The 72,089-nt window shown below is 35.8% G+C and overlaps 1 long non-coding RNA gene across 1 annotated transcript; it reads left to right on the forward strand.

The window, feature by feature from the left end:
* The first annotated feature begins 23,029 nt into the window (after nucleotides 1-23,029).
* Nucleotides 23,030-24,943, forward strand: LOC144376420 (uncharacterized). Its single transcript, XR_013436899.1, has 3 exons — nucleotides 23,030-23,219; nucleotides 23,309-23,579; nucleotides 24,623-24,943. It is a non-coding gene; the product is annotated as an uncharacterized LOC144376420 (long non-coding RNA).
* Nucleotides 24,944-72,089: the final 47,146 nt, after the last annotated feature.

A 72,089-nucleotide genomic window follows, 5' to 3' on the forward strand; every position in this document is an offset into this window, starting at 1 on the left:
ACCACCTCTAACATTGACACTAAATGATGAACTCTCTTGTCAAAAAGTCAGGCTCTGGTGGCTGCTCTAATGGTGATCATCCTGTCCACTGGGTTGTTTTTCTCTACGCGCTGGAAAAGAAAGCAATTCTCCACTACAATGTCCCATTTCTCCAACTCCTCTACCCTGGGTGTCTCCTCTCAGGCACCCCATTGCCACAGTAATAAAATTTCCACTGTCCCTGACTCTCTTAGCAGTGTGTGGTATACTATTTAACTTTTTCCTGTATTTATTTGTGTGTATGTGATTGTGTGTGACCATCTTCCCCACAACATTATTAATTTTTTAAAAATAGAGAGGACCTTTTAAGTGTTCCTTTTTGTGAGACTTTCCATTGAACTGGACAAACAGAAGTGCTGAGGGGCCTGCCCTTCCAGCATCCACTGTGGGGAGCTTCAGGGCCTGAAGAACCCCCCCAGAGATGGTTTCAGAGAACAGCATCTGCTTTATTAAGCAGCAAAAACTACCTTTTATAGTGGGTATGTGTCAATTTACATATCACAGTCATGATAGGCCAGAGGTGATAACATATCATGTTATAGGAGTCCAGACACCAAAAGTTCAGAAATTGCTATGAAGGCTGACCTCTTACCAACAGGGGAATAACTTTTTGCCAAAGGAGAAAGAAAATGGCGATTGCCAGTGTTCTGACAGCACTCTGTCCCAAAACATAGTGTTCTATATTAGGACTTCCCTGCTGCACAAAGAACGAAATATGCATTTCTCCATGAGGGTCCAAGGTTAGGCCCTGCAATAGTTCCTCCCACTGTGTCTTGAACAATCTGAGCTAGTAAGGCAATTTTATCTTCAGCTGTATGCACATGGTTAATAAGACATTTGAAAATAAACAAGGCTAACAAGAGAAGTATGCCTAATATGCAATATGCTAATAGATTGTAGAGATTAGTAGGTATGCAGCCCACCCTTGGAAGAAAGGGGGAAATGTAGGTATCTTTTTTTAAAATTCTTTTTTATTTTAATTTGTTATATATGACAGCAAAATGCATTACAATTCATATTATACATAAAGAGCATGATTTTTCATATCTATGGTTGTATACAAACTATATTCACACTATTCATGTCTTCATACATGTATTTAGGATAATGATGGTCATCTCATTTTACCATCTTTTTTACCCCCATTCCCCGTTCCTTCTCCTTCCACACCTTTGCCCTATCTAGAGTTCTTCTAATCCTCCCATGATCCCCCTCCCAACCCCACTATGAATCACCATCATTATATCAGAGAAAACATTTGGCATTTGGTTTTTTGGGATTGGCTAACTTCACTTAGCATTATATTCTTCAACTCCATCCATTTACATGCAAATGTCATGATTTTATTCTCTTTTATTGCTGAGTAATATTCCATTGTGTATTTATACCACATTTTCTTTAATTATTCATCTACTGAAGTGCATTAAGGTTGGTTCCACAGTTTGTGAATTGTGCTATTGTGAATTGTGCTGCTGTAAACATTGATGTGGATATGTCTCTGTAGTATGTGGTTTTTAATTTCTTTGTGTATAGCCAAGGGGTGAATAACTGGGTCAAATGGTGGATCTATTCCAAGTTTTCCAGGAAATCTCCATACTGCTTTCTATATTGGCTGCACCAATTTGCAGTCCCACCAGCAATGTATGAGTGTAACTTTTTCCCCACATCCTCGCCAACACTTATTGTTGTTTGTCTTCATAATAGCTGCCATTCTGACTGAAGTGAGATGAAGTCTTAGAGTAGTTTTGATTTGCATTTCTCTAACTGCTAGAGATGTTGAGCATTTTTCATATATTTGTTGATAGATTGTATATCTAGTTCTGAGAAGTGTTTGTTCAGTTCCTTGGCCCATTTATTGATTGGGTTATTTTTATTTTTATTTTTTTTTTGGTGTTTAGCTTTTTGAGTTCTTTATATACCCTAGAGACTAGTGCTCTAACTAGTGTGAGGGGTAAAAATTTGCTTCCAAGCTGTAGGCTTTCTATTCACTTGATTGTTTCTTTTGCTGAGAAGAAGCTTTTCAGTTTGAATCCATTCCACTTGCTTTTAATTCTTGCTCTATAGGAGCTTTGTTAAGGAAGTCAGGCCCTAATTCTACATGATGGAGATTTTGACCTACTTTTTCTTCTAATATACATAGGGTCTCTGGTTAATTCATAGGTCCTTGATCCACTTTGAGTTCAGTTTTGTGCATGGTGAGAGATAGAGGTTTAATTTCATTTTGTTGAATATGTATTTCCAGTTGTAAAAGAGGCTATCTTTTCTCCAGTGCATGTTTTTGACACCTTTGTCTAATATAAGATAATTGTAATTTTGTGGGTTAGTCTCTGTTTCCTTCCTTCTGTACCATTGGTCTACCAGTCTGTTTTGGTGCCAGTACCATGCTGTTTTTGTTACTAGTGCTCTGTAGTAATAGTTTAAGTTCTGATATAGTGATTTTACCTGCTTCACTCTTCTTGCTAAGTGTTGCCTTAGGTATTCTGGGTCTCTTATTTATCCAGATGAATTTTGTGACTTCATTTTCTATTTCTATGGGAAATGCCATTGGGATTTTGATTGGAATTGCATTAAATCTGTATAATGCTTTTGGTAGTATGGTCATTTTGACAATATTAATTCTTCCTATCCAAGAACAAGGGAGATGGTTCCATCTTCTAATGTCTTCTTTAATTTCTTTAGTATCTTGTAGTTTTCATTATAGAGGTTTTTTATCTCTTTTTTAGGTTGATTCCCAAGTATTTACTTTTTTGATGCTATTGTAAATAGCTTCAAAGGAGTAGTTTTCCTCATTTCCCTTTCAGAAGATTTGTCATGATATACAGAAATTCCTTTGATTTATGGGTGCTGATTTTGTATCTCGTACTTTGCTGAATTCATTTACTAGTTCTATAATTTTTCTGGTGTGATTTTTTGGGTCTTCTAGGTATAGAATCATATTGTTGGAAAATAGAGCTAATTTGATTTCTTCTTTCCCTACATGTATCCATTTAATTTATTTTGTCTGTCTAATTGCTGGGGCCAGTGTCCCAAGGACTATGTTAAATAGAAGTGGTGAAAGAAAGCATTCCTGTCTTTTTCCAGTTTTTAGAGGGAATGCTTTCAAATTTTCTCCAATTAGAATGATGTTGGCCTGGGGCCAACAATGGTGAGATATGTTCCTGTTATCCCTAGTTTTTCTAGTGCTTTGAACATGAAGGGGTGCTGTATTTTGTCAAATGTTTTTTCTGCATCTATTGAGATGATTATATGCTTCTTCTCTTTAAGTCTATTGATATTATGAGTTACATTTATTGATTTCTGTATGTTGAATCTACCTTGCATCCCTGGGATGAACCCCACCCCATGGTGCATGATCTTTTTGATACGTTTTTGTATTTGATTTACCAAAATTTTATTGAGAATTTTTGCATCTATGTTCATTACAGATATTGGTCTGAAGTTTTCTTTCTTTGATGTGTCTTTGCCTGGTTTTGGAATCAGGGTGATATTGACCTCATAGAATGAGTTTGAAAGTGTTCCCTTTTTTTCTATTTCCTGAAATAAATTGAAGAGTATAGATACTAGTTCTTCTTTATAGGTCTTCTAGAACTCAGCTGTGTATCCATCTGATCCTGGGCCCTTTTTGGTTGGTAGGCTTCTAATGGAATTTCTATTTCATTGGTTGAAATTAATTTGCTTAAATTGTGTATATCATCCTGATTCAATTTGGCCAAATCATATGACTCTAGAAGTTTGTCAATGCCCTCAATATTTTCTATTTTATTGGAGTAGAAGTTTTCAAAAATAATTTCTAATTATATCTGTATATCTGTATTTCTTTGATGTCTGTTTTCATATTCCTTTTTCATCATGGATGTTAGTAATTTGAGTTTTCTCTCTCCTTCTCTTCATTAGCATGGCTAAGGGATTATCAATTTTATTTATTGTTTCAAAGAACCAAGTTTTTGTTTTGCCAATTTTTTTTAAAAAATGTTTCTTTTGTTTCAATTTCATTGATTTTAGTTTTGATTTTAATTATTTTCTGTCTTATACTGCTTTTGGTGTTGATTTGTTCTAGGCTTTGAGATGTAATGTTAGGTTATTTATTTGTTGACTTTTTTTTCCTAAGGAATAAACTCCATGGGATGAACTTTCCTCTTAGTACTACCTTTAAGTGTCCTAGAGATTTCTATATGCTGTATCAGTGTTTTCATTTACCTCTTAAGAAATTTTTAATCCCCTCCTTGATGTATTTTGCAAATTTTCATTCATTTAATAGCATATTATTTAGTCTCCAGGTGTTGGTGTAGTTCTTATTTATTTTAACATTGATTTTTAATTTCATTCCATTATGGTCCAATAAACGTATGGTAGTACTCTACTTTTTTATATTTTCTAAGAGTTGCTTTGTGGCATATATGTGGTCTATTTTAGAGAAGAATCCATGGACTGCTGAGAAGAAAGTGTATTTGCTCTTTGATGGATGAAATATTCTCTACATGTCAGGTAAGTCTAAGTTACTGACTGTATTATTGAGTTCTATAGTTCCTTTGTTTAGCTTTTATTTGGAATATCCATCCAGTGGTGAAAGAGATGTGTTAAAATCACCCAAAATTATTGTGTTGTGGTCAATTTTACTCTTGAACTTGAAGAATTTGTTTGATGAACGTAGATACTCCATTGTTTGGGGCATATATATTTATAATTATTATGTCTTATTTGTGTATGGTTCCTTTGAGCAGTATGAATGTCCTTCTTTATCCTTTTTTATTAACTTTAGCTTCAAGTCTACTTTATTTGATATGAAAATGGAAACCCCTATTTGCTTTCACAGTCCATGTGAGTGGTATGATTTTTCCCAACCTTTCACCTTCAGTGTGTGTATGTCTTTTCCTATGAGATGAGTCTCCTGGAGGCAGCATATTGTTGAGTCTTTTTTTTTTTTTTAATACTCAATCTGCTAGCCTCTGTCTTTTGATTGGTGAGTTTAGGCCATTAACATTCAGGGTTATTATTGAGACATCATTTGTATTCCCTGCCATTTTTGTTATTTATCTTGACTTGGTTTCTCCTTTGATTACTTTGTCCTTTAGTGTAATACTTCCTAGTGCTGATTTTAATTGTTGTCTTTCATTTCCTTTTTATGGACTATTTTGCCAAGGATGTTCTGTAGTGCCAGTTTTCTAGCAGTAAATTCTTTTTAACTTTTGTTTATCATGGAAGGTTTTTGTTTCATCATCAAATATAAAGCTTAATTTTGCTGGATATGAGATTCTTGCTTGGCATCCATTTTCTTTCAGAGCTTGATATATGTTGTTCCAGGATCTTCTGGCTCTCAGGGTCCTGGTTGAATAATCTGCACATAATCTAATTCCCCCCCCATATGTAATCTGGCCTTTAAAATTCTCTCCTTATTCTGTATGCTAGGCATTTTCATTATAATATGCTTTGGTGTGGATCTGTTGTGATTTTGTACGTTTAGCATCCTGTAAGCCTCTTGTTTTTGGTTTTCCAATTCATTCTTCATGTTTGTATAATTTTTTGATATTATTTCGTTGAATAGATTGTTCATTCCTTTGGTTTGGAAGTCTATGCCTTCCTTTATCACAATAACCCTTAAATTTGGTCTTGTCATGATTTCTTGAATGTTCTGCTCGTGGTTTCTTACAATCTTCATTGTGTGGTCTACATTCTTTTCAAGATTATATGTTTTGTCTTTTTTGTCTGTGGTCCTGTCTTCCAAGTGATCTAATCTGTTGGTGATGCTTTCAATTGAGCTTTCAGTTTGGTTTATTGTTTCTTTTTTTTTTTAAAGGATTTCTATCTTTTTTTGTTTTTTAGAATCTCTATCTCCTTACTGAAGTATTCCTTTGCTTCCTGTATTTTTATGTAGCTCTTTATCAAAATGATCTTATTCTGCCTGTATTTGCTCTCTTATCTCATCCTTTAATTCACAGAACACTTTAATTATATACATCCTGAACTCCTTCTGGGTAATTTTTTCTGCTGTGCTGGCCATGGATTCTAATAATGTAGTATCTTGAACTGTTTGATGTATTTTCTTCCCTTGGTTTTTCATGTTGATCATGTTTCTTCCCTTCTAGCACTGTGGATCTGAGGCTTTACCATTTTTTGCCCTATAGGCTTATAGTGCCCCTGTAGGTTTCCAATGCCTCTCCTCTGAGAGAATGGACAATGTTAAAAGATCCTAATATAAATAATATACAACCTTAAGTCAAATAGTTGCTATTAAGACCTTTACAGTTTGATCACAATGTACAGAAATGGTGAATTCAATTATTGCCTACAATATAATCAGTAGGTTTCCAAAAGGGTTTCTAGTTTGTGATGGTGGACAAAGAACTGGTGGTGAGGTATAGGATAATATGCTGAGGAGGTAGGAGGTAATGATATAGAATTATTATCTTAGGAAGTGTAAAAGCAGAATCCAAAGAAGAAAGTTAGTAGCAAGAGAATAAAGAGAAAGTAATTTTGGGTAGACAAGTAAGTGGGAAGACAGCAGAGTGCGTAAGACAAACACACATATATAAAGAAAGATTAAAAATGTTAAAATAGTAACAATGGGATAAAAATAATATACAACATAACTGTTCTATACTATTCAGACACCCAAGTCCTCAGTATCCTAATTCATGCAAAGTACTTGGTTTCATCTATGTTGAGGATGTGAGGGCGAGAGTTTAGAGAGGGGGGAGAAGAAAAAAAATTTCAAAGGAAGAAACAAGAATTGTTTTGGTTGGAGATCAGTATCTTTCCTGTTTCCCTTCTTATCCAATAGGTTGGCTGTCTGTTTTAGCTGGTATCTCAGCCCTCAGGATGGTAAATGTTACCAGGGTGAGAGGATTGGTCTTGGGTGCAGGGCACCTAGATGTTGGGTGTGGCATCTACTGGTTCCCGAAGTGAGACTGCACCTCAAGAATCTCCTTTGGGGCTCACTCATGTGATGTGGGTGCCTGCTCTAATCTCCTTATTTTGCCTATAGACCTCAAAGTTTCTGGGCTCTATGTTAGTCTCTAAGTGCCTCCCACTCATCCTCTCCTTTCTACTTCCTAATAAGGGGTCTTGTTTTCTGGCGGTCTTATGTGTTGCCCTTTGGTGGCTGCACAACTGTCACAGAGAGCTGTTTTGTATTGGGCAGTCATTGTGACAGTGAGTGGCTGCTAACCCAGGGGGCACATTAGAAATTATGGGTACCTGATCAGCTGGCATCCCAAATTTGGAGTTGCCCCAACTAAAGATGGTGATGATGGTGACCCAAGATGGAGGCGGCTGCTTTCAGCAATGGGGTCCGGGTTGCATGGTGGGAGACAGGTGATGGCATTGGATGGTGTGTTCAGAGGTGAGCTCTGTGGTGTGCAGTATTGTGGCTGTTGGCTCAGATCCTATGTGATCTCCCCTGGTGCAGGCAGGCTACTATGTGTAGGGACTATCTCAGTTGCTGCAAAGTCCCAAGATGAAGGTGACCAGGGGAGCCCCACCTTGGTAGGTGGGTGTTCACACAGGAATGGCACCCAGAGTTCCTGTGTGTGGGTAGTGGCTGGGTGTCTTTCTGTGCAGGTGGATGGTAGAAAGTTTTACTCGGGTGCTGATGCCCATGGTCCCACTTGGGTATCTGGTAGTCCTGTGTGGCAGAGTAGTTGGGAGTCTTACTCTCACACTAGGGCCTAGAGCCCTGCATGGCCATATGCCTGTGCTTCCTGCATGGGAGCAGCTGTGGGGGTGTCCTCTATCGCTCACATAGAAGCAGTATTATCACTACTTGAGTCCCAGGTCACAAAGGGACACAGAATGCTGCCGTCTCTGGCCTGCCCTCTTGGATTCCGTCCCCCCTTTTAAATTAAATAACCTTTCCAAAGAGCAAGTCTGGGATCAGCAGAAAAATAACTGAAGAACTCTTTGGCTCCTTGGAGATAGACCACACCCCAATACCAACTTGGAGTCACTAAGGGTAACTGGGAAATTGCAAAGAAAGCATTTGGAGAAGAGTAAGAGGAAAAAAGTGTGTATCTTTAAATATCAATGAACACTAAATTATGAGGTATTCTTTAACTCTTATGACCAAAAATAACACAAGTAGAGTTCAGTTCAAAGTGAAAGTTTCAGTGCTATTGAAGACAGAAAATTCAATGATATTTAAATATCAGTTTTTGCTATATTTACATTTTTATAATTAATCATATAAGCAAATTTGTGCTGAGATTTAATATACTGAATCAACCTTAATAGTGCTAGAAAAACTATATACAAATAAAAATAAGAAAAAGATGAAGCAATTTACTAAAGTTAACTGCTTGTCTGTATGAACTGATTCATCTACTGTGGCCTTTTAAGGAATACCTTTTTTTTAAGACTATCTGAATAATTTAACAACTTTAATATCAACCCAATTATTCAGTAAATGAATAAATGAATAGATAACAAAAACTGACTGACTTAAATGTTATTCTCCAAATTCTACTTCATCTAAGAGACCCAGGTATTTTGGGAATCCACTGATTGGTCTTATCTGGTAGTCAACACCAGGTTGCTCCTAATGGCATCCATATAAGGACCAAATTATTTGGAGGATATTAGGAGGATCCAGTAAAGAACCCAGAGAAAAAGAACTCTGTAGGATATGTTTATGAAATGTTACTTGACTCTTAGGTTTTGAGTACTTGGAAATAACACTCTGTTTTTTCCACTAATTTTTGTTAACAGTACCTCACTTCCTGGTGTGTCCAGTTATTTTTGCTATATAGCACTCATCAGGGTCGAAATTCACATGAGGCAATTGAGGCTCCTAAGGCATGTATTTGAAGGGGTACTGACTCTTAGGGTTGTGTATATTTTAAGGAGGCACTCACAGGTTTGTGTAAGGTACCTTTAAGGAGGTACTCAATGTGAGTGCTTCCTTAAAATCTGGGCTTCTGTAATCTCACTTTCTTAATCTGGATTGTTATTAATTATTCTTGAAAAAATATTCATATTGAGTCATTGACACCTGGTACCTGGGACAAATGTATCTTCCAGAAGAGGGGTCAGTAAACTATGGCCTCAGGGCCATATCATGGCCTATTTTAAAATGTGTCTCAGAAACTAAAAGTTTTTTACATTTTTAAAGATTTATTTGAAAATCTACAAGAATATTCTATAGAGATTGTATAGAAAAAGTTTGTGGACCCCTCCAGGCACATTGAAACACTGCATGCCTGCACCCATCTGGAACCTTAAACCAGTTCTTCTAAATATTATTAATAAGAGAAAGAATGGTGTTAATTATTAAGCAAGCAATTAAACATGGATTAAATAATATATCTTTTGCAAATTTTATATTTAGAAACAAAAACTTTCTAGGGTGTAAATTTTACATACTAAATAAAATCTCAGAAGACACAGCACTGAAGAATACTTTGATTGTTTATGGTGTCATTCAACAAATATTTGCTGAACATCTCTGATGAATGAAACTAACATCTAATATTTTTTGTTTTTTTGTTTTAATAAAAGCTGGCCCTCTGGACCAATGGCAAGAAATTAGTTATGAGAGACTATCTAGTATTCCATTATTCCAAGTCAGAGCCCAGGACAAAATGTTATGAATCAAATTCCAGAAGATTCTAGAAGAAAAGTATTATATTTCTACTCTGTATCCCTACTGCTGGATTAATTAGTGCCTTGATCAATGTGACTATCTCAGGGTTGTGGTAAAGAGATGCTGTCTCTGCTTAGGCTGAGTCTAAAACTTTTTTTTAAATCATAGCATACCAAAATGACAGTGTGATGGACTTTATTGCCTTATCTAACCAAGTATGAGCGTAATTCAGATATTACTTCCATTGCTTCTAGCTTTCCCATTGGGAGGGACAGTTTATGGTCTAGAAGTGTAGATCTCTGCCCATGGTGTGTCTGCACAGGCCTGCACACCTACCCCCCACCAACTCTGCAGGGAAGGTAGCTTCAGAGTGGGGAGGTGTTATGATCAGTTTATTGCTTCCCCTGGGTCAGAAAATATGGCTTTTGGTGACATGTAATCAAGCTTTTGTCTCAGGCAGGTTCAGTAGAGAGGCATTCATCACTACCTTTGGACATTTCCACATAGGTTTTATCTATGATATAATTATAGAAAGGAAGTTAACAAAATCTCCAAAGAGACTGTGAGCAAGGAATTCTGCAGTGGTTATAGTCACCTTTTCCTTAACATAATTTATATTCTGGAGAATCGTCTACCTACAAGTTCTTGGTAAAATTTGTTCAATTGAAAATTTGTTAATCCCCTCAGTTTTCTTAAAGACAGTAAAGATTGTTGAATGGTGATGTCAAAGATGCTAGTGAGACAACATCTAAGGGTCTTCTGTGGCTCTCACATGGAGTTAAATATGTTATGGGAGTTTGGGGATCCATAAACAGAGCTTCTAGATCTGTGTAAACTTGGGTAAAACTCTTAATTTCTCTTTGGCTCACTTCCTTGTTTCTAAATTAGGTCATTATGACCTGTTCAATCTAAGCTCCCCCCCTGCCCCCCCCCTTTTTTTTGTCCTCTCATTGTTGACAAAAAAAAAAAATTAACTGACACAGTTAAAGGAGCCATGGCTTTTCTCCAAGTCCTATCCCTCCCTCCCCAGGCCTTGAATTTCTGTTTATCATTCCATGTTTCATATAAAGTGTGTTTATTAGAAATGTAGACACCCTTAAAAATGGCACAATTTCACATGTTTTAGTCTTCACATAATAATATTCTGTTTATTTGATCCTGACGTTTATCTTTTATACTCAGCACTATTCTTAAAGTTTTGGTAAATCTTTGGCTAATTGATGTATAGCATTTCATTGCATGAATATCCATTTACCGACTGAAGTAAATTTCCAATTTTTTGCTGTTTCGAATAGTTCTTCAGTGAATTTTTTTTTTTTTGTACTGGGAATTGAGCACTCAGCCATGGAGTCACATCCCCAATCCTATTTTATATTTTATTTAGAGACAGGGTCTCATTGAGTTGCTTAGCTCCTCACTTTTTGCTGAGGCTAGATTTGAACTTGTTATCCTCCTGTTTCAGCCTCCTGTGCCCTGGGATTACAGGCATGTGCCACAGCACCTAGCTCCAGTGATATTTTGTAATTGCTCCCCCTGGAGCGTTTGCTAGATTTTCTTAAGAGTGGCCTTACTTAAATGGTCCATTTTATGATAACAGTTTATGGACAATGGCTGATCTTAAGCATACAATCAGAGTGGCAATTCTTAGTGTTAGGTTATATGGAATTTCAGCTTAGCATATTATTAAACTGCTTTCCAATTTCTCTACAGCAGCAGTGGAGGAGAGTCTCAGGGCTTCATAGTTGAAAGAACAAACAAGGCTCGTCATCAGAGAAAATGCCTGTTTATTGCGAAACAGCTCTGCATATTTATAGAGCCGGGGGTGATTTGACAGTTATGACAGTTATGACAGTTTAATGGTTGAATGGTTTGACAGTTGGCACAGGATGCTTTCTGATTGGTGGATCATGTGAGTCAGCAGGGCTAGTCTGATTGGTGGGTAAGAATCATGTGAGTCAGCAGGGCTAGTCTGATTGGTGGGTTAAGATCATGTGAGCCAGCAGGGCTAGTCTGATTGGTGGGCAAGGATCATGTGAGCCAGCAGGGCCCACCAGTGGACGGCTCTTCTGGGGGATGGGGAAGTTAGTCTTTGGAGCTGGGTGACTCCCAACAATAGTCTCACCAACTTGTGGTATTTCAAGATTTAAAAAACTTTGGCTAGGGTTGGGGATATGGCTCAAGCAGTAGCACTCTAGCCTGGCATGCATGTGGCCCGGGTTCAATCCTCAGCACCACACACCAACAAAGATATTGTGTCTGCCAAAAATTAAAACAAATATTAAAATTCTCTCTTTCTCTCTTTAAAAAAAATTTTTGGCTAACACTGTTGTATTTCTGATGTTGGAAAAAGTATCACTTAAAGAATGATACTTTCCATTGTTTCTGGTGATTTGTTGTATGGAGGGCATTCCTTCAATTTTCTTTTGAACAAAATTTTATCAGGAAAATGATGAAATCCTTTATCTGCATCTATTGAAGAGTAACACATTTTTATAAATTGATCTATAAGTATATTGTTTATATGAAAATATTTTTTTAAATATTGAACCCAGTTTGCTTCACATTGATGTATTTGATTGTAAAGTTACCATGAAATTTTGCATCAACATTCATGAATAAGTTGACTTATAATTTTCTTTTCCTCTGCTCTATCATCTGGTGAAGGTTATCTTCAGAAAAGAATTAAAGAACTGGGTGTGGTGGCATATGCCTATAGTCCCGGTGACCTGGAAAGCTGAGGCAAAATGATGGAAAGTTTTAGGCCAGTTCTGGCCAATTTAGGTGAGACTCTATCTCAAAAAACAAACAAACAAACAAACAAAAAACAGGTAGCTCAGTGATAGAGTACCCCTGGGTTCAGTCCCTAATACTGAAAAATAAGGATAAAGCATTAAGAGTTGTTGAGTGTTCTCTTTTCATAACATGAGACATCTGATCCTTGAATCTTGGTGGAATTTGCTTATAAAACTAGTTGGATCTGGTAGTCCTTTTGTGATAGATTTTATTATTTTGTGTTAATTTATTTAATTATTATAGGTCTTTTGGGACTTTTATCCTTCTTGAATCAGTTTAGATATACTTCTTTTTTAAAAAAAAGGAATTTTAAATTTATGTAGCTTTTCCAATTTTACAGATAATGATTTTAATTAATTAATTAATTTGTGGTGCTGAGAATTGAATCCAGGGACTTGTGCTAGACAATCACTCTATCACTAAGTTATATCCTCAGCCCCTTTATAAAAATTTTATTTTGAGGGAGGGTCTTCCTCAATTGTCCTGGCTGGCCTTGAACTTGTGATCATCCTCCTGCCTCAGCATTCCAAGAATTTAGGAATACAGATGTATACCACCATACCCATCTAGCTATGATTTTAAAATCTTGACTGCATAATTGTAATTATTTCTCGAGTTTCATTCTACAGTTGTGCCTTTTCTCCTGATTTGCCATGGGTTCATTCATTTAGTTGGTCTCTTTAATAAACTTCTTTTTTTTCCCCAACTTTTACTTTGTTTTCTGATTTATTAATTTTTGATCTCATCTTTTTTCCTTTCTTCCTTCTGCTTACCTTGGGTGTATTCTTTTTACTTTTTCCAGATTTGTTGAGGTTTTATTGACAAATAAAAACTACATGTATTTATGTTAGATAATCTGGTGTTTTGACAATGTATACATTGTGCAGTAGTTACCACAATTAAGCTAATTAACATTTTCATCACCTTGCATAGTTATATTTTGTATATGTTTATGGTGAGCATACTTAACACCTACTGTCTGAGCAAGTTTCTAGAATATAATACAAGATTAGCGATTATTATCACCATACTGTGTATTTGATCTCCAGAGTTTATTCATGCTGCTTAACTGGAACTGAATTCCCTTTGATCGCCACCCCCCAACCAATTTTTCCGACTCCTGACCCATAGCAACTACCATTTTACTCTATGCTTCTGAGTTTGACTTTTTGATGTCTCATAGCTAAGTGAAATCATGCAATGTTTTTTTTTCTTTCTGTCCCTGGATTATTCTCACTTAGTGTAATGTCCTTTGGGTTCACCTGTGTTTTTTGCAAATGAACAAATTTCCTTATTTTTCAAGGCAGAATAATATTCCATTGCATATATACCACAGTTTCTTAATTCATTCATCCATTGTTAAGGTCTGTAGACAAGTCAAAATAACACGTGGTATTTTGCCAGAGAAATGGTAGAGTTCGTAAACAAGTCTGGATGGTGCCTGGCAAAATGCCAGAGGGACTGGTTTGAGAAGTAACAAAAGCGAGCCATTAAGTGTGGAGATTCCTTATTGGTTGACTGATGTATCTAGTTTATGCTAATTAAGATAAGCTGTGCAAAATGTATAAATAGCTCTGTTGTCCTACAATAAAGGGCTTCCATTCCTGCTGTATCAATCTACAGAAGTTATTCGTCACCCCCCGGTTATTATGCTGCAGCCGGACTGCGGCAATCCATTATTGCACAGTTAGGTTGATTTTATATTTTGGCTGTTGGGAATAAATTTCAGTGGATATGGGAGTGCAGATATCTCTTTGACATCATGATTTCATTTCCTTTGGCTATATACCCAGAGATGGAAGAACTGGATCATGTGGTTGGTTATTCTATTTTTAATTTTTTGAGAACTTCCATATTGTTTTATATAACAGTTGTACTATTTTATCTTCCTACCAATGATGTACAGGATTACCTTTTCCACACATATTTATCAAAACTTAGCTTTTGTCTTTTGGGTAATAGCCATCTTAACAGGTGTGAGTTGATAACTCATTATGGTTTTGATTTGCATTTCCCTGATGATTGATGATGCTGAATATTTTTTATGCACCTGTTAGACATTTGTATGTCATCTGAGAAATGTATCCATTTTTTTTGCTCATTTTAAATGAAGTTATATATTTTCATACTATTGAGTTGTTTGAGTTTTATTATATTTTTTTGGATATTAATATCTTATCAGATACATAGTCTATAAATATATTCTCCCATTCCATAGGTTTTCTCTTCTCTTTATTGAATGTTTTCTTTGCTGTTCATAAGCTTTATAGTTTGATGCAATCCTATTTGTCTATTTGTTTGTGCTGCTTGTGTTTTGGGATCATATAAAAAAAATCATTGCCAGACCAATGTCAAGTTTATCTGTATTTTTTGCTAATAATTTTACAGTTTGGGGTCTTTAAATAATTTTTAGCTAATATTTGACCATGGTATGAAATAAGGATCTACTTATATTCCATCATAGGGATAGCTAACTACTCTAATTACCACACCACTTACTGAAGATAGTTTCCTTTCCACATTGTGTGTTGGGAAGGGATATATATTCCCCAAAGATAAACTTAAAATAACTCTTTTTACTCTAAACTTTTTAAATTTGGATTCATCAGGACTTAGTGCTGTGGAAAGGCATATGTGTCCAAAAAATGTACATAAGCCCAAGGTACTTTGGAAGGATATATTCTAACAGGACAATGGAAAGGTCCTGACCCCAGTAATTGTCTGGAGTCAGGGATCTGTTTGTGTGTTTCCACAGGGAGAACAGCAGCGAAATTGGATTCCAGAGAGATTAACTAAAACGATTTCTATAGACCAAAAAGAAGATAATTTGGCTCAAATCCATAATAGCTGATATCCAAAACTCCAGTTTGGCTACCCTTACATCTGCGACAGAACCAGGATGCTTTTTTCAATATCTATTTTATTATTGCCCTTTCCCACATCAACAGCAATTTGTAACCATACACCTGGATCATATGCAATTTGTTGCTGCTGATCCTCATAAGCTCCCTTTCCTAATAACATATCTAGATTTCTCTGAGGATAACCAGCTGCTGCATTTTGCCTAGCCGACTCCTTGCAAAATTCCTCATTGGCAACCTTCCATAACAGGTATTGTCCTCCATTTAGCACAGCTTTACACATATTAGCCCAATCTGCTGGTGTCATGTTCAAGTTGTTAATAAATTCGACCATGCTTACAGTGAAGGGTGCTTGAGGACCATAGGTTGTTATAGCCTCTTTTAGCTGCTTCACTGTTTTGAAATTTAAAGCATGGTGAATTTGCTGCCCTCCTGCCTGCTCAAATACAGGGCATGTTAATATTTTCTCAGGATCCCATCTATCAACTATGGGGGTTGGGGGCCTCCCAGCATATGGAGGTGGTGCTGTTGGTTGGACACTTATGCCCTCTGGTGATAGAAAGGTGTTAGTAGCAGTCTCCTGTAGAGGTGGTGCTGTTGGTTGGACACTATGCCCTCTGGTGATAGAAAGGTGTTAGTAGCAGTCTCCTGTTGTAACTTTTCCCCTGTTGGCTTTTTCTGCTCTAAACTTTCTTCCTCTGTCTGACTAGCTCGAGAGACCTTCTCTTTTACTTGAATTTTTTCCTCTGTCTGACTAGTTTGAGAGACCTTCTTTTTTACTTGAATTTTTTTCTCTGTCTGACTAGCTCAAGAGACCTTCTCTTTTACTTGAATTTTTATATCTTCTCCTTCCTCTACCATTGTCTGAACTGAAGGCTTTGGACTAAGCAAACAAGATACAAACGTCCACAATGGCAATGTGCCAACTGGCAGAGTCCCTGGGTTTTCTTTTCTATTCTTTTTAAATCTTCATCATGATGGTTCCATTGTGATATATTTAACAACTCCTCCTTGATAACACCAAGGTCGCAGGTTCAATCCCCATACGGGCCACCAAATGCTGCAGTCTGGCTGGGCACAATTCAGGAGCCACTTGTCAAAAGAAACGAACTTTATTTTAGAACACACACACCGCACCACACAGCTCTTCAGGAATTCCCTCAGAGCCCAACTGCCACCACCAGCTTCCCACAAGCCTCTCAACCTCCCCCACCCCTCCTGCTCTTGAGGCCGATTGGCTGGGTCACATGGGCGGAGCCAAAAAAAGTTCCCCAATGAGCAGCTCTGTGGTCTGAAAGGGCGGGGAAACAGCCCAATGAGCATCACCGCAGAGGAGCCAATCAGCTGGCAGCTAGAAGTTTGCTGGGGCTGCTGTGAGCCAATCATCAGCTGGCAGCTGGAAGTTTGCTGGGGCCCCTTCGGCAGTGGCTCTCAACAGTGTGTCTTGTCATTTTTGTTGAATATCAGTTAACCATAAATGTTTAGATTTATTTCTGGGCTCTGTATTCTGTTATTTTTGTCCAAAAGTCTATTTTAGTGCCCGTATCATGTTTTGATTACTCAAGCTTTGTAGTATATTTTGAATTCAGGTAATATGATTCCTACAGCTTTGTGTGTTTTGCTCAAGGATTATTTGGTTATTCAGGACCTTTGGTTGTCCAATATGAATTCTAGGGTCATTCTTTTCTATTTCTGAAAAATAAAATCCTATTTAAGTTATAATAGGGAATATACTGAAACTACATGTCACTTTGGGAAGTAAGGATATTTTAACAATATTAATTCTTCCAATCAGTGTACACAGAATTTTTTTCTGATTTACTTGTGTTTTATTTCTTACATTAATGTTTTATAATTTTAGTGTAGGGATTTTTTCACCTTCTTTGTTAAATTTTTTTCCTAAGTACTTCTTTAATGGTTTTGTTGATTTCTTTCTTAGTCAATCATTAATATGCAGAAATGCCACTGATTTTTGTATATTGATTTTGTATCCTGAAACTTCAGTGAATTATTTATTAATGAGTTTTATTTCTTTTCTTTTTTAAACTCTTTTTTAAAATATTTATTTTTTAGGTGTAGATGGACACAATACAATACCTTTACTTTTATGTAGTGCTGAGAATCGAACCAGGGTCCTGCCCATGCTAGGCCAGCGCTCTACTGCTGAGCCACAATCCCAGCCCCCTTATTTCTTATTCTTTCCTAATTTTCTGGGTAGGACTTCAAAGTACTATATTGACTACAAATGATAAGAGTGAATATTCTTGTCTTGTTTCTAATTGTAGAGGAAAAGCTTTTAATTTTTTACTTTTGAATATAATGTCAGCTGTGGGTTTGTCATATAGCCTTTGTTATGTTGAGGAACATTTTTTTCTCTACTGAACTTATTCAAAGTTTTTTTTTGTCATAAAACTATGTTAATTTTTATCAAATTCTTTTGATGTCTCTATTACTCAATTCCTGTGAAGGTAACTCTATCCCCAAACTTGCATGCCAGTGGGATTAAGAAGTGACCTTTGGGGCATAATTAGGATTAGATGAAGTTCTTAAAGTAGAGCCCCCTCATGGCTTTAGTGAAGAGAGGCCTGAAATTGCATGCTTGCTCTGTGTCATCATGTGATGTCTGCTGCCATGTTATGATGCAGCAAGAAGGTCCTCACCAGATGCCAGCAGCATGCTCTTCATGTTCCCCACCTCCAAAAAACCATGAGTTAAGTAAACCTTTATTCTTTACAAATTCCCAGTCGGTGGTATTCACTAATAACAACAGAAAATAGAATAGAATACATACAGTGTATCCCATTACCGATTTGCATATGTTGAAACTTTATACATTCCAAAAACTCATCATTTCAACTTCTGCTCCCCCATACTTTGATATTTCTTTCACAATTTATATCCTCTAATATTTTGCATCCATTAACTAATTATTATTGCTATGATTATTTTTTAATCTTTTGTCTTTTAACTTTGCACCAGAATTAAAAATCACCACCATAGCAGTATCAGTTTTCTGAATTTGACTTTATTTTTACTTTTAGAGTGAATTTTGTACTTACATATATTTTCATTGGTTAGTATCTTTTTATTTCAACTTGAAGAACTCCCTTTAACATTTCTTGTAAGGCAGGAAGTAGTGATCAACTCTTAGAGTTTTTAATTTATCTAGGGAAGTATTTATTTCTCCACTTTCAGAGGACATTCTTGCTAGGTATAGTTTCACTGGTTGGAAGTTTCTTTTCTCTTAGTACTTTAAATATACCATACCATGCTAGGAGCAGTGAATGAATTACAGGTTTCTTTGAACCATCCCAAGACGATAACCTTCTAATTCTTGGTGGAAACACGCTGCTGGAGACTGCTCAGTCACTGGTGAGATGCTGTTCAAAGGGGGTTCTGTAGCTCACAAACTATATTGGTTCAGTAGCCTTAGGTTCAAATTCCAGCTGCCTGGAGGTAGAAAAGATATGGGCACAAGCTTTTAATTGGGCTTTTTCTGCTGACAACCTCATTTTTGTTTATCTTGAAGAGGCTTTCTCACAATAAATCCTTTCGATATTTAAACCTATGTAACGAACGAACATGTGGAGCCTGTTTGGGGCCTTTCTTCTATCAGGAGTTCGGTTGATCCACTGAGTCCAGCTTTTTCTCTATTTGTGCATTTGTCTTATTTCTGATCCTCTCTTGCCCACTGTCAGAGAACTAATCAAACATCTTGCAGGTTCATGACAATACCACTCTTTCCTAATCTTCAAGGATTTTGATGAAAAAAATTCACTGATGTTTTAATGTGGGCTCCCTTGAATGGGATGAGTTGTATTGTGTTGCTACATTCAAAACTTTTTGTCAGTGGCCATTGGGATTATCATGGCAATGTGTCTTGGTGATCTCTTTTTATTTAACATATTTAAATTTCTTTGAGATTCATGCATCTGGATATTCATTTTGTTCTTCATATTAGTAATGTTTTATGTTATTGTTTAAGTTTCTGTCCCTTTATCTAACTGTCTTGGGTATCTACTTGTTAAATTTTGTTTCAGGAATTCATAATCTCTTGGTTTACCTGTTGTCTGAGATTTTGTTACTTTATTTGTCCCCCATACAGTCAGTGTTGCTTTATTCATTTTTTTTTGTTGTCCTATTTCTCTGATTACTCATGATCCTTGGGTATTGTGTTAGCATGTATACATTTAAACAGGCAGGTACCTCTTCTAGTCTTTATAAGCTAGATTCAGCAGGGAAAGCCCTTTATCAGTGATCCTAGTCAGAGATTCTGGGCAGGCCTGCTGTGGGGTCCCAAGAAACTATTGCTGTTAAAGTCCTGGGGTCTACTGTCCTGGTGCCAGTAAGCAGGTCCAATGCCTGGGTCCTTGCAGACAAGCCTGGAAGTTGGGTTTGCATGGGTAGGCTTTGGTGCCTGAGTCCATGGTGGGGGTCCTAGAACCTGAGTTTGTGGCAATGACAGCCTGATGTCTGGTTTCACAAAGATGGTTTATCAATCTGGACCTAGGGGACAGGCCTGTGCTTTGAGGCTGTGCCTGGCCTGGCACTGGGATAGGTCTGGAATCCAGGGCTATGAGGGCATCAGGATCAGACTAGGGTTCATCCTTTTCTTATGTCATTAAGAAAATAACTACTCCATTGAGCATTTGATTTCAATTATTATATATTTTTTTTCAGTTTTAGATATTTTATTCCCCATTCACTTACAATTGCTCTTGGACTAACAATGGGGGTAACTTCTGCTAAACCAATGATACATTGAAAATAAGTCAGAAGTGCATTTAATACATCTAACCTACTGAACATCATAGTTAACCACACTGTACACTGTAGGTCACCAGTTATTTATCCTTGTGATTGCATACTTACTGGGAGCCGTGGCTTGTTTACACAAATAGGTATCACAAAGTAATATCATACTTAATATTGTTAGCCCAGGAAAGATCAAAATTGAAAATCTGACATGCCGTTGCCACTAAATGTATATTACTTTCACACTATTCTAAAATTGGAAAATCTTAAGTTAAACCATCATAAGGTGGGGACACCTGAATGTCTGTCCATTTATTGTAGTGGTTGATTTTGTTACTTTTTTTTTTAACTTCTAAATCCCTTTGTTTGTCTTTAATAATTTTAGCACAATTATTTTATGGTATCAGATTTTTATATTATGTGCTCACAGTCACTAGTGATTGATTTTTATCTATATGTGTTTTGTAATTTTGGATTGTAAGAGCATTTCCAGGAAAGATATAGCTAAGAGAATCTCTGGTACTTGGATTTAGGGTGTGTTCTTCAGTATATATTGATATTTTTCTACTCCAAATATCCAAAGGATATTTACTAACAGTGTAAAAAACCATAATGCTTATTTATTGGCCATTTCTGTACCAATGAGTAGTAAAATTTAAAGCTCAAAAATTCTAGTCACGCTGAACTATGATAAAAATAAAACAAAACACACACAAAAAACCCAATAACAAATGCCCAAAATAGGATTTTTCCCCCTATAAATATCAAATCAGATGTACTTCTCTTTGATATCTTTCCTTGATGGTAGGTTAATTTTTAAAGTCCTCTTTAAAGGTGAAAATCTTTAAAGAAATTCACCTGTGTCTCTGTCCGTGTGTACATGAAAGTAGAAATATTTACAATAGCAAAAATGACTCCCTCTTTCCATGAACACATCCAGACTATTCATGCTTTTGTTTACTATCAAGGTTTTTAGTTCCCTCTTAGTCTCCTAGTCTCTTTCAGGCTTAGCTCTCAAAGCCTGTTTATGCACGATCTTGCTAGCCCTAGAACTCCCTAATAGAGATGTTAACAGAAATCAAATGAGAACCAGATAAAAAAGTGCTTTGAAAACTAATGAAAGTATATTATGATTCCTTTTAAGAAAACGTGAGTTTATTAAGGATCTTTATTATGTAAATAGCTGTCATAGTCTAGGTGAGTTTGCCTTCTTTTTCCTTCACTCTTGATCTGGCAACACATTTCTTTTGATCCAGATTAAGAGCTGGATACTTATCATAACAGTGATTCTAGAACTCAGCCTCATTTGGGGTACTTATTAAAAACACAAATTAGAATATTAGTCTAACAATTGTATTTTATTGCAATTTGTATTTTTGTGCTGAATAAATATTCACCTTTGTCAAAAATAAATTCCTGTGTTCCATTGGAAACCTACTTTAAAATACATAATATAACCATCAATTTAAAACACATTTTGGCATATTGGAGAGATAGCTTTGGATAAAAGTCTCCTGGTTCCCTTCATTCCTCTTATTGATGGAGAATAGCCTGTGCTATCCAAGATGATGTGAAAGGAAGAAATGGATCCAAAGTGTATAGCGGCATGGTGTACAAAGGTTTGGAATAGTTGTTAAAGATCATTGTGGGGGCCACGGAAACACATGGAAACAAGTTTCTAGAGCAAACTTACAAAGACGAGGGTGAGTTTAAATTGTAACTGAGTAAGAAGTTAATAGAACTATGAAATATTTTAAAATTTAGTTTGAGGGGCATGTCTAACCCTCAGATCAACACATCAAAGATCCTTTTAAAGTTCTTTATTTACTCAAAATATCAGCAGAACTGGGTGAATCCATACCAATTAACATCAAAATTATGTGAGAATAACTTCCATTGGAGAAAAGATGGGACACGCCATTGCTCAGCTGACCCCCCCCAAACTCCACCATTGTTTAATGAAGGGATCAGTGGTGTTTTATTAGACTGTCCTCTTTTTTTTTTTTTGATGATGGTGACAGCTCCTGTACACATATTGACTGAAATACAGCAAAGAGCCATTTTGCATGTCAATCCCCAGTGAACTAAAATCAAATATCCCTATTATTTCCCAAATGTTAGCAACCTGTTTGATTTGCATGGACTCTTCTTTGTAGCTTGTAATATATATATATATATATATATATATATATATATATATATATTTAATTTGGACTCTCTCTTATGGGTCTTCAGTGAAGTTGGAGATTTATCATTTTATTCTTCTCTCTATCTGTGCCCTGTGATCCTGTTTCTTGGACAGGCAGACATTCTCTACCCAGGAGTTGTGCAGAGGCAGATAGCCCAAATTTTTACATTTTTCAGCTCTTGATCTAATTGGTTGAAACACCTTATGCAAGCAAAGAGATAGTTAAGAAATTGTCCCACTGGCATGTTGTGGAGGATAGATGAGAGAGAGGTGGAAGTGAAGACGCTTGTGAAGTCACTTTGCAATGAGAACTTGTTCATAATGAACCTGTAAGAACTTTTAAGCAAGAGGTTTTATTTAGCCTCTAAAGAAGACAAATTAGAGGAGATCAAAGTTATGAAAGATATGCTATAGCAAAAAAACAAAACAAAATATTTTTTGACCCCAAACACAGGAATTATAGGTCACTTAGTAAGATTTAAAGTACATATGAAAGAATAAAAGCATTTTATGCTGGATGTGTAGAACTTATGGAATTAATACTTGCAGAATCTTTGAGGCAAAAATTAGTTAGTAACAATAGTAGTATTGTCTATGACTTGCAAATAACCTTGTGAATTCTAAATTCAGCCTGTGCATAAAATATACACAGCTCTGCTCAGTTTACTAAAATTCATATATATTAAACATATGCATCAGGGCATTTATAATAACGTTATAAATAGTCTACTGTCTGAGGAAACACAGCTTTATTAAAAGCAGGTATCAGCTTCAAGCTAAGTGCCCACATTGTTGCTTCCAGAAGCTGTGATTTAAGCTGCACATCACTGATCATTGCAGGCATGCAAACTCCTTAGGCCACGGGATTCTATTAAGTGCTTTAGAAGAGGTCATCTAATCTACTGAATGGGCCTGAAAGATGGAAATCTCCTCCAAACACAAGCAGCTGCTCCACTTCTCAACAACAGGATCAGGGACCTGGGAATATTATTTCAGCTGCCTAGGAAAGGTAGGTGAGGGTGCTGGGCAGAGGGCAGGCAATTATCTCTTTGCTATGTGTTAAGCAGCATTTTCGCCTAACTGATAAATTACTTGCAGCTGTTGGCAACAATTTTCTCCTCCTTGTGGGAGAAGGAGAGACCCTGGCAAATGTTGAAGAGCAGAGTCACTGATTAAATCCCAGATCCAGCTGGAGGCCAGAGTCGAGGAGCTGTCTGAGTGGGTGGAGGAAGAAGAGGAGATAAATTCTGCACTGACGGCCAGGGGGCGGAAACTCCAAGATGAATGTTCTGAGTTGAAGAAAGAAATTGATGTCCTGGAAACAATATTAGCGAAGTCAGAGAAGGAGAAGCATGCTTCAGAGAATCAGGTGCGTTTTCTGTGGTATTAGGAAGGCGGAGATGCCTGGATTCCACTCCCAGACCAAGCTTTAGTACCCACAGTGTGCTGTTTACTTAATATAATGGCCTGCAACTTCATAGCACTGAGAGTCTGAACTGGCGTTAAAATAAAGGGTCTGATAAACTGTGATTTCCCACTTTGAATTTCCAGTTTGAATTTAGGGAACCCCACTTAATCCACCAAATGAAACATTATCATTTGCTTTATTCTTATGTCATCTAAAATCTAATGGAAAGAACCAAATAGTTTCATGGGGTCCCTAAATCTATTTTTTTGGAAGGAGAAAGAGCATGATGCCATTTGCAAAAAGGTGATTTGAGATGTGTTTGAAAACCAATTTCTGCCAGTGATTTGGATTTTGACCTTGCAGGCATCACTTTAATTCCAGTTCAGAGAGGATTCCAGTATTTTCTTGTGAGTTTTGATTTCTGTATCTATTTAAATTAGTGAGGAGTCTTTATCAAACCTTTGACAAACAGCTAATCTTCAAAATGATTGTAATTTTGGCAAATAATTAAATATCAGTTCTTGTATTTATTGATTCCTTTCAATAAAAAGCACCAGGGCTTGATAAAGCTAGCTTCCACTTTTGCATGTGTAATCTGCTGGAACTCTTTTTTATCTGTCTCTCTCCTGGGACTCTGAAGCAAAACAATTAGTGCCTGTCCCCTGAATCCTCAAAAGAAAGCACAATTAACTTTTCTGGTTTGTCATCATACAATAATACAATGCTCTGACAATTATCTGTCCATTAAGCCATATTGGTAATACCTTTTATCGTAGCAGATCACATACACATATATGCACATGTATATTTTTTTGTCTTGTTTTGTTTTTGTGAAAAAAAAACATGAACTTATAGTTTTATGGACTATATCAGGAATTTGGTTAAATGTAGCTCTTGATGACATTGGATACCTCATGAGGGTTTTGGACCACAAAAGGGAAGACCCTTGGTGTCATGCTCAAGCTTCCGGGGGTGGCTCTAATGAAGATCTCTTCTTCCCACAGGTCAAGAGATTGACTGAGGAGGTAGAATTAATTATGATGAAATCCGCAAACTTAACTGAGCAACTAAGGTCATGCAGAAAGTTCTTTAACCAATCCAGAGGTGTCTGCACACAGAGGAGAAACTGAGCAACTTGATCAAAGCCAGTCTGAACCTGGGACAGCACATTGATGAGGTAAGTAGCAATGGATGGATCTAGTTAGCAATCAGTCTGTTCATACCTATCTCCAATTTTAAAAAAAATTACTAAGACACAATATTTGTACATCTTTATGAAGTACATTGTGACAATTCAGTTTGTGTATAGAGTGTATAATATTCAAATCAGGGTAATGACATTTGCATCTCTTCAAACATGAGTCATTTTTATGTTGGGAATTTTGTAGTCTTATAATAATTTTGAAATCTATCATAGATTTTTTAACCAACAGTTACCCTACTGTGCTATAGAAAAGTTAGAAGTAATTACTATTTTGTTGCCCCTTATTGAACTTCATTTTTTCCCCTCTGTCCCCTGCATTTTCCACAAATGAGTGATAATATGGAATATTTGTTTTTCTGTTTCTGGTTTATTTTACTTAATGTAATGACCCCCAATTCCAAACATGTTGCTGCAGATGACAAATTTTCATTTTTTTGTGGTTGAATAATATTCCTCTGTGTGTGTATATGTATGTGTATGTATGTGTGTGTGTATGTGTATATTTATATATATATATACATATATATATATATATATATATATATATATATATATATAACATTTTCTTTATGAATTTATCCACTAAAGAACATCTAGGTTGATTCCATATTTTAGCTATTGTTCATAGTGCTGCAATAACCATGAGAGTGCAAATGTCTTCTTGGTATAATGATTTTACCTCTTTGGATATATACCCAGTAGTGAAATTGCTTATTCATATGGTTGTTCTATGTCTAATTTTTTAAGTAATCTCTGTTTTCTTTCTATAATAGCTTTGCTAATTTATACTAAGTGTGTAAGAGTTTTCCTTTGTCTATATCATAGGCAGTATTTGTTGTTATTTGTCTTTTTATTAATATTTATTCTAACTGGGATGAGATGTTAGCTCATTAATATTTTGACTTGCATTTGAAATTTATAATTTTCTCTTATACTTGTGGTCCATTTGTATATCTTCTTTTGAGATATCTATTAAGTTAGTTAGCCTGACTTTTATTTGAATTTTTTGTTATTTGGTGTTTAGCTATTTTAGTTCCTTAAATGTTCTAGATTTCATGCCTTGTCAGATGAATAGTTTCAAAATATTCTATGCTATTCTGTAAGTTGTCTCTTAATTCTCTTTTTTTTTCTGTGCAGAAGCTTCTTAGTTTGATATAATTCTAATTGTCTATTTTTAGTTTTGTTGCCAGTGCCTTTGACACTTATATAAAAATTAATTGTCTATATTAACATCTTAAAGTTTGTTCCCCTAATTTTTCTTGTATTAGTTTCATAATTTCCAATTTAATATTTAAGATTTTGTTGGAGTTATTTTTTGTGTACAATGAGAGGATCTACTTTTATTCTTTGCATACATGTATATCCAATCTTGCCAGCACCATTTACTGAAGAGACAATATTTTCTCTACTGTGTATTCCTTGTGCCTTTATAAAAAACTTTTGGCTGTATAAACATGGATTAATAACTCACTTCTCTATTTTGTTCCACTTGCTTGTATTTCTGTTTTTATGCTAATACCATGCTATTTTGATAATTATAGTTTTGCTGTATGTCTTAAAGTCAGTTATTGTGATGTCTTCAGCATTTTTTTTCCTTGCACAGAATTGTTTTGGCTATTGTGAGTCTTTTATGGTTTCATATGAAGTTTATGATGTTTTATTCTATTTCTGTGAAGAAAATCATTTGCATTTTGATGGAATTTGACTTTATAGATTACTTGACTCTATAGATTACTTTAGCAGTACAGTCATTTTAACAAAATTAGTTCTGATCCATGAATGCAATAACCTTCCTTTTCTTATCTCCTCTTCACTTTAATCAGTGCCTTATAATTTTTATTGTACAGATCTTTAACTTCCTTGGTTAAATTTATTCCTAAATATAGTATTCTGTAGACATTGTGAATGGCACTGCATTCTTAATGTTTATATTTCAAAAGCTCATTATTGGAATATAAAACTACTACTGTTTTTGTATGTTGATCTTGTATCCTGTGCAATTTACAGATTTATTATAACTTGTAATAGTTTTTTCGATGAAGTATTTAGGTTTTACTATGTATAAAAACCATGTCATACAAGGAAATTTAACTTATTCCTTTCCAATATGGATACCCTTTATTTCTTTCTCATGCCTAATTCTTCTTGCTTAGGCTGCCAACTACATTAAATAAGAGCGATGAAAGGTGACATCCCTGTCTTGTTCCCCATCTTACAGGAAGTGCTTTCAGCTTTCCCCCATTTAGTAGGATATTGATTGTAGGTTTTTCACATATAGTCTTCAGTTCCTTCTGTACACATTATGAAAGAACGTTGAATATTATCAAATAGTTCTTCAGCATCTGTTGAAGTGATCATACATTTTTTGTCCTTCATTCTGTTAATATTTTGTATCATTTTTATTGATTTGCATATGGTGAACCATCCTTGCATCTCTGGGAAAATTCCAATTTAATCATAGTGTATGGTCTTTTTGACATCCTGCTGAACTCAGTTTGCTTGTATTTCATTGAAAAATTTTACATCTGTGTTAGGGATATGAGTTCATAGTTTTCTTTTTGTGGTATCTTTATCTGGTTTTGGTATCAGGGTAATGATAATGGCTTTGAAGAAAGTTTGTTAGAGTTCCTTACATTTCAAATTTTGGACTAGTTTAAGAAGGATTAGAGTTCTTTAAATGTTTGGTAGAATTCAACAGTAAATTCATCAGGTTCTAGACTTTTTTTAGATGGGAAATTTTAGATTACTCATTATTAGTCTGTCTAAATTATCTATTTTTTCATGATTTGATTTTCTTTGTGTTTATAAATTCATCCATTTCTTCTTGGTTTTTCCAATTTGTTAGTGTATTATTGTTCTTAGCAGTTTCTTATGATCCTTTCTATTTCTGTGGTGTCAGTTATACTATCTTATTTTCATTTTGGACTTTATTTATTTGGGCCTTTTTATTCTTGGTTAGTCTAGCTAAAGGTTTGCCAATTTTTAATCCTTTCAAAAATTTTATTTAAAATGACAAAATCATGGAATTTGCAGGGAAATGGATGGCACTAGAGCAGATTATGCTTAGTGAAGCTAGCCAATCCCTAAAAAATAAATATCAGATGTCTTCTTTGATATAATGAGAGCAACTAAGAACAGAGCAGGGAGGAAGAGCAGGAAGAAAAGATTAACATTAAACAGAGACATGAGGTGAGAGGGAAAGGGAGACAAAGGGGAAATTGCATGGAAATGTAGGGAGACCCTCATTGTTATACAAAATTACATATAAGAGGTTGTGAGGGGAATGGGATAATAAACAAGGAGGGAAATGAAATACAGTAGATGGGGTAGAGAGAGAAGTTGGGAGTGGAGGGGAGGGGGGATAGTAGAGGATAGAAAAGGTAGCAGAATACAACAGTCACTAATATGGCAGTATGTAAAAATGTGGATGTGTAACCGATGTGATTCTGCAATCTGTATTTGGGGTAAAAATGGGAGTTCATAACCCACTTGATTCTAATGTATGAAATATGATATGTCAAGAGCTTTGTAATGTGAACAACCAATAAAAAAATTTATTTTATTGATCTTTTTATTGTTTTTCAGGTTTGATTTCATTTATTTGTGCTCTTATTATGTCTTTTCTTCTACTAATTTGGGATTTGCTTTTGTCTTGATTTTCTAAGTATTTGAGGTGCATTTTTATGTTGTTTAATGGAGATCATTCTTTTTTATTTATACATATATTTATTTCTTTAAAGTTGTTCGTCAATACTGGCTTTGTTGTATCCTATATGTTTTGATATTGTGTTATAAATTTTATTTGTTGAAATTTTTTGATTTCTCTTTTAATTTCTTAAATTATCCATTGGTGATGTAGGAGCATGTTATTGTACAAATGTACAATGCATTTGTATACTTTCCATTCTTCTTCTGTTGATTTATAGTTTGATTCTTTTGTGGGTCTGAGAAGATACATGATATTATTTCAATATTTTTGATTTACTAAGACTTGATTTATAGCCTAAAAGATGATCTGTCCTGGACAATGTTCCATGTGCTGATGAGAAGAATATTCACTGTGGTACTATTGGATGAAAACTGTCAATTTCTTTTAGCTCCATTTGATCTAAAGTATGTTCAGGGCAGATATTTCTTTGTCGATTTTCATTCTGGACAGTCTGTCTATTGAGAAAAGCGGGGTGTTGAAGTCCATGACTATTATTATATTAGAGTCTATGTGTATTTTTACTTCTAGAAATATTTGCTTTATGTATTTAAATGGTCCCTAATTGGTATACATATACATTAACATTTGTTTTAACTTTTGTGTAATTGATCCCTTTACTAATATATAATGACTTTCTTTGTCTCTTTACAGTTTTTGACTTAAACTATGCATAATTGATATGAATATTATTATTTCTGCTTGCTTTTGGTTTCAATTTGTGTAATATATATTTTTCCTATCCTTTACTTTTAGTGTGTGTATCTGCCAGTAAGTGAGTTTCTTGTAGGTAGCATGTACTTAGTGTTATATTTTGGGCCTGGAAACCTCACCCAAAAGTTTGTGTTGAAGACTCCAGTGCAGAGCTGGAGCTTTTGGGAAGTGATTAGATCATGAAGTCTCTAACTTCACCAGTGGACTAACTCATTCAGTGGATTTATAATTTGAATGGACTACTAGAAGAAGGTGCAAAATATAGATGGGTGGTATGTGGTTGGAGGAATAGGCCATTGGGGGAGTGCATGGTCTTGGGGACTATACCTTGTCTCTGGCTCCTTCTTCTCTTTTTCTTTCTGCTTTCATGCTGCTATGGGCTGAGCAGTTCTTCACAATATCATTATGTGATGATTTTCTGCTTTCCCTCAACCCAGAGCAGTGTAGCCAGTGAACATAATTGTAACCTCTGAAACCATAAGACAAAATAAAATTTTCCTCCTCTAAGTTGTTTGTGTCAGGTATTTTGGTCACAGTGATGAAAAGCTGACAATATAGTTTTGGGTTTTATAATCTCTTCAGCCAGTGTTTGTCTTTTGATTGGTGAGTTAAACCCATTTACATTCAAGGTTATTAGTGATGGTATGAACTTCCTCTTATTATTTTGTTAATTATATTCATTTTGTCCTATATATTTTATTCCCTCCTACCTTTATTTTTATGTATTTTGTGATTTGTTAGCTTTCTTTTATATTAATGTTTTATTATTTCTTTTTCATGTACTTGTTCTTCTAGTGTGTTTATATAGTCATATGTTTGCATGATGTTACTTATCATCCTTTCATTCCTAGTATAGGATTTCCGTAAGTATTTACTTGCAGGGATGATCTAGTGGTTATAAATTCCTTCAGCATCTGCTTATGTGGATAAAACTTCATTTCTTATTAATTTTTGAATGATGATTTTTCTGGATATGTTTCTTTTAGAGTGTGTTTCTTTTAGTATTTCAAATATTTCATCTCATTCTCTTCTAGCTAAAAGTTTAAGGGGATTTCCCTTCTATGAGACTTGATGCTTTTCTCTTGTTTTTAGGAATTTTTTTTTGGTTGTATTTTTGACAATTTGACCATATTATGACTTGGAGAAGGTCTGGTTTGTTTGAAATGAGCTGGATTCCCTTAAGTTTAGATGTCCCATATCTTTAAGATTTTGGAAGTTTTCAACTATTATTTGATAAATTTATTTTCTTCACCTTTTAGAATTTTCACAATGTGAATATTTCTTTGCTTAATTGTGTCCCCCTAAATTTCATTCTTTATTATTTGGACTGACTGGGACAATTTGAAAGACCTGTCCTTAAGTTTAGAAGTTCTTTCTTCTGCTTGTAGTCTACTCTTGTCAGCTGCTGGCACTGATGAGATGAGCTGAGTTCAAAAGAGCTGGCTGCAACATTAAGATAAGAAAATGGTGAAGAAATCATGCAACAACACACAGACATGAATATATCCCATCAAGGGTAGGAAGGTTCTGTGACCCTAAGGATCAGCTGGGAAAGAGAGTGTGCACCCAGAATCTCTTTATTTTTGTAGAGGGAACCCACAAAGGAGTTTCGATGAAATGTTCTTAACCTAATAAGGAAAGGGATAAGATTTCAAAGGTGGAGTCTTGTTTTGTGATGTCTTGTGGTCAGCAGATTGATTGACATCTTGGCAAGTAACACCCATCTCGAGTGCTGTGTGGGATCACAGGCAGAGTGAGAGAAGAGGCGTGCTTGTGTCCCACAGCCCAAACAGTGTGCAATGCCAGATCTGTGCCCTCATATAGCTCCAATGCACATAGCTCACACTCACAGCCTATGGATGACTCATGACAGTCTACTGTTGTGTAGTATTATTTATTTAATGTATAATATTATTTATTAAATTTATTAAAGTTTTCAACCCCATGATTTCTGATGGTTCTTTTTTTATGATTTCTATTTCTTTGGTAAATCTCTCATTCATATCCTGAATTGTTTTTCTCATTTCTCAATATTGTTTATTTGTATTCTCTTGAATCTCATCGAGTTTCTATTTTAGTCAGCTTTTTAATCACTGTTATCAAAAAACCTGACAAGAACAATTAGAGGAGATAAGTTTTTTTTTGGCTTGCCCTTTCAAAGGTTCAGTTCACAGTTGGCTGACTCCATAGCTCTGTGCTGGAGGAGAAGCAATTCAGGAAGAAAGCAGTTCAGAACATGCCAATCAGGAAGCAGAGAGTGAGCTCTGCTCACCAGGGACAAAATATAAACCCCAAAGGCACATCCTTAGTGACTCACCTCCTCCAGCCACACCCTAATCCTACCTGCTTTCACTGCCTACAGTTACCAATTCAAATATATCAATGTATTGATTAGATTAATGCTCTCATAACAGAATAATTTACCTCTAAACTTTCTTGCCTTGTCTCACACATGAGCTTTTGGAAGACATCTCACATCTAAATCATAACGTTCATTCCCTGGTTTCCAAAGCTTGTGCCCATCTCACAATGCAAAATACATTTTATCCTTTTCTAAAAGACCCCATAATCTCAATAAGTCTCCAAAACTCAAGGCAAACTCTCTAAATGTAAGCGCCTGTGAAAATTAAAAGAAAGTTACATATATCCAATATATAATGGCACAGAATAAACATTTATACTCCACAAGAGAGAAATAGGGGCATAGAAGGGATAGGACCAAAGCAAAACCAAAATTCAGCTGGGCAAATAAGTCCTATAGCTTCATGTATAGCATCTGGGGAATATGACATCATGAGGTTCTCTCCTAAGGGCTTGTGTAGCTTTGCCCCTATGATATTGCTGTTTGCATCCCATGGCTTCTCTCTTGGTTTGTCTCTGCTTGACTCATGCAGCTTTCTTTATCAGACATCCCACATTATAGGCATCTCTTAATCTCAGGTGTGTGTGTGGGGTCTCCATTTAACTATGGCTTCCTTCTCACATCTCCAAGCATCACCCTCTCAGGGGCTCCCCTTAAGGACCCCAACCTTGCTATGTTTTATCTGGCCCCCTAGGTCTTCCTTGGAGAACCAGCACCATGTGGTTGGTGTCAAGATCTGCCACCATCTTGAGCAGTAGCCAAGCCTTCTGGAACCATGACTGAAGGAGCATCTGATGCCTGGGTGGCACTAAGCATGGAAACAAAACCAAAACCAAAAACAACCTTCCTAGATTCACCTTGTGAAAGCAGGGCCCCTGCCATAGTCTCTTAAAGGATTTTTACTTTTTAGACCCTTGAGTCTGAAATGGGTGTGATCTTGCCAATTCCTGAGATGCTCTCAAGCTATCTTTCCTACTGTGTCTGTGTAAAGTATTAGCATTTCTTTAGTGACTCTAATGTCTCTACCAAACATCTTACTTAGCCTTAGATTTAATTGCACTTTTTTTTACCAAATTCAAGATTTTTAACTCTTTCTTATCTGCTCTCTGCTCCTGATTACTACAGTAAACTTGACTAAAAGCCACCAGTAACATCCATGCCACCACCTAAATTCTGTGCTGCCTTGAAATTTCTTCCACCAGATTAATTAATACATTACCTTTAAATTCAGTCTCTCAAAAAGTCATAGGATATGGGAAAGATGTAGACAACTTTTTTTTTTTGCTAGACTATAATATGAATAGCCTCTAGTCCAATTACCAATAGAGTTCTCCTCCTCCTTTGAAGCCTCCTGATCCCAGTCTTTACTGTCCACAGTCCAATTGGTATTTTGATTTTTTGAGCTATCACTAGAATCACTCACTAAGCTGCACTTAAAACATTCTAAAGTTTTTCCAGCTTTCATCTCTAAATTTTTAAAAATTCCTTCTCCAAATTCCAAAACGTTCCAAAAGCTTCTAAACTACATGGTCAGGTTCTTCACAGCCACAGGCCCACTTCTTGGTACCAATTCTGTTTTAGTCATTTTGTTGTTGTGGTGGTTTGTTTTTGTTTTTGTTTAATTACTGTGACTGAAAGACCTCATAAGAACAACATGGAAAAGAAAGAATTTATTTGGGGCTCATGGGTTCAGAGGTCTCAGGCCATAGATGGTAAATGCCATAACTCTGAGCATGAGGTGAGAAAGAACATAATGGCAGAGGTAAACGTCCTAGTGAGAAGCTGATGTGACTCCATTTTTAAATAAATAACAGCAGTTTCTACCTCAAGGCCTGTCATAAGGAAGGGGGCATCAACCTTGTCCTTGGAAAAATCCACAGAGCACTCCTAAGCACATACCCACTTTGCTGAGTTGTTTGTCTATAAATAACAGGAGAGGTCTGCGGTGCCAGGTGTCCCTGACTCAGTTAGTCTAGGTGAGGACCCAAAGCAACACCCCCCCCCAGCAACCTCCAATCAGCATGAGACAGGGAAAATACTTGAAATGCCAGATAATCCCCGAATAGTTTATGGTGGTTGATAACATGTTGGGAAACCATGTAGTCTAACACGTACACCCCTCATGGCCTAACCAATCAGTTAAAATGAATCCCCCTCTTGTACTAACCAATCACCCCTACCCAACTTGTCCCCACCATTGAATGTGCTAATCAATGTGAAGAGTTGTTGTTTGATTTTCCCCTGGTATGGAATGATTTGCTGTGTGATGTTGTGACGCATAGAGTTCCCCCAAAACCTATAAAATCTCACTGAACAAAGGACCAGGACTCACTCCCTGGGACCGCTGTGTCAGGAACCGTATTGAGTCCAGGCTCAAGCTTGTAATAAAGACTCTTATGTGATTGCATCGGATTCGGCTCCTGGAGGTCTATTGGGATCCCACGAATCTGGCATTACATTAGGACATGACAATAGGAAACAGAGAGCTCTGCTCATTAGGGACAAAATATAAACCCTAAGTTTACATCTCCAGTGACCTACCTCCCTCAGCCACACCCTACCTGTCCACAGTTAGTGCCTAGTTAGTCTACCGGTATATTAATACATTGATTAGGTTAAGATTATCATAATCTGATCATTTAACCTTAGAAAATTTTTACATTGTCTCACACATGAGTTTTTGGGAAAAACCTTCTATTTAAACCATAAGATTCCTTGGTATTGTTATCTTAAATTATTTTTCAGGTACATCAGAGATTTTCTTCAAATTGGGATCTCTTTCTGAAGAATTATTATTCTCCATTGGACGTATCACATCTCTTTTCATGTTTCTTGTGCTCTTACATTAATGTCGGCACATCTGATGTAACATTTATATCTTCCAATATTTTGAAGTAGTGTTTGTAGGAAAATATATCTTCATTTAGAGGGGATACAGGATGTCAGTCAGGATTGGGTTAATAGGAGGGCTTAAAAATAGTCTCTCTTTGATATCTTCTTCTTCAATATATGTCAGCAATGTCTATGAGTGCCCCAATAGTCCTGAGTACAGCAGTTCAGGAAGATGACTGTATGACTTTGCAGTGGACTTCTAAAAGTATGTGTCCTCACACTCCACAGGGTAGAGTCCTGATGGCACCATAGCTTGTGGTGGCAACAGTGAGAGTCTTGGAGTGGGATGTAGAGAGGACAATTTAAAAGTCCCTCAGGATAGGCACAGGTGACAGGCATGATAGTGGTACTAAGAACCATGGTCCCCAAGCCACAAAATGTGAAGGATACCTTACCAAAGACCCTCAAGATGAGTTCTGGAGATTATTGAACCTGTGGCACTTGTAGTCACAGTTCAGCACATAGAAGATGGGCTGCAGATGAGACCACATCTTGGGTCTGTGGTAATCAAGGACTTGATGTTTAGAACACAAATAGGACCTAGGTCTTCTTGTGCAGTGATTGGTGTTGATGCTAGGGCTTGTAATGCTTTTAATCACCTTTATAGAGCAGAGGGACCCAGATGATATCCTCTCCAGATCCAAAAAGATAAGCACAAGCTGTATCAGGGCTTTGGCACCAGTGTCAGTGGTCCAAAGTTTAAAACTGTGGAGGATAATTTCCCCAGGTCTCCTGGTGAATGTGCACGTATTTTTTGTGACCTGGTTTTTGTAACCACACTCTTGGAATTGTAGAAAAATGAAGATACCTTCTTAATATTTCAGTTTGTAAATGGGCAGTGCTCGAGCTTATGACTCTGTAGTCCTAGAGGCACATGATGTGGGTGGGAATGACCCTAGGTCACATAGGGAAAGCTCTGGTGTAGACAAGACTTGTAATGTTGGTAGCCATTATCATGGGATTGGCATACAAGGATGGGATATTCCCTTGGTTCCCAGAGACAAGTTTGGATATTGCCAAGGCTTTCTGGACCAGCAGCTTCTACCCTTGAGCCATAAACTGAGAAGGAGTACAGGTAGTAATGGGGATTGGGTCTACTGATAGCCACCTTCCAGAAGCTATAGGACTCAACTGGGAGTTTTCCCAGATTCTGATGGACAGGCACAGTGAATTCAGGATTTTGCAATAGTAGCTACAGTTTCAAGGTTGTGGGCTGAGAAGGAGATCTTCTATAGTTCCAATAGTGCAAGTGCTTGTGGCTAGGGCAGCTGCTGGTCCTGAAGCTGCAGGGTGTTTGAGGGAACTATCCTCATTCAATGAGGTTTACATTGGCCCAAGAATTCTAATAGTGTCAGGGGGACTGTTTGCCAGCCCCTCAGCCAAGATGGCATTAGATAGTGATTATCATAATAGTTTGGGTTCTGGAAGTTGGAAGTACCAAAGTAGATTTATTCTTTGAAGCAGAGCAGTCACTATGAAAGCCCCCTACTCCCTGAACTGAACTTAAAACTTATAAAGCAATGGGATTATCCTGCAGTTAGGACAACTGCTGTGACTGGCATTACTGGCACTTCCCTGCTCTCCTTTTCCTGGCAGTCTTGAGTGGTACCCCCTCCCCACCCCAACCTCCACCACACTTGGAAAGCCAGGGTTGAAGGTATGAATCGTTTTTCTTTTCTCCAGTTTGTCTTTCAAGGTCTTCGTGCTGTTTAGGGTTCCCTTCACTTTCTGCTGATTTCCAGAGTTCCCTCTCAAGACTCTCCTTGAAATAGCTTCTTCTTTGTTGCCCTGGTTCTCCTCTGTGGCAGAGTCACATGCAGGGCACCTGTCTCTGTCAGAGTTTTCACAGTTGTGGCCAAAAGATCTGACAGGAACAATTTTAGAGGAGGAAAAGTTTATTGGGTCCTCACAGTTTCAGAGGTCTTAAGCTACAGATGGCGACTCCATTGCTCTGTGGTCAAGTGAGGCAGAACATTATGGTGGAAGGGTATGGAGAAGGAAAGCAGCTCAGAACACAGGAAACAGGGAGCAGAGAAAGAGTTCTGCGCATCAGGGACCAAATATAGACCCCAGAGCCATGCCCTCATTGTCCTCTCTCCTCCAGCCACACCCTACCTCCCTACAGTTAGTGCCCAGTTAATCCATCAGTGGATTAATATATTCATTATGTTAAGGCTCTCATAACCCAATAATTTCACCTTGGAATATTCTTGCATTGTCTCACACATGAGCTTTTGGGGGAACACCATATAGACAAACTGTAACAGTGCCTGCATTCTGCCACCTGCATAGTCTTTTTAGGTTTTTCAATTAGTAAATTTATCTTGACATTATTAAAAAAAAACATCATAGTATGTTTCGCTCATTATTTAGAAGTAGAACTGTTTATTTTTTTCTTTACTTACACTGAACCCCCACAGCATGAGGCCTACCAAATATTAAGTTTTTTAATATGGCTTTCATACAACCTTGGTCCATAAGAGAAGAACAAAGAAATGAATAGTGAAGGATATGACTCTAAAGGACTGACTATTTTCCAAAGCTCCCACAGAATTGAGTGTTGCTCCACATATATGCTGGTACCCTGTTTGACACTTGTGTTGAGGGACTGGTTTTAAAGGCCATGTTGCCTTAAAATTTTTATTTTTTATTGGTGTGTTGAGTTTTGTTTTTTGTTTAAAGATGTCACAAGCTGTGTTCTACCTATACTGTTGAAAACTACGTGTGAGATTCTAAAGATGAGGCTCTGTTCTGCCTTTAAACACCCTGTGAAGGCAAAATGTTTCAGACCAGTCTCAATGTGTAGGTTCATAATTTTTCATTTCTCTCTCAGCCACTGACAGTGTGGATTCATAAAATTTCATATTATTCTCCAAAGCTTAGTTTTTATTAAAATGCTATAAAAAAGTAGATGTTTTTGGTCCTTTTTCCTCTTGTCTCTGTATAAATGTCCTCTGTTACCTGTTGCCTATCTGACAATTGCCTATCTCACAAACCTTAATATAAGAACTTATGGGTGGGTGTGTGTGTGTGTTTACAGACACATTCTCTTTTGGTCTCATGGTTTTGATGTGAGGAGTAATCTCCTTTATTAATGCAGAAATGTTCAGAGGTGAAATAATTGAATTGTGGGAGCTAAAACCTAATGAGTCCATTCTAGTGTGAATGGACTGGGTGGTAACTGTAGGCAGGTGGAGCATGGCTAGAAGAGGTGGGTCACTAAGGGTATGTCCTGGAAAAATTCACATTTGTCTCCTACTCCTTCCTAACACCACTGCCCTTAGTTGAGCAGCTTCCCCCTGCTGGGCCCTTTGCCTGAGATGTACTGCCTCTCCTTAAGCCCAGAGCAATAGGCTCAGCCATCTATGGACTGAGACCTCTGAAATCATAAGCTCCAAATAAAGTTTCCCTCCTCTAAGTTGTTCTTGTCAGGTGTTTTGGTCACAGTGGCACAAAAGATGACTAGAACAGTGTCCTGGTCCATTCATGATGCTAAAACAAACTGGCATAGGCTTGGGGCTTATGACCAACAGAAACTGTTTCTCACAGTCAAGGACCAGGAAGAAAACCTACAGCATATTAAGCAGAAACTGGAGAAAGAGTGACTTGTAACTAAAAGTGGATGACCTCCTGATCCTTGTTGAGCAGATGACTAGAGCTAAGGTAGCTACTCCTGAGCCCTCCTCGTGGACTTCTAAGCATGGACATAGGTAGGAAAAGGGAGGGGATAAACAAAGCAGAATGATGACTCAAGGTGTTAGCTAAAGCAGGCTGTAGCTCTTCCAAATGACTAGATCAGGCCTGACCTTAGTGGCCGTTACTGTCATGCAATCATGCTCTGAATGACACCTGAGAGTGGCTTCTGGTTTCATCAGAATTCTAGTCCATGTTCTTTATGAAGCTTTCTCATGATTCTATTAGTAAGTTGACTGGAAAAGTAAAGCCACTAGCCATGTCTCTCATGAAGAACGGCTTTGAGTTGTGAGCACTCCTTAGGGATGGCTTAGGTACTAACAGTCTGTCTAAATGAATGGTGGGCACAAACACCCTTGCTAAGAAGAGGGAATTGTTTCTTCTTACATCCTCTGGTGTCTTTTTACCAGCTAGCACTAGAAGAAAATTTTATCATATATCCTTTCTTTGCTGAGTCTGTGAACCTATGTACTGCAAGTTCTCATGTCAAAGGGTTAGTCTCCAATCACGGGTAATAGCAACTCTCAACTTCTGGTAGCAGAGAGGAGTTTTGCTATATATCAAGCAAAACAAATGACTGGTTATTGCAACCTCTGCTCCTTGTCAGCATAATTTGTAAAGTCATTGGAGACACACATAACCCAAATACTGGTATTTATTACAGCAGCAGCTTCACATCTTGGTGCCAATTTTATCTTGATTTGGATGTGCTGACATAACAAAATACCTAAGACTGAGCAATTTATAAATAACAGAAATGTATTTCTCATGATTCTGAAGCTGGGAAGGCAAAAATCAAGGCACCAGAAGATTTGGTGTCTGGTGAGGGCTCTCTGCTTTAAAGAACGTTCCTCTTGCCAGACATGGAGGCACAGGCCAGTAATCCCAATAATTTAGGAGTCTGAGGCAAAAGGATTGATTTCTAGTTCAAAGACAGCCTCAAGAACTTAGTGAAGCCCCAAGAAACATAGCAGGACCTGTTTCAAAATAAAAAATAAAAAGGTCTGGGGATGTATCTCCGTGGATAAGCACCCCTGGGTTCAATCCTCAGTATCAAAAAACAAAACAAAACAAACCAACCCACAAAAAACAAAAGTAAAAAGTAAAAAACTGCCTCTTGCCTGGTTCTCACCTTTTGGAAGAGCAAATTCTCTGTAGACACATGGCAAAGGGGGAAAGGAATGAACACTCCTTTGTACTTCTTTAATAAGGTCACTAAACCCATTCGTCTGTTTCTGCACTATATAATCACCTCCTAAAGGCTCTACCCCTTAATGCTATCACATTGTTGAATAAATTACAACATATGAATTTTGGGACACACATCACACTACAGTACCTTGCCACATAACCATCCCCTGATTATCTTAGAACGTAAAGTGAGAATTCCTAATCTGAAAATTCAAAATCCAAAATACTCCAAACTTTGAAAGTTTTCAGTGCCAACATGTGCTGCAAGTAGAAAATTTCATACCACAAACTTTGTTTCATGCACAAAATTATTAAATACATTGTATAAAACTACTTTCAAATTGTAAGGTATATCTTCAACTAAAATGAATTTTGTGTCTACAGTCCTAACCCTATAATGTATTATTATGTATATGCAGATATTCCAGCATCTGAAAAAAAATAAACCCTAAAATTCGAAGCACTTCTGGTTCCAAGCATTTTGATTAACTTGTTTCTATCTAGTGAGAACTCCAGCCCCCTCTTTCTCATCTCTGCATATTTTGTGGGTTCTCTTTCCCTGGGTACTGTAAACATTTTTTCTCCGTGCTCTGTAGGTTTTGGATGCTTATCTCCGCCACCATTTTGTACTATGATTTTTATCCTTGGGAACTTTTCTGTTCTGTAAATATTACTAGAAAGTCATAAAATATGAAAGCTGTTGATAGGCTCATTGTCCATTCATTCAAACTAGGTATGTATTTTACACTTTCCAACATCATCTAGACTTTCTTTCTTGCTCAAAAGTTCTTGATCATACTATTTTATACAAAATCTTTCCTCATATTCTAAACCTGCCTTTCTGAATACATTCTTTCAATAAATAAGTCCAACTAAAATTAAGACCACTTGTCTCCTCAGCTTATGCATTTTTTCTTTCCACTTCTTTCTTTTCTTTCTCTCTCAATGAATAAATTATTGCCCCACATGACCATTCTTTATCTATTACAAAAAAGAGAAGGAAGCAAATCCAAGTAAAAAGTTCCTAACTTTAGAAGCTATAGAGGTGGTGTCTTGAGAGGAAAGCAAGGCATTGGTATGTGTGTCTCTAACACAAGAGTAGTTTTCTTTTTATTTCATGTTATCTAACAATTCATCTGAAAACCATGTAATTCAAATTAAAAATTTACTACTATCCCTTTTGTTTTTGGAGTTTGCCAGGGACAACATGTAAGTGTACAGTTAGATGACAGTTGAGACTGAAGTCATTTGAAGGTAACTCTGCTCAGGTAACTTGAGCTGGGATAGATAGAAACTTGGATCTCTCCTTGGGACCACTTCACAGGGCTAATATGGACTTTATTACAACATGGAAGCCACAGAGGAGTTGTACTTTTTACTCAGCAATTCAGGGTATAAAGGGTACATGTTCCAAAACACCTAGGCAACATTGAAAATATTCTTGTGACTTAAAATGCTACAGAGTCTCTATAACTCCTTCTGTCAGTTACAAGCCACAGGGACTGGGGTCTGCATAAGGGTGTGAATACCAATGAATGTGGCTCATTGGCAGACTATCTTTAAAGACTTGTGTGCTACATGTAGGTGTATACTTCATCGCTTGTTTACTCTTCAATACGTGAAATATGTCTATTTGCTTTGCTTTATTTTTTGTAAGTGTGCTCTTAAATTGTTCTCTCAAATCAGTAATGTCTTTATTTCTCCCAATAAGCATATGTAAAACCAAACGACCACATTTTCCTGAAGCTGGCATTTCCTTCCGGATGTATCTGGCACTGGCACTGATTTTTCCCATCACCCAAGCTCCAAGCCCTTTACTTGTTTCCTTTCTCATTTTTGCTCTCCAATTATTGCAGCAGGTCAATTCTTTATTGTCTCTCCACTCTCCTCTCCTATATCCATATAGGTCTCCCATTACATTCTAGCTGTACTGTAACAGTAGTTTCTTAAATTATCTTTTTTGCTTCTCACCTTTCTTTGTTCCAATCCATCCTGTATTATACTCTAATTTTTCTAAAGTATGACTGTTGAATTATGTCCTTGCTTAAAAATGAACTCAAAACCTCCACTTTCAAGGTGTCCTATGGCTGTGATCAGGCTCAACCTGTCTTGGCAGTTTAGATCTCATTATTTTGATTCACAGATCTTCATTTCTCTCCAGCCAAAATGATTGACTTTCACCAAATATCCATTTTTTTTTCACCAATGAGTCATTTTCAAACTAATTCTACTTTCTGGAATACTCAAATTCAATATCTTATGTTAAAAATTTGCCTATTCCCTATTATTCAGCAATAAAAGAGAATAAACTCATGACATTTGCAGGTAAATGGATGGTGTTGGAGACTATAATGCTAAGTGAAGTTAGCCAATCCCCAAAAAAACCAAAACAAATGCCAAATGATATAAGGAGGCTGATTCATAGTGGGGTTAGGAGAGGGAGCATGGGAAGGTTAGAGGAACTCCAGATAGGGCAAAGGGGAGGGAGGGAAGGGAGAGGGCAAGGGGATAAAAAAGACGGAGAATGAGATGGACATCATACCCTAAGTACATGTATGAAGACACAAATGGTGTGAATATACATTCTATATAACCAGAGATACGAAAAAATTGTGCTCTATATGTGTAATATGAACTGTAATGCATTCTGCTGTCATGTATAATAACTTTAATTTTTTTTAAATTGCCTATTCCTAAACTGTTGGAGCACTTTAGGATTTCTTCTTGCTCTCTTGCCTTTTATAATCTTTTAATTTTGTCTGGAAAGCAGCCCTAAGGCAAAAAATAAGGTCCCATTTGATTCATGCTTATGATGCTTTGTAGAAAATCTTCACTTAATTACTAGCATTATTCTGCATAGGTCTCTTGGGCTGATAGGTTCAGGGACTTGTCCAAGGTCACAAAATTATACGGCAGAGATGGACCACAACTCCAGATTCGGCATAAGTCTGTAGGTAGCCCTATTCTACTGCCTCAAATATTTTTGGTACAATTAATTTATTCTATTCACTCTCAAGTGGGTATATATTATGTTTAACTTTTGTTTGAATTGTTTACTCTATCTTTTTTCAAATTATAATGCCAAGAATGCAAATGCTTAGTGATACAGTGAAAATAAAAACATTTTCAAAAGCATATGATGCTGACAAGAGAGGCCCAGGGCAATTTATATGTGATAAGCAATCTTACAATTATCTTGATTATTTTGAATTCCCATTGGTTTCTGCATTTCTGGGATGCAGCATTTTTATGCATCATTTTAAGAAGCAGCTTTGAGATGAATGTGCATTATTCCAATAACCTCCTCTTTCCTGATATCAAAATTTACTGTTTTTCTCTATGCTTAAATTAGAAATCCTTTTGACAGTACAACTCTATATCCCTGTACAGGCCAACTTTAGATAAGTACACAAATCATGTTTTGGAAAATGTAAATTGAATGCACTGTGCCAGTGGTTAGCAGTGTCTATTTATAATCACCATGTGAAGGTTTGTCTAAGGGCAAGTCCCATCACCACCATGCCCCACTTGTCATATGCCTAAAGACAGGTGCTTTTCCTGTTTGCCCAGGTGGGCTGATCACTCAGATTTGCACAGCCCAGTAGACTCTCAACACATGGACCTCTCCTGAAAACTGAGGAATCTCTTGCTCCTTTTCTATTTCCAAATACCATTGACTCTGTGATCTTATAGAGATCTGGGCCCTTTCACTCTTTGCAAGTAGGTGCATAACATAATGTATTCAGGTCCACTACCAAAAGTCCCATTTATCACATGGTTAAAGTTTTATTTATTATTGGAAATATTTGAAATAAAGATGCTTCACATAGTACTTTTATCCAATGGCTGTTGGGATCTATGATTTGTGGCAATTTGTGCCAACTCATTCTGAAGTTAGTTCATCCTTAACATTTTGTATTTTTGTCATTGTTTTGGTTTTGTATCTCCAAAGGCCATTTCAGTTAAATGAAGTTTCTGCATTACCCTTGTCCACAGATATACTTCTGTCTGTAATGGGTCATCTCTTTGCTGCTTTGGGAGCTTCTGCCCAGAAGAAAAGCACTGTGCAGTTGGCAAAATCAAAGGGTCATAGGGGCTGTCCACATTGTCTCGTAAGCATGACTTCTTTACAACTTCTGGTCGATGAGCACTGTTGCTAATTTTTAGCGAAGAACCGTCATTGGTTTTACATCCAGTGCAAGTCCAAATGTGTACAATGGCTAACATAATTATACTCCCATTCACTCTCTGGCCTCTTCTACTACCTGCTGCTTCTCTCATTTTGCCCTTAGCCACAGTGAACTCTTTGCTTTGCCTTGAACACAACAGGCTCACTCCTACCCTGGAGTCTGGGTCTAGCAATTTCATCTGCCTGAAATACCTTGTTAATTCTGCAAAGTCTTGGAGATGACATTTAATCAAGTGGACATCTGGGGCAAATCAGAATAGTCCCTTTGAAAAAGTGGCATTTGAGCACTATCAACCCATTTTCTACTTTTGCTTCTTTTTTCAGAATATTTGTTGCACAAACTGTTTACTTGACCCAATTAGTTTTTGTCTCTGTCTTCTTGATATAAACCTCAAAAAGAGGGCATGGCTCTTTATTTTGTTCATTGGTGTATGCCTACCATCTAGAACATTGCCCAGCATGTACTGGTGCTCCGTATATATTTGGTAAATTAGAAGTTGTAAAATGTCCCGTGCTTTAATCTTTACTATAAACCACTATTGATATAGTTTCCCAGTCTTTTTCATTTCATTTTCACTTTATTGTAAGCTTTACCATATCTTGCCTATTTAGTCATTTATAATGGCTGCTCCCCACCCTTTAAATAAATGGACACTAGTTTATTTACCCTTTCCCTGTAACTTGACTTTGTTTGCTATGAAGAGCAATGTGGCTTCATGTTTGTCTGTAATTAGAATTATTTTTAGTAATATATTTTCAGAGATGAATATCCTATGAGAGTGGAAATAAATGGTGTGTTATTGATACTTAGAGGCACACACTATTAAATACAAAATGAAAGCCATTGACTTGTCTAGCATTGTTCTGACACTGGACACCTCTTTTTCTATATGTTAACTCTAGGCTCAAGGTAAAATTAAAATGAGTTAGAAACTTGGAAATATAGCCAAGGAAAGTGTTTTGGGTTCTAGCAAAGACATCAAATAGGACCCTTCTTAGATTTTCGGGAGGAAGTGTGACATTTGGTCTCCTTACAATCCCTCAGTTTGATCTTTTGTACCATTTTAGTATGTTGTGTGTGGACTCCACAATCCAGAAACAAAGCCAGAGTATATTTGGATATGTGGGTCTGAAGAAAGTTCTGTGCAAAACTTGTTTTAATTGGCACTGACTTCTTCCTTCTAGTTATTGGCATTAATTTTCTACTCAGTTTTTTGATGAGGAAATTGGTGGGTAAGTGAGTGAAATGAAAGTGGATGTAAGGTATAATTCTACTTAGGATGCAGGACCTTTTTCTTGCTTCTTTTAATTCTTACCATTACCTTTTGGCTTTTGTATAAATTAAATTTTAAGCATGTAGTTACCCACCCCCACTGGGTCCATGTTCTAGACTTTTTAATATTTGCTGCTTTTCTGCTGTTATTACCAAAGTCTCTTTCTTATATGCTGCCCTCTTATTATACCCTGCTTCTAAAGGAGACCAATCATACATGTGATTGATTCAGCCATGTTAAGTATGTGTTTGCTCTGTAATATAAATGATTCGTTGATCTCAGCATCTTAATGGATTTGCATTTCTTCAGAATCCTTTTAAATAAGATGTTTCACCCAAAGATTCTTAAACTTTGGTCTATAGATCCCCAGGATCTTCAATATCTTTGAGGTCTATGGGGTTAATGTTATTTCATTTTAGCACTTAGATGCTATTTGCTTTTAAATTCTTTTGCCACTTGTATTGCTTGTGCAAAAGCACTGACAAATTTATCTAGCCTTATTACAAATCAGCCTGTAGCACTATACTACACTATTAATTAATGTATTCATTAATATGTACTCAAAGTTTAAAAAGAATGGCCTTAATGAAGCAGTACAAATTAACTGTATTCCATCTCTACTCTGAGTATATGTCTTTTTAATATTCTGTGTGACAAAAAAGTCTGCATTAAGAACTTCTGTTTCATACTGAAGTAAGATGTGTGATTTAGTCTGAGCTGAGCTAGTGGTTTTATTCAGGGAATGTCACTTTCACTTGAAAACAATTGACAAACTGTGATTATTCAGACTTACATATTTGGCAGATATTTTCTCAGATAAGAGCAAAGTAAGCCTGTCACTTTGAGAAAAACAACTGACAGCATTTATTGCCAATAATAAAATAAGATCTTTAAGATGAAAAGTAGATTGCAAGAATATGCTGAAATGAGCTCCAGTTCTTAAAGACTTTGTGTGTGTGTGTGTGTGTGTGTGTGTGTGTGTGTGTGTGTGTGTGTGTGGTGTTGGTGATTGAACCCAGGGCCTTGTGCATGTGAAGCAAGCACTCTACCAACTAAGCTATATTCCCAGCCCTTAAAGACTTTTTTGATGAGATCAGTGGTGATGTTAACCAATATGATTTTTAAAAGATACTGTATGTGATATTATGATTTATGAAAAGAGACACCGTAGTCCCTTCTTCTTTCTTTATTTTTTTAAGTCACCTGTGGGTAATACATTCTAAGACCCTTAGTGAACACCATACAAATCCCTATGTATATTATGTTTTTTTTTTCTTACTTAATGACTAACAGGCAGGTGACATGTCCAGGGTATATATGGTGGACAAAGGAATGATTTGTGTCCCAGGTGAAGCAGAGTAGTACAGTGAGAAATTTCATCATTGTACTCAGAATGGTGCATCATTGGAAACTCATGAATTGTTTATTTCTAGAATTTTCCACATATTTTTTTCTAACCATAGTTGACCTTGGGTAATTAAACTCTCAGGAAGTAAAGCCAAGGATTGTGGGGACAAGTGCATGGAGTACTGCATACATGGCATACATTAAGGGCGTCTGAGTGGCAGGCTACTCCCCTTATGCTAGGCATGTGAGCTGCAGGCTGCTTACCCCATAGGCACAGCCCTGGGCGTGAGGCCATGTGTTGTAGTCCCTGTGCTTGCTCCATGGCCCACTCCTCAATTGGTCGCTGCAAGGACAGTTAGCAGAAATTGCATTGGTGGCTGCCTGTAATCTGCTTAGCTACTGCCTGAGTATATATTCATGGTAACTGTGCAATAAAATCAGACCTGGTAACTGCTTGGTCTCCATAGGTCTTGAATAGCGACTCTGTAGCCACACTTTCCTCTACCCTGTTCCATGGACCTCCTTGCTGGATGAGAGAGAGCCCACGCAAAGGATAAGGAGGAGCTCTGTGTGCGTGTGTGTGCCTTTGTTTGCCCACACATGGACCCTGAAATCTCTGGGGTATTAATAGCGTCTTTTCTATGCTAATGAGGTGCCTAGAGAAAGAGTCTGGAAGTTGTACTGATCACTAAATAGATCAAGGCATGATTAGAGGGTTAGAACTTTTATTCCTACCCCCAAACACTGGGGAGGGAAGAAGTGCTAAAAGGTGAGTTGATTACCAATGACCAATTAACTTAATCATGCCTACACAATGGGGCTTCTATATATAACCCAAAAGGACTAGGTTCCAGAGTGTCCTCATTGCTGAATATGTTCCTAAGTGGAAGTTCTCCAGGAGAGGGCATGAAAACTGTATTCCTTCCCACATACCTTGCCCTATGCATATCTTCCCTCTGGCTTTTCATCTGTATTTTTGGTAATGCTCTTTATAATCCCAAATGTAAGTAATGAATTTTCCTGATTTCTGTGAGCTGGTCTAGCAGATTAGTTAAACCTGAAGAGAGGGTCATGGGAACTCTTATTTTTAGCCAGTCATTCACCCAGAAGCACTTTACCATTGAGCCCAATCTCCTGCCCTTTTTTGTATTTTATTTAGTGACCAGTAATTTTTAATGTAAGAGTAAAAATGTTCACTGATAGAGTTGGATTACATATTGTAATTAACCTTTAAGAAACTTTCATTTATTGGCTTCTGTTGTGGTGTCAAATGATGTTCACAATCACCTAAAGAGGCTAAGAAAATATTTCTCTTTTGGAACTAGGTACTATGGGAGGCTGTGTTTTCTTTATATATATCAAACAAAATAATATATTACAGTAGATAAAATACAAAAGCAAATATGAGACTCTGTCTTTCATTAAGCCAGAGAGTTAAATTATATCAAATTCATCAAATTATATCAAATGTCAAAACAAAAATATTTTGGGTTTTTGGAAATAATAGTTTTTCCCTAAATTTTTTGTGTATATTAATATGTTAGCATATTTTTATTATTTTAAAATAAATTAATATTTATAGAAAAAGATGAATATTTTAAAAATTGATTTTTTGTTGTTGTATTTGTTTTAAGATTGTCATTCCTTTATTCAGAACCCAGTTGCTTGAAAGTATTAACTTTAAGGTTTTTGGGGATTGGTTTTTGATTAAGTTAACACCCTGTATACATAATACCACACAAAACAAAAGCATTAAAATAGGATCAAGAACTACAAAATACAAAACCTGCCTTTACTTATTTGTATAAAAATACCACCCGCAAATCGAAAATAAGTCTTAAAAGTTATCTGAAGCTCTAAGTGTTCTTTGTAAGGTAAAGAATACTATTTAGATTGTACAGATGATAAGAAAGCCAATATGTAGATTTCATTTAAAAAATAAGTACTTTTATATCGGACAGAGTATGCAATGAGAACTCTTACAACCTAAAGGGGAGTACTTCAGTTGTGAAAATTAGGAAAGAAATGTTATTCTTTTGCTGATTCCAATCCCCCACACTAAATTGATCCCAAGCATTTTATTTCAATTTTGAAACATTTCTGTTTCTCCATAAATAACTTCATAATTTTTACTTTAAAATGTTAAATTATAGATCTTTTTAAAAAAGCAGCAGCAGTATTTATACTCAGTAATTTAAACGTGTCCCAATGTTGAATCACAATTTCAATCAATCTGCTGACACTTTTTAAAAACTTACAAATATTCAAAAGAAGGGGAACAAATTTTAGATAGTTTAGATTAAAAAACAAATGGGGACTGGGGTTATGGCTCAGCGGTAGAGCGCTCGCCTTGCACATGCAAGGTCCTGGGTTCGATCCTCAACACCACATAAAAATAAATAAATAAATAAAAGTTATTGTGTACAACTACAAAAAAAAAATATGAAAAAAACCCAAATGCCTTGAACATGAAGCCTCTGTGACAAAAATGTTGTCTGCTCATTATACTTTATTTAGTAACCATATAAGGAAACACGCTTATACTAAATATTTTTATATTTTTAATGGACATCCACTTTGACTATAAATCTCAATTTTAATATTTAGTTTCAAATATTTTCCAACTGCCTAGTATGCTCCAATTAAATCTTATATCAGCTCTTGTGCTAAGACTATAAGAATAATAATTAAAGATTCTACTTAGAAAAATTATAAATACTTCATAGAACTGGTATCAAAATCATTTGGAAAGCTATCTTAAAACTTAAACATCAGGTTGAGTGTGAGGGGCATGCCTGTAATCCCAGCTGCTCCGAAGCAGAGGCAGGAGGATTTTGAGTTCAAAACTTCAGCAAAAGTGAGGCAGTAAGTAACTCAATGAGACCCTGTCTCTAAATTAAAAAAAAAAAATAGGGCTGGGGATGTGGCTCAAAAAAATGTTTTGAATGTCAGTTAATTATCTACCCAGGTAATTGTTTTAAATTTTGAAGAACGTCGAAAGCATTCTCTACTGATTTTCTTTCTACATCCCACAAGTATAGTCTTACTATTAACCAAAAAAGATTTGCAAGAAACAGAGCTTGTTATATAGAATTGCATTGGTAACAATATTTATATCTCAGAAGATAACTCCGTTTCTTCCACTATGCTTGTTTAAAACCAGACAGGTCTGAAAAGGTGATTGAGGCATAGGACTAAAGATTTTCCTGTGTTTCCACCAGTTTCCCAACTTTCTTTTGGGATAAATGGAGGGGAATGACACAGGAAGGAAAATCTTATCAGTCATCAAAAAATTCAGGAGCTATATTTCTGAATAGAATCTTTACTGTTCTGCTTCTACTTTCCAAGTTGTTCAAGTGACAAATAAGCACCCAAGTACCTTCGGCCAGAAAAAAGTCATTGTCCTCAAATCAAAGATCTCTGGATCACCTCTAAAAATTTCAATGTATCATTCAAAAATCTATTATCATTTTATATTTCATCTGATTGTAGTTTTAGTTAATTAATAATGTTAAAGCCAAGGACTGAAGTTCACCAAGCAACACTTGTGTAAAAGTAATCAGATTTTAATTAGAAGCTAAAAATGACTATTACAGTGAGCTTGTGTTAGAAAAATTAGAATTTTAAGTAAATGGGGGATTTCACAGTGGGGTTCAAATGAAAATTTTTCTCTGCATATAATATGATCATTCATAGATCAGTGAGTCTTATTTGGAATGATTAAACAAAAAACAGTAAAATCACAATTTTCCTATAAAAAGTTACTCATTGTCTTTTGTAAGGATAACTACCCTACATGAAGAAATAAAAATGTGATTGCTCTATTGCACACCCAGGATCATTAGGGCATCAGAGCTTAGAGTGATATAAGAAAATCTGATGATTTTCTTCCTCTTCATCATCAGCATATTGTTTTCTCTTCTTTACTCCAAAAATATTCTTCATCTTCCTCCTTCTATTCTCCATCTTCAGAATAGTCATCATCATCATCTTCCTGAATTTCTTTTGTTAAATATGAGAGGCACATGGACTCTCCTCTCCTCTAGTTCTGAGCCTGTTTGATCTTCATGCTCCTCTTTTTCCTTCTGCTCCTGTTCCTCAGATTCTTTAGTTTGATCAGTGCACCAGTTTCATGTTCTTCATCTCCTTTATCTTCATCTTTATTCACCTCATTTTTCTTTTCAGAGCTTGGTGCTTTTTGATAATATGTTATATCAAAGCAAGTCTTAGAATACAGAGTAGTATCTCTTTTTCTATTTTCTATCAGTCCATAATAGAATGAAATTAGAAATCAATGATAAAATAAAAAACAGAAGCTATTTCAACACCTGGAGACTAAATAATATGCTATTGAATGAAACATAGATAGCATAAGACATCAGGAGATTTTAAAAAAATCTTAGAGGTAAATCCAATACAACATATCCAAATCTCTTGGACATAAGAAGACAATGCTACAAGGAAAGTTCTTTGCATTGAGCTCATTAGTCAAAAGAAGAAAAAGTCAACAAAGAAATGACCTAACATTATTTCAAAACCCTAGAAAAAGAAAAATCAACACCAAAGTAGTAGAAGATAGAAAACAATTAAAATCAGGGTTGAAATCAATGAATTGAAACAAAAGAAACAACTGAAAAAACAAAAGGCTGGTTCTTTGAAAAAAAAATAAGATTGATAAACCCTTCACCACTTAACAAAAATTAGAGAGAAAACTCAAATTACTAAAATTTTTGATGAAAAAGGAAATATAACAGACACTATTGAAATAAAGAAGATAACTAGAAACTATTTTGAAAATTTGTACTCCAATAAAATAGAAGACCTTGAAGACACAATTTTTAGACATATGATCTGCCCAAACAGAATCAGGAGGATATACAAAATTTAAACAGATCAATTTTAAGCAATGAAATAGAAGACACTATCAACTAAGAAAAGTCCAGGACCAGATGAATTCTAAGCTGAATTTTACAAGACCTTCAAAGAAGAATTAATACCAGTACTCTTCAAATTATTCCATAAAATAGAAAAGAGGGAACCCTTTCAAACTCATTCTATAAAGTTAGGATCACCCCAATACTAAAACAAGACAAAGACACATGAAAGAAAACTTCAGGTCAATATCCCTGATGAACATAGATGCAAACATTCTCAATAAAATTCTGGCAAATCACATACAAAAACACATTTAGAAGATAGTGCACCAAGATCAAGTGGATTTCAACCCAGGGATGCAAGGTTGGTTCAACATACAGAAATCAATAAATATAATTTATCACATCAACAGACTTAAGGTAAGAAGATGCAGAAAAAACATTTGACAAAATACAGTATGCTTTCATGTTCAGAACACTAGAAAAACTAGGGATAGTAGGAACATACCTCAACGTTGTAAAAGCTCTCTGGTGCTAAGCCCAAGTCCAAAATCATTCTAAATGGAGAAGAATTGGAAGCATTCCCTTTAAGAAGTGGAACAAGACAGGGATACTCTCTTTCACAACTTCTATTCAACATGGAAACTCTAGCCAGAGCAATTAGATAAAAGAAATGAAAGGGATACAAATAGGAAAAGAAGAACTCAAACTATTACTATTTGCCAACAAGATGATTCTATATTTAGAGGAGACAAAAAATTCTATCAGAAAACTTTTAGAATTAATAATTGAATTCAGCAAAGTATCAGGATACAGAATCAATACCCCAAAATCAAATTCATTTCTATATATCAGTAATGAACCCTCTGAAAGAGAAATTAGGAAAGCTACCTCACTCACAAGCCTCAAAAAATGGGGGGGATCAATATAACAAAAGAGGTGAAAGAACTCTACAATGTAAACTCCAGAACACTAAAAGAAATTGAAGAAGACCTTATATGATGAAAAGACCTCCCCTGCTCCTGAATAGGCAGATTTAATATTGTCAAAATTGCCATAGTACCAAAAGCATTGTAGAGATTTAATGCAACTCCTATTAAAATCCCAAAGACAAGCTCTATAGAACTAGAAAAAGCAATCATTAAATTTATTTGGAAAAATTAGAAACCCAGAATATCCAAAGCAATTCTTATCAAGAATTAAGTGAAGCAGGAGGCATCACAATACCAGACTTTACACTATACTACAGAGTCATAGTAACAAAAACAGCACAGTATAAAAAGGGACATTTAGATGAATGGTATGGAATAGAAGACACAGAGACAAACCCACATAAATACAGTTATCTTCTACTACTCGAAAGCACCAAAAACATTCACTAGAGAAAAGATAACGTGTTCAACAAATGGTGCTGAAAAAATTGGAAATCCATGTGCAACAAAATGAAATTAAACCCCTATCTCTCTCCTTGCACAAAACTCAAAGTGGATTAAAGACTTAGGAACTAGAACAGAGACACTGCATCTAATAGATGAAAAAGTAGGCTGAAATCTTCATCATGTCAGCTTAGAATCTAAATTTTTAAAAAGGATTCCTGAAGCTCAATAAGTAAAATCAAGAATAAATAAGTGGGATGGAGTCAAACTAAAAAGCTTCTTCTCAGCAAAGGAAACAATAATGTAAAGAGAGAGGCTACAGAATGAGAGAAAAATCTTTGCCATGTGTATCTCAGAGCTTTAAACTCCAGGGTATATAAAGAACTCAACAAACTTAACACCAAAAATCAAGTAACCCAATCAATAAATGGGCTAAGGAATTGAACAGACACTTCACAGAAGAAGAAATACAATTGGTCAACAAGTATGAAAAAATGGTCAACATTTCTAGCAATTAGATAAAGGAAAATCCAAACTAAGATTTTATTTCACTTTAGTCAGAATGGCAATTATCAAGAACACAAGCAACAATAAACATTTATGAGATGTGGGGGGAAAGGAACACTAATATATTGCTAATGGGAATGAAAATTGTTGCTAAGTATTATGGAAAGCAGTATGGAGACTGCTAAGAAAATTTGGAAAGGAATCACAATTTGAGTTATTCCACTCCTTGGTCTATTCCCAAAAGACTTAAAGTCAGCATACTACCATGATGGAGCCACATCAATGTTTATAGCAGCTCAACTTGCAATAGTTTAAATATGGAACCAACATAGGTGTCTTTCAACAGTTGAATGGATAAAGAAAATGTGATCTATATACAGTATGATGGGATATTACTCAGCCTTAAATAAGAATGAAATGATGGCATTTGCCAGTAAATAGGATCTAGAGCATATCATGCTAAGTAAAATAAGCCAATCCCCCAAAACCAAAGGTTGAATGTTTTCTCTGATATGTGGACACTAATTCACAATTGGAGGTGGAGGGAGGTTACTATGGAAGAATAAAGTTGCTTTAAAATACGCAGAGGGAAGTGATGGGAATAGAGAGGGAATGGGGTTAGGAAGAATAGTAGAATGAATTGGACATCATGACCCTATGCACATGTATAAGTAAATGATTCTATATCATATACAACCAGAAAAATAAGAAGTTATACTGTATTTATGTCTGATGTGTCAAAGTGCATTCTACTGTGTTGTATAATATTGTGAGTGTAATTAATGTCACTGAGTTGTCCACTTACATGGATAAAATGGCAAATTTTATGTTACACATTTTTTGCAACAATAAATACTTTATTAAATTTAAAAATGTTTTCTTTCTAGAAAATGGAAGAAGAATATGAAGCCACATCAACAATGTTAAAGGATTCCTTCAGGACTTCCTTAGCTGCCAGGATATATGGTGTCAAGCTAGATAATGGCTTCGCCAGTTTCAGAAATGGGTGCTACCAAAAAGAGGGAACAGAGAAGTGCATAATTTAGAAGCAAAACATTTTCTTTCAACTAAGCTCTGAAGACTACTTATAAATACAATTTACTTAAACAACACATACTTTAAAACCTGCCCAAACCCCTCATAATCATTACATAACTTTCATAGTTGAAAACAGAATTGTTTAGTTTTTCTACTTTCTAAAAATTTATTGTTAAACAGCCCATAAATCATACCAGCATTGAATAAATACAATATTTGATAATATACAAAAACATAATGATCTTAAACTTTTATTTATGGCAGATGAAACTCTAAAATATAGCAGCTGCCTTACTGGTAGTGATCAATGAATAGTGAAATGTTATTAACAATATGAAAACTTTCTCCTGGTTATTTAAAAAGAGTCAACATTTTCCAAAAATGGCATAATTTCCAAATTTACCTGCATTAATTCCTTGGCTGAACCCCTTTTCTCAACATCCATTTCCAAACATTGACTTAAGAAATCTTGGCTGTGACAATTTTTCAGACTTTCTTTGTTTTTGATGACTCTAGATAGTTTTGAGGAGTACTGGCCAGATACTATATCATACTTTGTAGGATACCCTTTAATGAAATGTGTCTGATGTTTTTTTTCAAAGTTATATCAAATGGGTTTTTGAAAACAAGATCACAGATATTTCTTTTTTTCTTTTGAAGTACTGGGGATTGAACCCAGAAGTGCTCTACCACCAAGTTATAGCCCCAGTCCTTTTTATTTTCAGTTTTGAGATAGGGTTTTTCTAAGTTGCTGAGGCTGGCCTCCAACCTGTGACCCTCTTGCCAAATAGCTGGGCTGTGATGCCTGGCAACAGTACTGTTTTCATTGCATCATATTAAAGGTACCTATTAGCAACATGATTTATGACTGCTGATGTGGACCTAATCACCTGGCCAAGGGCTTGTTAACTTCTCCCACTGTGAAGTTCCTCTTCCCTTCCTGTACTGTGTTCTCTGGAAGTCACTAGGTGTGGTTCATACTTGAGTAATGCTCTACTTCCTGCAGGGTGGAGCAGCCACATAAACTTTTAGAATTCTTCATTTATATCAGCATGGACTCATAGATACTTATTTTAAATTTTAAGTTATAATTCCTGATTCTGTTTCATTAAATTTTTTCCCATGTTTATGTTTCACTGTGGCTAGTCTCTATTTCTATGATAATCCACCATTAACCCAACCTCAGATGTTATAGTTTCCATAATGTGATAGTCAGTTTTGTGTCACTGTGACCAAAATATCTGACAAGAAAACCTTAGAGGGACAAGTATTTGGGCTCCCTGTCCCAGAGGTTTAGTCCATGGTGCACTGATGTCATTGCTCTGGGCTCAAGGTGAAGCAGAACATCATGGCAGAAGGGCATGATGGAGGAGTACTGCTCTGCTGAAGGTGGCCAGAAAGCCCAGAGAGGGAGAAAGGGAAAAAGGGCACAGGGAAAACAAATGTTTTGAGGGCAGCCTCCAGTGACCCATCTCCTCCAGCCACACTCCTACAGTTTCCACCTCATCCATTCAAACTAGGATAGCTTGATAGGATTGTGACAGCTGTAACCCAATCATTTCACTTACAAATATTCTTGCATTAACATAGGAGCTTTTCAGAAACACTTTATATCCAAACCACAACACTTGACTAAGTTTAATTTGTGTCTTTTAAAAATATGTCTGCTTTTTAATACCTGTAACACAATTATAAAAATTATCTTATTGACTAATTCTGTGCTAATTGTTTTCTTTGTATTATTCTACATTTGTTTCAGCTGATTATTTTTCTGCTCATGATGGACAACGTTTTCCTCCCCTTTGTCTATTAAAACTTTTATTGGATGTCTGGGTACTTTTTGGATTCTGGCCACATCTGGATTCCTATCAATATTCTCTTACTTTTTTCTAGGTAGGTCAGGCTTCTTTTATTTGAATGACTGATCTGTGTAACTGTGGAGGCTACACAGGAGGTAGAGCTTTATTTCTGGGTCTCTTCATCCTAGAACAATTTTTCTTGGCCTGGAAGTACTCCTCACAAAGCTTGTGGTCTTCCCAGGTTTCAGCCAGGTCAGTCAACATTCTCACTGGTATTGTCTGCCTTCAGCTTGTGCATATGTTTCATGAGAATCTGCTTTGGGTTTGGCCAGGTTTCTTTATCTTCATATTCAGGCTCTGGTACAAGTGGCAACCATCTCAGATTCGTGATATCTTCTGAGCAGCTGGTGCCCCATTCTCACCCTTCTCATCCAGATTACCTTTTCTAACATATGCCAATATGACTCCCCTTCCTGCAGGCCATGGTGTTTTTCCAGATTGAGCCTGGTAATGGACAGTCTCAAGCTCGTGGGTGAACCTCCCAACTTTGATCACCTTCTGGATCTGCTGATAGTTGATGACATTTGGGACTTGAATGGTCTCACTGGGTCCAACCAAAAATTCACAGCAGAGGATGCTGATTACAAGTCTCTTCTGAGGTCTGAGTATAACCATGGTTGTGGCCCTATAAATATTCTTGAGCTTTGTTCTGGGATGCAGTTTTAAGCTATTTGGGTCTCATTTGTAAGATTTGTTAGGTGGAACTGAAGTAGCATTCAACTTGATGGTAATTATTTCCCATCATTGAGATAAGACTCTTATGTGTCTATACTCAGCAATAAGGTTTTCCATGGTGGTTGAGAGAAACAGGCACTACTCCCAAGCTTACAAATGCAGCAGGCACTGCTCTTTCTAGACTATTTTTTTCTGAGCTGGGGATCTCACTATGTTTCCCAGACTTGAGCTCAAGTGGTCCTCAGCCTTCCAGCTGGATGGGACTATGGGTGTGCACCATCACACCCAGCCCCAGTGTTTGTTCCTAGCAATGGAGGTTGAACTGAGGGCCTTGCACATGGTAGGCAAGCACTCTACCACTGAACTATACCTCAGCCCGGTTCTTTCTAATCTTATCTTAGTCCTTACATTGGCTCTTCACACCAATCTCTGTTGAAAGCTTAAGGGGGTACCCTGCACAGATCTTGAGAGTCTTCATCTTTCCTCCTTTCCCAGCTTTCCCAGCAATGTCCCATCAGGGTCATCCCTCTCTGTAAATGGCCTGGCAACTGGGCCAGTCATGGCGTTCACTTTAGTTGTTACTCACTTTTAGACATCACTGTCCTTCATTCATTGTCTGTTGCAGTGTCTTGAAACTACTGTTTCATATAATCTAGTTTTGGGGGGTTGTATCAGGAAAGGAGGGCTGATCTGGTCCCTGTTCATTTTGACAGAAAGCAGACATCCCCATTCATCAAGTTTTTGCCAACATTACATCTATTTCCTTAATTACTGATGATGCTGTCCCACATATGGTAAGTTAAAAGGAGATGAGAGGATGGTTGAAATTCTTCGCCTCAACTGCAAGGATATTTACTTGTTTTAAGTGTTCAAGTCCATTTTCAAACAGACTATCAGTTATGCACCTTTCTCAGAGGTGTGATCTTGCTTTCCTCTTTTCTGGACCTTGGGGTTCAGAGGCTAATGTTCAAAGTGGATATAACCTGATATCCATATCCAGTGAACTTAAATGTACAAGAAAAGTACCCTTATTCTGTGTAGAAAAAAAGCATCTAAATAGGGTACTTCAACTATGTAGAAAGCTGAGTATATTCTTACTTATACCCCAGATAAGAAACCATACAACTGACTGATAAAAATCTACACTCTTCAGCTAACACTTTCACCTCTCTAACTCAGAAGCAGTATAATTTGTAGATACAAAATAAGGGCAGACATTAGGTTCTATAAAGTTTTGGTTGTAAATTCTTGGCCAATGAACAGCACAAGGAAGTTTGAACTATGCTATAAGGAGAAGTATTTTTCTTACAGTAAAGCTGGTGTTAAACTGGTCTTACCCTTGTGGGATCTTCCTTCAGGTATGGAGGCTCTCCTTTGAGCATCTCAATAGCCATGATACCTAGAGACCAAATGTCAACTTTAGGGCCATAAGCTTTCCGAGTAGCCATTTCTGGTGCCATTCAGTAAGGTGTTCCAACCATGGTAGTGCGTTTATTCTGCTCAGGGGTGATCTGAGCACAAAAACTAAAGTTGGCTAAGAAACAAAAACAAAACATCTAGAGTTAATAGCTTCTAGGGATGGTTATGCCATAATTACATTCTGACTGTTCAGACTCTTTTAGTTTTTAAAAAAGAGAATTTAATAATAAAGTAATCCAGACTGGGATTAAAATATTTTGATGATGTTATATATTGCCATTTTTTGCTTTTTCTTCCTACAACAGATGTGAATTAGTAGGAGGGTTTTTATTCTTAACAATACATTTTATTCTAAAAATGTTAGTAAAACTGAAAGAGGTCCAAAATGGGCGGGGGGGGGGATCACTGAAGTTGGACACCAATCCTAAATGTAGTGAATCTCCAGCAAAGGTCAAGACACTGAAATTACTTTAGAATAAAATAAAGATAAGCTAAAATCCCTAAGCATACAACTTAGCAGAGAGCTTAGAAAAAGAACACAGTTGAGTGCAATTGTACTGACAAAGTACTCACTAGCATTAATCTACCCCACTTGTCTCCACTATAACTGAAGAACAGAAAACCTACTTTAGTACTTGATAGTAATTTTTTGAAAAGGTTAGGATGAGAATGTACAATCTTTTCTTCCCTTCTACTGTTAAAAGCCACTCAACTACTTATGTAACTACTGGTATCAGGTCTGTAAGCTTCAGGCTGTTTTGTATTTACAGAAGAATGAATAATAGCTATGAACTACTTGGTTTGTTTTACTAACTGGGAGATTTTATAAACTGTTTATTTAAGAGATCTTTCATATTAGTACATATATTTGCATCATTTTAAAAACTATAATGTATTACAGTGTATAAACATACCAAATTACCAGTCCTTTACTCTTTGACATTTAAGATAGTTTAGTTTTTCTTTACCATGTTGCAGGGAATATCCTTTTAGTAATTGTGATATTTAGTAATTCTATATAAGTGAATACTGAGAAGAGCAACTGTTAGGTAAAATAATATTTATAATTAAAATGAGTGTTTACAAAAGCCAGGTACTGTTGCAAGTAGCTTGTAAAACTAAATAATCCTCATGATAACCCTATGAGATAAGTAATTTTTAAAAACTTGATTCTGGATAATTTACCTTGGTGCTTCACCACTGAGCCACATTTCCAGGTTTTTAAATATTCTGTTTAGAGACAGGATCTTGCTCTGTTGCTTAGGGCCTGGCTATGTTGCAGACCCTGGCTTTGCCCTTGAGATTTTCTTTCCTCAGCCTCCTAAACCATTGGGAATACAGGCATGCTCAGCTAAGCCCAGCCCCAGGTATGCTTACTATTAAGATTATTCTCATTTACAAATAGGGTAACCAGGGCATATATATTTTATATAGGTGAATTAACGAATTCACCTAAGATCATTCATATAGTAAGTGGAAGAGTCACCACAAAACATTAACCAAAAAAAAGTCTAATTCCATTTTCATATGTCTCCACCAAAAATGTATGTGATATCTATTTACAACTTGCCCACTAAGATCATTTAAAGATAGAATCTTATATTTTGATGACCCTGATTGATTAAATAACCTTTACAGGATGTAGTTTAACAGCTCTGCTTGAGTCCTCCAGAGGGCATGGCAGGAATTCAGAGATTATGGACACATAAAAGTTCAGGATGTTTTTCATGACCCTAATGTCTCATACAGAAGAATGTTAGAGAAGAGGATATTTTCCTTGTCATTTCTGAGGTCAGGTCATCTAGCCTTCTCCTGATAAGGCTATACTGTACAAAACTCAGAAAATGCTGAAGAGTACAATGAGAAAAACCAGTGTAACAGATGGCAGAAACAAATTCAACTTGATCTATTTAAGACAGCATCAACATTAGGACAGTTCCAGGCACTGCTTTTTAGTCCTTTACTTTTTTAACCTCCAAAAAGCCCTGAGATTGGTACTATTATCTTCCTCAGTGAATAAATGAGAAAAGAGGCACAAAGAAATTAACTTGTCCAAAATATTCAGCATGTAGTAGCAGGTCTGCTGTTTAAACCCTGCCCAGTTCTCAGTTCATAATCTTTATCATTAGATTCTTTTCCCTTCCATATATTAATTTTCAAGAATATAAACAGATGAGGGTTGTTTATATATATAAAGGGAAGAAAGTATAGTAAAAAATAAATAATATATGTTTCTTCACTTTGTGTTTACTGAGTTTAACTTCTCCTTCCATTCCCAAAAGCACATTGCCATTTTTTATGTCCCAGTGAATGACATGATTGGCATGTAAAAACTCCAATGCCTGCAAATACTGAACAAAAGAAAACAGGTATCAATGAAGCAGTCCTGGAAAGTCCCATTCACTAGTTCACACAGAGTCATTATAATAGTAGTTGTGGCCTGAGCACTGCCTATAGTATTCAGCCAAAGACCCTGCAATACTTAACATTTATAAAGAAAATCATCTGCAAAGTTATGAAAACATAATACCTTAATTAGTGAGAAGATTCCCGCCCACACTCTGATCTCAGCTAGAGACATCATTAAATCATGTCTTATTAAGTTCTTTCTTTCACAATGATTTTTTTTTTTTATGACAAAGCCTTTCTATTTTGTCCAGGCTGGCCTCAAATGATGCACCTGCCTCAGCTTCCTGAGCTGCTAAAACTGCAGATATCTGTCACATGCCCAGCTCATCCATCACTTATTCCTTCCTTCCCTCTCTCCATCCCTTCCTTTCTTTCTTTTCTTTTTTTCTTTCAGTGCTGGGAATCAAAGCTAGGTCATTGCGTATGGTACGCCAATAGTCTACCACTGAGTTACATCCCCAGTCTCTGCCATGGATTTTTAAAGCTTAGTCTTCAGTGATGGATGAATCCACATAACTTCTAAACCTTTTCAGGTTTAAATGCCTAATAGTACACAGAACTTGATTAATAAGCATAAGTTCTTTAGAAATTATTTCAACAGTAAAGAATAAACTTGTGGTTATTTGCACTTGAACCTCAGGTACCCAGAAGTCTAATCAAGGTGAGCTACTGAGAAAAGCAGGTAAGATAGAGGGTTGTCTTGTTGCATCCAGCGGTTCATCAGTGTAATGTACTATGTCTTCTTCATTTCTTCTCTGGTAGATTTTGTGTCAAGCTCTATCCACAACCTGACATCAACAAGGAAAGAATATGTCTATGTTAGAGTTCAGTGGTAGAGCACTTGCTTAGCATGTGTGAGGCTCTAGGTCTGATACCCCAAACCGAAACAAACAAAACAAACAAAACCACCACAATTAAACAAATGAATAAAGTTATTGTGTTCATCTACAACTAAAAATATTTTTTTAAAAAGTAAGAATAAATTCCTCCCTTCCTTAAATACAAGAATAAGATGAGATTTTAAAAATTTCTTTGCCCCGTAGTTTTTGAATATAAACTGAAAGGATAAATTATACATTTGGGAAAAGTTAGTTGTATTTTTATTTTTATTCCCATCAGAGTAGAACAACAAAGTCTGCACATTGTTTGTAATTACTAAAATTCTTACTCAAAAATATTTTACTATTACACAAAGAAAAAAATGATATAAAGGGTACAATCATATTTACCAGGCATTCAATCAGATTCTTGAAAAGAATAAAGCCACGGAAAACTACTTGTACAAATAAATAGAAATTAACTTGTCACAATTTAAAAATTTGGGCACATAAGAGACCACCAAAGTGAATGAAGTTAGAACAACTCCTGAAATTGATTTTATATCAACTACGGAAAAAAGTGAGAAAAACAAATTAAGTATAAATAGATAAATTCTTGTTAAGTTTTGATTAGTTTTTAAGTGACCAAACATACTTTGTTAAGGGATATAATATTCAAAACTATGAAAGAGTTAATATTTCCTTCCTTCGTGGGTAGAGCACAACTCACAACATTCCAAGAATGTTACCTTAATAAAAATAATTCACTATGTACTATACAAAGTTCATAATTCACTGTGTATTATATAATAGTTCCTCATAACTTTTATAACTTTGTAATTTATTACAATGGTTCCTGTGACATCAGGACAGAATAGTATCAGTTTCAGTGACACTAAGCAAACCATTAATCTAAGTCTCGTCTATACAAAAACTTAGACAGATGGAACACTTGTTATTGGCTTAGACAATTCGTAAGATTCTACTAGCCTAAGCAAATAGAACACCTGGAAATTCATTTAAAAAAAAAAGAAACAATCAATTTCTTCACCTTCAATGAAGCCAAAAGCAGACTTAAAGGTCTTAAAAGTAGACATGTGTCTTGCTTTGTCTGTGATAGTTCTAGTTCCCAGTTTTCAAGGGGCAGGGGTGGGCACAAGAAGAGGGATACTGAGGATTTAACATAAAGAAACTTTACCTCTGAGTTACATCTCCAGCCCTTTTTATTTTAAATTTTGAGACAGGGTCTCACTAAGTTGCTTAGGGCCTTGCCAAATTGCTGAGGCCAGCCTTGAACTTGCAATCCTCTTGTTTCAACCCTCAGTCACGGGGATTACAGGCATGCACCACCACACCTGGCTGAGTGGCATATTTTTAATAGCATCCACAGTTATTCTCAGAAGTGCCCTAACTGGAAGATAAACTATTGTGATGACTATAATGAGGTCTGCCAGTGAATTTTGTTCTTCAAAGGCCTCAACTGGGCATGACATGTGTGTAACCCCAGTTACTCCAGAGGCAGAAGTAGGAGGATCACAAGTTCCAGGCCAGCCTAGGCAACTTTTAAGACTGTCTTAAAATGAAAAAAATAAATAAATAAAAAGGGCTGGGGATTTAGCTCGGTGGTAGAGCACCCCTGGATTCAATCCCCAATAAAGCAAAATAAATAAATAAAACATAAAAAAGGACCTATAACTCATTCCCAAGGTATCCTATATGCAAAGGGCTGAAACTGTCATGTGAGGTGAAACAATATGGTATATCTTGCAGAGAATGTGTACGATAAAAATTCCCTGTGTAGGAAAACCTTCCTTTTAATCATCTCTTTCTTTTTTTAACATTTATTTTTTAGTTTTAGGTGGACACATTGTCTTTATTTTACATTTATGTGGTGCTGAGGATTGAACCCAGTGCCTCATGCATGCTAGGTAAGCACTCTACCACTGACCTACAACACATAATCATCTCTTGCTAACCCCACATCACCCTACTTTATCCCAAAGAAAGCAAACTCACCTCTCTGAACACAGCAGCAATCTGTGCCTCATCCATGCAGGTTGCTGTAACAACATCAGTCAGTGGCCCACCAGCAAGGTACTCTGTTACTACAAACATGTCATATCCTACCAGGTAACTAAAAATAGAACATACAAAACTTACATTCTATTTTTTTAAACATGTGACCCTCTATGTTCAAGAACTCAAATATTAAACACCATAATAATAGAACAACAGAGCTGATAGTTTGAGAGCAAAAAAGAAGAAAACTGGAAAGTTACTATGTAACAGAACAAAAAGTCAGAGGGTCATTATGATATTTATTAAGATTTTAAAGTCATAGTTTGCCCATAATAGCAGTCTAGGTGTATATTTTGGAGTTTTCCAACCAAAATAACCCTATAACATAGGGATTATTGGTCTTGTTTTGCAGATACAGAGACAGAAGCTTGGAGAGGTTAAGAACTCATCTAAGATCACATAGTAAGTGATAGAATCAGCATCTGAAGTCAAGTTCTAATGATTCCAAAGCCTATGGCTTATCTTAACCAGCATTCCATTCTGACTTGAAATATTATTTTAAAAAGCAGAGAAATGAACCTGAAAATTTATTTCCATGAATTCATACTCCATAATTAAGGCTAAAGTCTCAAAATATATTACCAATTCCCCACCCTAAACAAATTTATATATGGAAGAAAATCACCTTTAAACCTATAATATAACCACTAGTATTATTTTTTACTAGTAGTCTTTCTTTCATATAAATAACTTTTAAAAAAATATACTTAATTTTCCATTTTGTCTTTTTTTTAAACATCAATTTCTAAACTACATGAGCTTTTGGGGGGGAGTGGGGGTACTGGGGATTGAACTCAGGGGCACTCAACTACTGAGCTACATCTCCAGCCCTATTTTGTATTTTATTTAGAAACAGGGTCTTACTGAGTTGCTTAGGCCCTTCCTAAATTGTGGAGGCTGGCTTTGGACTCTCAATCCTCCTCTCTCAGCCTCTCCATTTGCTGATATATAGGCATGTGCTATTGCACCTCGCCTAAATGAGCTTTTGATAAACATATAATTTGCCCATGAAGAACAGCATTTGAAATAATAACTGATCTAAACATTTAACAATTGTATGCTAGTCATCTCTCTGGGTTAAGACATGAATCCCAGTTGACCATTCCTCATGTTTTTGCTTCTGATCATTTGCATGAATATACACACTATCAGCAATATCCTACATTTAGCAGCCTTCTGTCACTTGCCAAGAAATATCCTTGTGGCAAAAGGACCTTCCAACTTAGAATATGTTATTTTCACCTCTCCTCTTTCTCTTTTAAGTTTCCTTCTCACTACTGACACCTCAAAGTGACTAGCCTCCATGGAACCACCAGATTAGAAATATCCATATTATCCCAATGTTTAAAAGAACTTCAAACATATTTACCTGTCTAAGGAGTGAATTATGTTGGGATACTTTAATTCTTTCTTCTCCAAGAGCTCATTAAGGATCAGTTCCTTCTGTGAGTGTTTCTGTAAATTAATCTGTTTTATCACAACCTCTAATGGAAACAGAATTGAAAAAAAAATCAATGGTTTTTCTAATTGTCTTAGAAAATAACAAACACCAACCAGTTACTATTAGTAACACACAATATTGCATAGTGAGATTATAACTGACAAGTACTAGTTTTACTTGCACACTGACTATGTTCAGTGTTGTACACTACCCAGACCCTAAATATGTTCAGATTTACCTTGAAGTTGATTAACCAACCTGAGGTCAGTCCAGTATCAGCAATTATCCTCTTTTCACTCCAACCTAGGAAAATATTTTTAAAAATATTTACTTAATCATGATATAATTCCTTCTTTGTTTCCCATAAAACAAGAATGGCTATAAAATTATATAGATTAGCAGGCTGGGGTTGTGGCTCAGTGCTAGAGTGCTTGCCTAGCATGTATGAAGCACTGTGTTTGATGTTCATCATCACACATAAATAAATGAATAAAATAAAGGTACATCAACATCTAATTTTTTTAATTATGTAGATTAATTCTTACAATATATCCTACTTAAAAATATATTCCTATTGCTTATGCTTAGCTTTATCTAGTTTTTCTTCTAAACAAAAAATTAGCATAACATTTAGAAGTATGAGAAAGCTGCTACCTTTTGTTCCAGAGCCACATCAATAGCAGTAAAAACTGTACCAGAAGACCTAGTGGGAAAAAGACACAATCAGAATTAAGACTTCTAAATCACAGCCATTTATAATATCCAAAGACTTAACCCTTCTCACAATTGAAAAAGGATCAAAACCACTGAAGATTTAGCATCTTAAAAACAAAACAAAACAAAAAGAAAGAAAGGAAAAAGAGGAGGCAATCCTTGTAGCCAAAATTTTATTTGAAATATTTCAGACCTACAAAAATATAGGGAAAAAAGATTTTAAAAAATAACAAATAACATACCCTCATGAATACAGTTCCCTGCTTAAGAAACAAAGAACTGCAAATAATCTTGAAGATTCCTGGTTCGCCCTTTCATATGGCATTCTCCCTGTACCCAAGGGCAACCTGTATTTGATGTTTATCCTGATTGGATGTGCATCATTTCCATGTACTTTTCTACACATTTAACTATGATATTTCTGTTTATGTATTTCTTTGCAATTTGCTTTTTAAAATTCATCTGGCTAGGCATGGTGGCACACACAAGTTTCAAACACTTCAAGCTGGAAAGTAGCTTAGTGGTAAAGCGCCTCTGGGTTCAATCCCCAGTACCAAAAATAAATAAATTAATTAATAAATTAATTAATAAATTAATTCACCTAGATTTCTGATATGTAGCCATATACATAATTATTAGTCTTATTCATTCATTACTAATTATTCAATATATAACATCTATTATCATGTTCAAAATATTAAGGTGATTTTCAATTTTTTATTATTATTAAAATCAGTGCTGAACTAAATTTAGTTGTTAAAAATAAATTCATAAGAAAGTTTCCAAATGTTTTTACTTCTGCATTCTACTAATTCTTTCTAAATTCACAGAACATTTTCTAGAGGTTAGCAACATTAAAAATTCAAGATGTTAATTTGCTCTCAAGCAATAGAGGAAAAAGCTTAGTATACTTTAAAAACAAATTATTGAACAAAATCAGAGTGGCAGACCCAAAGATTAATACTCAATGATAAAATTCAAAAACATTTTATATATTATTATTTTTTTTTTAGTAGTGGGGATTAAACCCAGGGTGCCTTACCCCTGAGCTAACTCCACAGTCCTTTTTATGTTAAGATCTAACTAAATTGTTGAGGCTAGCTGAAAACTTGCAATCCTCCTAACTCAGCCTCCTGAGCTGCTGGGATTATCGGTGTGTACCCCCATACCCAGCTAAATGCATGGGTTTTTGGTTTGCTTTGTTTTTGTTTTTGCAATGCCAGGGATGGGCCCCAGGACCTCATGTATCCTAGGCAAATGCTCTACACTGAACTACATACCCAGCCTCAAATCAATGCTTTTTGGCCTATAATTCTGAAGTAAAATTGTCTCTTAAATATGTCATGGGCAATTTTTCCATCTAATAACCCCTTGTCATTTATGAGAAATAACTACCATTCTGGTTTATTTTTTAAAAAAAAACAGCAGCCCTCCTAAGATAAGTCCTATTATATCTAAATATCTGTATTCCACAGTCAAAGCAGTTTCATATTGGAAAGCACTGAGGAATCAAGAACAAATGTTGAGCATGTAAGTGCTTATAACAAACCATCTATAGAGTACTTTTCCTTGAGCCTTCTAGGTCACGTTCTTCTTTATAACTATAGTTACTGGAGCCTTGTAAGCAGACCTTATTGTTACTCCCTTCCTGGAACTGTTTACATTATTTATAATGCTGTATTCAGGCCACTGACAGTAAATGAATTAAAAGAGACAAGGAAAATGTGTTTTTCCTTGGATATATCTTATTACTCTACGTTCCTATTTTGAAAAGCTATAGGTTTGGACAAATATGTACAAACCTCCTTTGATAAAGTTTCCAACTACACCCATGCTCATATCCTTTATATTTGGTTCACAGGAAAGAAATATTGCTCCAAAAGGGACTGACTTCACTATCAATACATAATATGTTCCAAATGCCATGACAAACAAAATGAATATTACTTTGCTTTCATAGTTTTTGGGTGGTACTGGGGGTTGAATAAGGGGCACTTTACCCCTGAGCCATATCCCCAGCCATTTTATATTTTATTTTGAGACAGGGTCTCAGTTACCCAGACTGACTTGGAACTTGAAATTCTTTGCTTCAATCTCCTAAATTGCTGGGCTTATAGCCATGTGCCACCATGCCCAGCTCACTACATTTTAATGTAAGCAATTACACCTATAGGGAAACAACTTTTCTTTCCGCCTTAAGGTAAAATAAAAGGCACATATTACAATCCACCTGTTTTTTTTTTTTTTTTGTAGTGTTGGGGATAGAACTGAGGGCCTTGCACACACCAGGTGAGTGATATATATAATGAGTTATATCCCCAGACTTGGATCCAATTAACATGTTTTTTTTATTGTTGGTTGTTCAAAACATTACATAGTTCTTGATATACCAATTAACATGTTTTAAAAAATGTTGTTAATTCATGAATAGTTTGGAATATAGGTAACATACTTAATTTCTCCATCATCTCTTCATTGGTCAAATTTGTCCTATTTTTCTGTTTTTCTGAAGACTTGGCATCATTGTCAACATTTGAATCACCAAGAGGTATAGGAATAGGGTCAGTTACAGACCATGTGGGAATCTGCAGAGATATAATTTATTACTGAGATTGAAGAAAAAATATTCAGATATTCTTTCTGATACACTATTCAGTTCCTTAATTTTTAACCAAAACTAAGTTATATCTCTTATTGTTCTAAAGAACACAGTACTTTCAGACAACAAAAAACATGTATTGAAAAAAATGTGAAACATTTTTCTTTGGCATAACAAGAATGTATTTAAAAGTGCAATTAGCGGCAGAGTGCAGTGGTGCATGTCTGTAATCCCAGCAGGTGGAGAGGCTGAGACAGGAGAATTCCAAGTTCAAAGCCAGCCTCAGTCACTTAATGAGACCCTAAGCAACTCAGTGAGACCCTGTCTCAAAATAAAAGATTTTTAAGTGCCTCTGGGTTCAATCCACAGTGCAAAAAGAAAAAAAAAAGTATAACTAGCAGAATTTCAGGTCTGTGAATAAAATTTGTGTGTGCCTAGATCTAAAATAGTATAACCAGGGCTAGGGGTGTAGCTTAGTGGTAGAGTGCTTGCTTAGCACATGTGAGGTACTGGGTTTGAATCTCAGCACCATAGGAAAAAATAAATAAATAAAATAAAGGTATTGTGTCCATCTACAACTAAGAATATTTTTAAAGGTAAAAAATAAAATATAGTAAAACAATGTAGTAAAAAGTAGTATACTTTAAAAATAATGTTTTTAATTAAAAAAGAGAAAATGCAAAAGACTAGAAGCCTTGATGTTGAGAAACTGTTAGTAATTTCCACAAAACATTTTACACAAATATGATGCCTACCCTCCCTTTTACTTCAAAGGGCCAGTTGTAAGGAATAAAGAAAACATAGCCATCTATTATGATATTGGGATCCCATGGCAGTCCTCAGAGACTGTGCACTGTACTATGTGCCACCATGTCACAGTCCCCTGCAAGTCCCTTTAGAAGTTCTCTCTTCCTGGTTCCATCTGAGATGATAACTATTGAAACTCTCCCTTTAGCTGGTGAGAAATTTTACTCTGAACTGTCCCTTTGAGTGACATCAAGGCTTTGAGAGAAATGTAAAAATAAGAAATAAAGTATATAATCTGGAAAAGAGGAAAGATCCAAGTTTTAGATATAATAGTTATCCACATTATGAATTATCTGACAAATATTATGAGGTGATCATTATAAAAATGCTCTAATATGCAATTAAAATTTTCTTGAAATAGAAAATAGACCACATTAAGAAAAAAAATAGACATTATTTAAAATTCAAATGGAACTTCTAGAATTGAAAAAGACGATAGGAGAAATTCAGATCTCACCTGATGGGCTCAATAGTAGAATGGAGAGAACAGAGGGTAGAATTATTGAACTTGAAGACAGACTAACAGGACCTATTGAGTTTGAACAACACAGAGAAAATATTCTAGAAAATAACATGAAACTTGGGTCAGAGTCCTGTGACACAATAGCAAATGATCCAGCATTCATGTAGAAGGAAAGGAGAAAGGACGGTGCTTTGCATTTTTATCCTTCTCTTCATTTGAAAGATATCATTTGGGCCACAGCCCTCCACTGCCCCCTCAGATTATGTTATACACTAAAAGTGAACTAAAAATAAATTCCAAATCACAAATGAGTTTACTTCCATGTACAAATTTCAAGCAATCATATTTTCAATTCATATATTTTATTGTTTAATAATATGGCTCAGTGATAACACACTTTCCTGGCATATGTGAGACACTGGGTTTGATTCTAAGGTTCACATATAAATATATAAATAAATATATAAAATAAAGGTCTATCAACAACTGAAAAAAATTAAAAAATAATATTATGATTAAGAATTTTATCAGCATTATTTTTTCAGTGTAGTTTGTTGTTTAAATAGTATGAACATCCAAATGATACTTATTGCTATTAACTGGGACCCAATATATCAGTGTTTATTTTATAGTGCTAAATACTTGTAAATAAATAGCTTTAAACCTTAAAAAAAGTGAACTAATTCAAGTTGCTTCAATTATTTCCATTTCAAAATCAATGCTTGAATTTAAAATTTTTATCTACATTGATCCACATAAAAAAGACATGGTTACTTTTGCTTACATGTTAATTGTTTTGATGTAAATTTTTATGGGAGGCATAGACACATATGATTGTGCTTTTTCTTTTGCATTGCTACAAATAAATGGAAAAATATGGATTGTGGATCATATATATATTTACTTTCTCTGTTTATATGCACATTTCTCATTGACTCTGCAGAACATGGACTAGTCTTCTGGACCTAGTGTATTGAACAGTGAAAATTCTGTGTATGTTCATTTTACAGTTTGAAAGAACTACTTGTATTCAGCCTTTGTCTCTATGCCCCTCCCTTCCCATTCACAAATCAGTTGGATAAAGAAAAAATTGGTCTTCTGCAGTGCTGCTCCTGGGGAATATTCCACTGCATCTTTTAGTTGAAAGTTTGTCAGGGCTTCAGAACATAGGATCTGGTGCCTTGGCTGTGTGTGTTCATGGCTTGAATAAAAAGGAAAGGAAAAGGTTTGAAGATGAGTAAAAATTTATCTTAATCTTCATCATCCAATTCCACCAGCCACTAATCAACATGTTTTTTAAAAACCTAAGGCAAAGATATATTATTACATTTAGTTTTTTGAGTAATTATTAATATTTCATTATCCATTAACACATTTAATTTATATGATTAATAATTTTAAAATATCTTAAGTAACTTTGTTGTATTGTAGCATATTTTTTTTTTATCTCTGCAGGTCAGCTACTTGATTGGAGATTTTTTTCTTATATTTTTAACTTTTTAAAAAAAATCACAAGTCTTCTATCTATAATAAATTATATTTAACCATCTCCACTTTGCTGGTTTTAAATTTACTCTGTGGGTACTTTTCTCTTAAATGTTTCAGAAAGTCATCATTCTTCATTTTGATTTGTTTAAGGTGAAATCCATTAAGTGAACTAAAAGTAAATTTCAAATCACAATGATTTTTCTCCATTTTGTTCTGCTTGTCCAATTTTGTTACAGTGTACAGTAGTAAGAGCTTAGAATTCCTTAAAGAAAAATAATGAAATTTTAAAAAAGTCAATCAAAAAAGTAATTTAAAGTTTAATAACTCTCTATTGAGATATAAAAATTAAAGGATAAATGAGAACATTGTTTTGACCATGCTCAGAAATGCTCATGACCTAAATGTTGTTTAATGGACTAAAACATAGATTCTCAAACTAATAGGAAAACTGATGTTTTTGCTTAGTATTTTTCTTTATTCATAAAGATATTCAATGTGCCTTTTTATCTTCTACAGATAATATTAGAAGCACAAAATAAAAAATTTCAAAGAATTCATACTAAAATACTTTTGTAATATTGTGCATGGTGATGTTTTTAGTAAAAACAAACATCAAATCCAATTATGTCTCAATAAAAATACTTTTAAAGAAATTGTTTTATTTTATACACAAACAAGAGTAATCCTTTGTTTATGTGCCCTGTAGAAAATGACAGCAACCTACTCTGCTTCTTCACTATCCAACCTGCAGATTAAGATACTAATAAGCATCATTTAGTATTAGACTGACTTAAACTAAATTATACCTTGTATAATTACATATGATGGAGGTAGTACAAGTTCAGTGAAGAGTAATTATATTAGAAAATAAACATCATAAATTGATGAATTAATGTGAACATATCAATTTGAAAATACTTTTATTATGTTTATTTTCATTAAGACAAATTATAGAACAATACAAACAATGGTAAGTTAATTATAATGGTGTATGGAGAGTAATGCTATAAGTAATTTTAAAAGATATTGTAAAGCTTTAGATTTACTCTGCTGAAGAGGCATTTATTTAGCTCTACCATAACCCAATGTTTATTTGGCACAAGTTTACTCATAGTTTAAAAAAACCATTCATCATGTAGAACATTGGACTTGTGCAGTTAAAGTATTGGCACCAAAATAGACATGTAGACCAATGGTATAGAATAGAAGACACAGAGAGAAACCTACGTAAATATAGTTTTCTTATACTAGACAAAGGTGCCAAAAACATGACCTCTTCAACAAATAGTGCTGGGAAAACTGGAAATCCATATGCAGCATAAACTCAACTCAA

This window comes from Ictidomys tridecemlineatus, chromosome 3 (assembly GCF_052094955.1).
Source record: "Ictidomys tridecemlineatus isolate mIctTri1 chromosome 3, mIctTri1.hap1, whole genome shotgun sequence".
NCBI classification, from domain to species: Eukaryota; Metazoa; Chordata; class Mammalia; order Rodentia; family Sciuridae; genus Ictidomys; species Ictidomys tridecemlineatus.